Source organism: Alligator mississippiensis, chromosome 1, assembly GCF_030867095.1.
Source record: "Alligator mississippiensis isolate rAllMis1 chromosome 1, rAllMis1, whole genome shotgun sequence".
Taxonomy (NCBI): domain Eukaryota; kingdom Metazoa; phylum Chordata; order Crocodylia; family Alligatoridae; genus Alligator; species Alligator mississippiensis.
Window position 1 is genome coordinate 407389650 of NC_081824.1, and position 72089 is coordinate 407461738.

General features: G+C 43.0%; 1 protein-coding gene across 1 annotated transcript; it reads right to left on the reverse strand.

The window, feature by feature from the left end:
• Positions 1 to 8993: 8993 nt before the first annotated feature.
• OLFM4 (olfactomedin 4) lies at positions 8994 to 38370 on the reverse strand. The gene is made up of 6 exons (XM_014608335.3): positions 38261 to 38370; positions 36913 to 36993; positions 28087 to 28239; positions 20352 to 20564; positions 19344 to 19497; positions 8994 to 10905 (listed from the first exon to the last, which is right to left on the reverse strand). Exons 1-6 carry the CDS (start codon positions 38345 to 38347, stop codon positions 10106 to 10108), a joined length of 1488 nt encoding a protein of 495 aa, XP_014463821.1. The 5' UTR covers positions 38348 to 38370; the 3' UTR covers positions 8994 to 10105.
• Positions 38371 to 72089: the final 33719 nt, after the last annotated feature.

The following is a 72089-nucleotide window of genomic DNA, read 5'->3' on the forward strand; positions in this document are numbered from 1 at the left end:
CCTAGCCCCCATGACTGATGGGTTACCCCTTTGTTGGAGGGTTAGGAAGGTGGACCCCATGGTGAAAGAGTAAAGGCCATAGACTCAGGCCTGTCTGAATGCCCCCTGACTAGCCCATGCTGGGGCCAGGACTGGAAGGATCAAAGGGCTGGGGGCCCACCATGAGGAATGCCCAAGAGCTGAGGGCCTGGGGTCCTGACTGGCCTGGAGGTGGGCCAGGGCTAGAGAGCTGAAGGTCCTGGTGGGGGATTGCACCCAAAGGGGGATCAGTTCAGGGAGCTATATTGCCTGGTGCGAAGGTGGAGGAGTATGCCTGAAGGGAGGAATCCAGGTGAGGTTCAATAGTAGGATTCTGGAGCCTAGAGCAAGGGGCTGGTGATTATGAGAACATAGATGCCATCTGTGAGGCTTGGGCTGCGGTGTAGGGGAGGAAAGGAGCTGCAGATAGCGCCCTCTGGCAGTGGGGCATGAAATGGGAAGCCTCCCACTTAATTAACATCTATTTATTAATTAACATCAAGGTGTGGTGAGTGAGAAGGTGGGCAGGCCACAGCAAAATCAGCCCCGAGCAGGCCCCTTGTTACATATGTATTAACAGGAGTATCATCTCTAAAACATGGAATGTAATTCTTTTGCTTTATTCCTCACTGATGAGGCCTCAGCCGTACTCCCAGTTTGGGACACCATTGTAAGGGATTGGGACAAAGGCAGTCTTGTCTAATGGTTAGAAAGCAGGGGCCCAGGGCTGGGTCAGAGGATGGGAGCCATGGGCATTTTTACACATGTTCAGTGGGTCGGGGCAGGGCACTTTAATTAGAAAGCTGGACAGCATCAAACAAGCTTTAGATAAAGTGCCCCTGCAGCAATCTTGAAGTGCAGGAATGCTGATACACAAGACGCAGAGGCTGCTGACGCACACTAATTAGTATGCTCCAACAGACTCAACTAATTGATTCTGCTCTGACACACTGTAATTGCAGCACGTTGGAGCAGCACCCCTGCACATCTACAGGCACCCCATATTGCCAAATCCAGAGGGAATACAGTGGCAGAGTCCACAATACTGTCTAGGGATCAGGATCCAGAGATCAGATGCCAAGTCCCAATCCAAGGGATAATCAATAGGGCAAAGTCCAAGAGTAGGGCCAAATTGGGATCAGGAGCCAGGAAGCAGATCCACAGGGAAATCCAAAACCAAAGTCCAGAGTTAATCCAAAACCAAGGTCAGAAATCAGAAACTAGAGTGCAGAAATCAGGAGGCTTACCACCACAGAATTAGGTCAGAACTGTTGACTGGCTTGCAAGTCCAGGGCCCCAGCTGGTGCTAAATGGATAGGGTGTGCTTCCAGCAGCTAATCAAGATACTCACTGTTTTTAAAGGGGGCCGAGTTCATTAGCTGAGGCTTACTACAGGTGTGGCTGCTGAGATACTTGGCCCAGGCTCTCCTGATCAATGGTCCCTGACAACCATGCTTTAAGAAAGATGTAGACAAGTTATAAAGCATCCACAAGTGAGCCACAAGATTGATAAAAGGTTTAGAAAACATGACCTATGAGAGAAGCTTAAAGGAACTAGGTTTGTTCATCTAGCATAGAGGAGGACTGAAGGGAAGCTATGAAAGTAATCTTCCAATATGTAAAAGGCTATTATGAAGTGATTGCTGTTCTCTTGTTTTGTATATCCACTGGGATTAGGACAAGAAGAAATTATCTTAATTTGCAGCAAAGAAAGGTTATATTAGACAGTAGGGACAACTTCTAACTTCAAGGGTTGGAGGAGGCTACCTAGGGAGGTTGTAGAATATCTTCCACTGTGGGTTTTTAGCAGCTTGGACAAGCAACTACCAAGAATGTCCCTGAGGTATAGTTCACCCTGCCTCATGTAGAGGGATGTCTAAGTCTCTTGATGGCTTTATTCCAGCTTTTTATTCCTATGAGTTTTGTTTTTTAGCAAAAGACAGTGGCTCACAACCACTGTACCAGCCCCTGTATCAATGCCATTAACAGCCATAATACCAATGGCCAATAACAACACTATTATTCTAGCAGTTGGGTATCTACTGTGGGTCGATACAGCCTGACTCAGTTTCAGTACTGTTACCATTAATATTGATGTAATGTTAAAGTTATAAGCATGTACAGTGAAACACAATCTGAGACCATCCTAGAAGGAGTGAACTTCTGAACCAATGACCTACTTAGAGGTGGTGACCATGCGTAGATGTGCTTCTGGATTTGGAAGGAAGACAGTAATTTCTGAAGTAAATGTGAGAGACGGCTTTGAGTGACAGAAATGTATCAGAGTACAAATGAAAGGGATTGGTGGCAAGTGTGATGGACAGGCAGTGAGTTGTCATGCGTGATTGTTATATAAGGATGCTGCAGAAATGTCTCTTCTCTGCACATGCCTGGGTGTTCTGTTGAGAACTATCCAATCACCCATCAAAAATAATGGGGTGGGGAGGGGGGGAGAGAGTGGGCAGGGATGGATCCTCATGCCCCACCTGCCCCACCCCCTCCATCCAGGCCTGCTCCCCCCCATCCCTCCTGTTGCTTGGGGTCCAGGCCTGCTCCCGCCCTCCATGCCACAGCAGCGGGGGAGGGAAGGAGCTGGCTCAGACCCAATGTGGGGGAGACCAGGCCCAACGGTGGGGAGAAGCCAGCCTGCCATGGTGGTGGGGGGTGGAAGCAGTGGGCCTGGGCTGACCCAGTGGCAGTGGGAAGGCAGGAGGAGCAGGCTCAGGGCTGATGAAGAGGAAGGGGGATGGGGGAGGAATTGGGTCTAGGCCCAAGGGAGATTCATAGATTTCATAGACTTTAGGGCTGGAAGGGACCTTGGAAGATCATCGAGTCCAGCCCCCTGCCCAAAGGGCAGGAAGTCAGCAAGGATCATAGGATCCCAGCAAAATAAATATCCAAATGTCTCTTGAAGGTGTTCAAAGTAGGCGCTTGAACAACCTCCGGCAGCAGGCTATTCCAAACCTTGGGGGCTCGGACAGTAAAGAAGTTCTTCCTTATGTCCAGCCTAAAACAGTCAGGGAGGAGTTTGTGACCATTCAACCTTGTTATCCCTTGGGGTGATCTCATCAGATCCTGGTGAGCACCCCTGATAAACTTATATATAGGTGGCCACCAGATCACCTCTGAGCCTGTGCTTTTCCAGGATGAAGAGTCCCATGGCTCTCAGTCTCTCATCATAAGGTCTGTTTTCCTGATCTCTGATCATGCGCGTGGCTCTCCTCTGGACTCTCTCAAGCTTCTCCACATCCTTTTTGAATTGTGGAGCCCAAAACTGGATGCAGTACTCCAGCTGCAGCCTCACCAAAGCCGAGTACAATGGGAGAATGACATCCTGGGATTTGCTTTTGAAGCATCTATGGATGCAAGCCAGCATTTTGCTCACTTTACTAGCTGCAGCATTACATTGATGTCTCATATTCATCTTGTGGTCAATCATGACCCCTAAGTCCCTTTCATCTGTAGTGCTAGCCAGCGTAGCACTGCTGAGCCTATAAGCACGCTGCAGGTTTCTCCTCCCAAGGTGGAGAACCTTGCATTTTTTGGTGTTAAACACCATCAGGTTCTCATCCACCCATTTCCTGGACCTGTCAAGGTCTGCCTGGATCACTGTTCTGTCCTCAGGTGTGGATGCTTTACCCCAGAGTTTAGTGTTGTCAGTGAACTTGGCCAATCTCCTTCTGACACCAATGTCTACATCATTAATGAAGATATTAAATAATATAGGCCTTAGGACAGAGCCTTGAGGGACCCCACTGGTCACAGCGCACCACACTGACCCACTCCTCCCCTCCCCCGCTGCTGCCGCATTGGGCCAGGCCTGCTGCTTCGCCTCCACCGTCACCATGGGCCAGCTTCTCCCACAGCTCAGGCTCACTCCTCCTGCCCCCCTCCATATTGGGCCTGGGTCCACTCCTCCCCTACCCCCACCACCACTACCGCTGCCCGCTACCGCCGCCGTGCACCACTGGGGTGTACCCACTCCTCCCTGCACCTGTATTGGGCCTGCTTCTTCCCCTACTACCACTGCATCAGCCCCGCATTGGCCCTGCAGGTGGCAATGATGGAAGGGGGGGAGGGGCAGGCTGAGGCCAGCACCGGTGGCTTGGGCCCCCCGCCCCCCCATGGTTTCCTGACCCTGCTCTTCTTCCCCCCCCCATGCTGCTGCCACCACCATCACCCCCGCTCCATCCCCTGTGTCCCCACCATCATGGCGGCACTCCACCACCTCCTGTCCGAATGCTTCTTCCACTCTGACTGGCTGTTTATCAGCCAGTCAGAGCGCGAATAAAGCATTATGGATGGACAGACAGACAGATTAAGGCTTTTATAATATTAGAATGACTAGATCACTTCAGAACTGAGTTTGTGTGTCTGAGAGAGCAAACTTGAATTCGTATGCTTGCTAGAGTGCCGTAGTTAGTTTCTGTGCCAGTGGCCAAACTGCTCCAGGTCCAAAGCAGTCTCAGTGAAGAGGGACCCAGTTGTATCAGCACCAGTAAAGGAGAACTCAGACTTTGATGAACAAGATATCTGGCAGAGAAGCAGAAAGATGTCTGCACAGAAGACTAATATAAATATATCCTCCTCTGTTCTAGTTGGTAAAGTATTGAGTATTGTCCTTGCATTGTCCTTGTTCATCTCTTGAACGGTGTTGGTACCCATCGTTGTCATTATTCTTAATTATTCTTCTCTTTTCTTTTATTATGAATAAATTCTTGTGTTTTGTGTTTACATCTCTAACTTAATTTTTTTTTTTTTTTACCTAATACACTGAGAAAACCAAGCTGGGCATCCTAGCCAGCGTTGCTGGTCAGCTTGGCTTATCTAACCCTTTTGACCACCCCTTTCCAGGGCCTGATAAAAGCGGGATCCAATCCCTCCTTAGATTTGGCCCTCAACATAAGCCCTCTAGAGTATGCTGGCCATGCTTTCCTTCCCTGCAGAATAATAGTTTTGGTAGGAAGAAAGAGTGAATCCAAAGATGTCTAGGATCCTAGATCTGCATCCAGCTGATTCCCAGGGACTGTGGCAGACATCAGTTAACAGAGATTGAAGGCTCCTCTGCATCGTACCAGTGACTGAGTCCCCAGAAACCTTATAACTGTTTAATACTTGGCTAAGGGTACTGTGGAATGCCAGGCACTACAGATACAAACCCAGAAGCCATGACAAATGCTAGAGAATAAAAAACTGGATGGACAGCAAGACTTCATTTGAACTATTGTTGCTAAAAAAAGGAAACCATTACAATTTTATTGATGATATTTAAAGATGTCTTTTTCGAGCTACTCAGAGTCTTGGAACATTTAGACTTGTCTAAAAGGTACCCTTACAGTAGATCCCAGAATAACTATATTTGTTAGTGGGGGATTTTTTTATTTTTACTAGAATGCTTGTTTCACTAAAATCCCAAGTGCAGACACAATTATAACACTATAAACATAGCATATATGATGCAATCATTTATTCATATTCATGTACAAGTATAGCTATACCCCTCTGAAGTAACTTTATGTCAACAGGCCTGTATCCACACTAAGGACATTGTACTGTTTTACCAATGTATAGCTTGCTAGTGTAGAGTCCCTGAAGAGATGGGTGAGTTAGCAGGGTGCAAGTGATAAGCTCTATGTGCAGGATAACTTTAGTTTAAATCAGTCTCACTAACAGAAGGATGGTAGCTTCGGATGTGCACACATATGTCTGTAATGTCTGGTTTGTTGGCTCCCACAAAAGGAATTGAAATCGGGACCTACTAGGCTCAACACTTTAGCTGTTACAGCTTGATCTAAGGCTTTTTTTCCCCAGGGTTATGATCTACTCAGATCCTCTGCAGATCAGATAGAGGGACACACACACATACTCTGGTACTCGTAGATGCACACATGTGGCTTGATCTTTCTGAATTAAAAAAAAATTATATAAACACCTGGGTAAATGTGTAACTTACTGCTGCTGAACTGATGAAGTCAGAGCAATCAGAACAAAGAATGAAGGTGCAGGTAAAGCCAAAGTGCATAACTGAGCAACCTATTTTTGTTAAAAAATAACTGATTAACTGAAAAATATTAAGGAACTAGAACTCTTCATTTCAATTCAGAAATGGAGTTAGAACAAATATGAATGGAATTCCTCAAGAAGCTTCAGCAGAGATTGTAAATCATTGTTTTCAAAGAAATCCCAAGAAATGTAGGTTTAGAAGAAAGTTGTACCAATAAAGCAGTAGTGGAAAGACTGTGACTGCGTGTTATATGCTGGTTCTGGTTGGTGGTGTTAGTCCCTGTTTTGGGGAGCCCTGTTGCTCACTGATGCAAAGAGTAGCAATATCTACTGAGGGGGAAAAAAGAGATTCCATCTCATAGTTTACAAATGTAGGGTTGAATTGATGTTACATTATGAGCAGTAACTAGTGAAACTGTTTCCAACAGAATGTTTACACAGTTGTCTGGAAGCATATTGTTTGCCTACTTTTCACAGCCAATTTATATTCAATCCACATAGCAACATGCATGAAAATTCAGACAAAAACACAGATGCACAAAAAATCCCCGGCATGCTATTATTGCTACTGAGTGTTTGTATCACAGTAGTACCTAAAAGGCACAATGTGCATAGGAGCCTATTATGTCAAATGCTCAACTAAAACACAGCAAGAAGCAGGCCTTCCCTAGTGAAGCCCACAACACTATTTACAGACAGATGTAGCAAACAACAATTTGGGGAATAAGAGTGAAAGAGAGTCATAAAAACATTCATTTACACAGACCAAATCCATGGCTTACAATCAATTACTTTTTAATATCAATATACCTTGTAAATAAATAGGAAACATCTCAGAAATCCCTACTGAAGACTTCTTTTTATCTGTAATCAGTTGGCAATTTACCATAGATATCACAGAAGAAGTTGGCATTAATGTGAATTGTAAATTAGACCAGTCAACCAGAATTATGGCTTAGTGCATACATCTTAGGGGTTGCATCCCTTACATAACAGTCAGCATGTAAAAAGCAGGAAAGTATTTGTCTGAGAAGTAAATACTTGAATAATGGCTGGTGCCATCGACAGAGCAAAAGCTGAAAATAAGATGCTAGTACAGATATATAAGAAGAGGGTAGGCTATGAAGAGAATACAAAAATACTTGTACTTGCATGCTGAATAGGACTCAAGACAAACAACATGTGACAAGCCAGAGACAATTGTGTAACATTGTCTTGAAAAGATTTGAAAGGGAGCAGGGGGGATGTCAGGAACGCCAGAATGTGTGAAGATGAGGCTGAAAAGAGTTTGAGTTAGACTTCTAGGATTGTTATACACACGGCATGGGTTTAGTCCTTCAGGGTTGCATTCTATGCCCCCTAAACTGACATGGTGAATTTTTAATTGAAACCGTGGGTTTTATTTTTCTGTCGCAGTATACATGTCATTGTCCCGGCAGCCACAGGTGCTAGCAAGGGGCCTAATTGGGGGGATTTTTGGCAGGGCCTGCCCACCTTTCCCACAGCTGGGGAGCGAGTTGCCAGCCAGCTGAGCAGTTCCTGAGCTACGGAGGCCCCGATCCTTCCCTCCGCAGCAGTGGCGCCCCCTGGGGCTGGCTGGGTGGGCTGCTAGCGGGCCGGGTGCTGCCCCAGCTCAGAGGTGCCCAATCCAACTCTTCCCTGAGCCTGCCCAGGTTTCCAGCACCTTGTGCACCATCCCTGCCACCTTCTCTGGCTGCCAGCACACCCAGCTGCCCTCCTGCTGCCTCCCTGCACTGCCCCAGGGGCAAGCCAGCCCATTCCTGGGAGGCCTTAGGCATCCTGGTAGCTACAGGCACCTGCTAAAGGCGGAAGCAGTGAAGGGCCTGATCCTTTTCTTCAGCAGAGCCTGCCTGCCTCTCCCTCAGCCGGCTGGGGGGCGCGAGCTGACAGCTCAATGGCTGCAACATTCCAAGTTCCAACATTGCAAATAAAACTACATCAGGATGTGGTTGAGTTCGAGATGGTGCAAACTCATTTAAAAACCCCCAAATTCACATACGTGTAAAGTGTGACACTATTAAGCCACACAAAAGAACATTTTCATCACGTGTACATGGTAACATCATCATGTGTACAAACACCCTTAGTGCTATGAACTTGAGGGAAAAGGTCAGGTCATTAAAACATTTGGTTGAACAAAGTTTCAAGATTTGAATATAGACTGGATCTTGGGATCATGGGACTCATCATGACAAGGCTGAATTATGGGCTAGATGGGGCTACTGTTAACAGTGACAAAGGGAGAATTGGGGAAGGAATGTAAGGAGCTCTATTTTAAACAAGTTATATTTCAGCTCAGGGTTAAACATGTACAGGAGGAGGTCAGAGACACAACTTGATGCATAAATGGAAAAAGTATCAGATCAAGAATGGACCTTCAAAGAAATTTGTTTCTGAATTTGTTTCCAGGCTTCTGTTCATAGTGAAAAGTCGTGGTAATTATTGAAATAATTAACACCTCCCAGCACCTCAAATGTGGAGGGAGAATGAGCCTGCTGCCTTTTCTTTTATTAAACAGAGATTAATTTGGGCTGCTGTGGATTATTTACAAATCAATGTTAACTATGCTGGTTGATCAGATTACTGCATCAGCAACTCAATGGTTTTCAAATTCATTTTCAGATAACAGATGCTGATACCTGATAAGTGACAGCACCTGGCTTAAATGTGTGTCATCAACTCATCAGCCTCAGACCTCTCAAGTAAAATTGCAGCTTGGTGGAGAATCTTAACCAAACCAACCAGCATATATCTGTACAGGGAAATAAATCTTCTCTTACATGCTTGCTGACATATTGATTCACAGCTCATGTTGTTTCAGGAGCTATTTAAGCACTTGAAGCCAAATGAATGGAATGATTCTGTTTCAAAGGTTTGGTCAAGTTGCCTTCCTGCTGAGTCAAAAGTTTCCCATTTGTTACAACATGACTCAAAAAGCTACAGAACCCAAGTTGGATTTTTAAAATAATTCTTTATTAAGCAAAAATGAATCATTTACATCTACTTATGCAGATTTGTCTTGGGGCAAAGACATTGCTGTGCATCTAATACAAGAAATACAACATTCATAGCATTTTTGTAACTGGGCAGTTCCTTATTTCATATTTTCTGACATGATTAAGGGACAGATATTGACAATGAAAAAAACTTTTTAGAAACAGTAAATAAAAGTAAAGTAAGCACCCAGAATTATGGGATATAAATAGCATAGGTTGGATTCTCTCACTGTTGCTAATGGAGTTGCACCAAGAATGAATTTGACTCCAGGCTAATTGAGTTCAGATTAATCTAATTACAGAATGCCAAAAAAGGCTGAATGGAAGCATGCAGATAACATAGGTTCTGTTCTAGTGCAACATCTGGCATGCATAAAAGACCTCGCCTATAGATCACTGGGGTCAATGGAAATATGTCCATTGTATTCAGTTAGCATTGGATCAAGCCCCAAGGACATAGCAATGAGAACATGCAACTATTCAAGGTTGTTAATATATGCAGGTGCTTACTGGAGTGCAGTTTTTAAGAAAGTGATGTAGGGTAGTCCTGCTGTCTAAATACCTTAGCAGATTGCAAGAAAGGAATTATTATATATCAATGGCCTTTCTAGCACTTCATCTTAATCAATGAGTTCTCTTCATAGATCAAGTCTTAATTCTCTTCTAACTTTAATCCTTTAGCGGTATATGGGACCAATGTTATATATTATAATTAGCAGTATGTGGGACCAATTATATATATATATATGGAAATTCTTTTTCTTCCATATTTTGAACAATTATGAGGAAATGTAGTTTCAGCCTCTCTTTGTTACATCAAAATAGGCATTCACCTATCATCATTGTATTAAAGCACTAATTAAAACATGAAGAACCCCATCTTGCAAACAGTAATTCCCAGGTATAGCATTTATTATGATAAGTTATCTCTTCAGTGGCCTCATTTGTCATACTAAACCCCATGCCCAATTGCTAGTGCTCATTAGAACAAACCTAAAATTAGCATTAATATTTTCCAGAGGAATATCACACCTGTAATGGTCCAACTCTTCCATATATTCATATTACTATAATATAGGTTTAAAAGTTAGATCATGCCTAATAAGGTAGCCATCATTATAAATGTAAAGCCTTTGGTCACCAGGGCTGTAATTGATACTTTGGACTGTTTCTAACATTTTATCCATAATGATACTGATTTTACTTTCCTGTCCAGTCTTTGTGTCATAAGCGTAAAAGATTTCCTCTTTCCTGGTGTTCACAGTTCTTGTGGCATATAGAACACCACATATGATAAAGGCGCTGGAAACAGATGGCTTGTACTGTTTTGTCTGCCAAGTATTTAGCACATCAAGTGAGGTCTCATTGAGTTTACTAATCACAATGTTACCAGTGCTGGCCTCAGTTGAATAAATTACCCACAATCCATTTTCATCCACAGACAAGTCCATATCTTGCCACGTAACACTAGCATAAGAGAAACGGTTACCATAAGCAGCATTTGGCAGAGCTTTCCTCAAAACTATGGTATTCGTATTTAAATCAAGTTTGGCTATCTCTCTTGAACCATAATAATTAAAGTACATGAAATTTTTGTAAACTATAGTGCCACTGCCATCCCCCAATGCCACTCGGTACTCTCTAGGATTTTTGTATAACAACAGGTCGTCATAGGAATTGTAAAGCCTGTAATATTCTAAGTATCTTGCATCTAGATTCAAAGGTGCAACCCAGTAAAGGTCCTTCTCAGGGGTAAGAGGAGAGTAATCCCTTCCCCAGGCACCATACTTGTAGGAAAATCCTCTCCAGTTCAACTGTATATTATAGGGTTGGCTGACATTGAGAAGTCCACCATGAGTACAGCTACCTGAAAACAAAGAGAAAATACAGGGTTTCAAACTGGTATGCTTATGAAACAGGCTTTTATGCAGTCCTTTTTAAGAACTCACTTTGCTGAAAAGAACAGAAATGCATATTTTGATTGTAAAAGATTCCACTAGTGATTGCACTAGTGTAAAAGATTCAGTGTGCATCTGTGCTGCTTTCACTACTGTCATTGCTTCAGAAAAACACATGGTATAATTTACATCACTTTTGTGTACCAATATACATTACACCTGTATAATGGAAAGGTGAATAAGCAGTTATTGCAGAGTAGTTGCTGGCAGTAGACAAGTATTATTGCTCCTTGCTGTAACATGCCTTTTAGCAAACAGCTACCACAGGATGGAAATAGAAAAACCCTAAAGCAGTGCAACTTATATCAGTAGAATTTTACTTTGATTCTTTCAGGGTGATTTTACATGTGATTGGACAGAGTTACCTCCATTTAGGAGTTTCCTTGGTCTATCCACTCCTTTTTTACGCCAATATAACGTTAACTGGTGTAAATGTTTCATCTATTCAGGCTCTCAGCCTGTTTTAGCGATATAGTGCTCCTAGGCACAATTCACTTGAACCATGTTCATGCTGAAAAAGCAACAGCAACAAATTATAGACATCAATACCCTTTGTCAGTACCCACTTAGAAAAACAAGTGATCAGTTTGCCATTCCAAATATGCAACCAAATTTCTGTTTCCACGTATCAAAGGTACTCACAAGATAAACTATGAAATCATACATGCTATTCAATTTCAGGATGAAAATATGGAAGACAGGGGAAAGAGCCTCTTAAGTCACTGTACATCAATGAGAGGTAATTAGTGATGCTGCCCTGACTCTATACATCAGTGAATTCTAGGAGGAGGGAGAGTGGACAGAAGCAGCAGTTCCAGCGGCTCATTTCAAATTAGCATGCTGCTGTCAAAATCACAGCTTTAAAGCAATGCTTCACAGTGGCCATGTCTATACAAGATGCTGACTGCGCAGTTGTTACTGCGCAGTCATTTAGTACTTGCATACCCAAGTACATCACAGTTCATGCTCCGTGACACTACTGCGCAGTAGTAACAAGCTACTGCGCAGTCAGCATCTTGTGTAGATGCGGCCAGTGACTTCCATCTGAGGCCCTCAGAGAAATCACAGACACTAATAGGCACAATCTCACTACATCCCTATAAAGTATAGGTACATAGTTCCCTCAGTTCCCCCAAGACCACAAGCCCAAGTTTAACCAGGGCAGTCCTGGTTTTTCATACAATGTCCTAAGAACATCTTTCAGAGCCACTGATCCTTGTTTTTTGTATTTCATCCATCAAAATTGTTCATTTTTTTTATTGCTGCACAAATCTTGTTCAGGATGTATAACTCTTACCAACAGAATTTGCTCTGTGTTTACCAAGACCAAACAGCCCAGTGGCATGAGCATGTAGGGTGATGAATAGGTTTGGAAATGAAGAGTAAATTTGAACACATTTGGGCATTAGCAGTTCTTCAAAGCAGTTCTTTGGCTCAAGGTGAATGCCAGTCACACTTGTCTATTGTGTCCTGATGAAGCCAGAACACAAAGTTACTGGAAAAAAATCTTCTGCTCAGAAATATGCAGATAGCTGGTGAGTCAGAAGCTGCCACCAGCAACACTAACACTGTTTTTTAAGGTGTACTTTTGCCTGACTCTGTAACTCTTCAGGGAAGTTGTCACTGAAGTGACCCAGATTTTTATTTTAAAAATATGGTTACCTCGGGTAACAGAGACACTGCTAAATGACCTGCACACATTAATACAGCAAGTTAGTGATCCTTCCAAGAACAGGACCATGATTTCCTGATTCTGTCAGGTGCTTTAACTACTAGAGTATGTTTCTTCTTACAGCAGAAGCCAAGCAAGACCTGAATGTCATGTTTCAGTTAATTGATCATGGTGATGGCTGTTGACATCATTAACACCTAGATCAACATAACTGTAGCACACTCCTTTGGTTAAGGTGCCATTGATGCAAGTCACTTGTATTTTTGATTTAGAAAATATTGAGTGACTAGCCAGCCTGTGATGAGGCCAGAAGAAGTGTCCAGAGCACAAATATAATATGATTATCAGTCTTAGTGCAGAAGACAAACAATAATCATATAGAGACAGAAGTATCCTTTCCCACCACTAGCTGGTCCATGCTTAAGCTGTGTTGAAGAACATCTATGGATCAGAATATGGAAGCTTCAGCAGCTACTACCTACACAAGATTAAAAGATGCCTGGGCTTGTGAGCAGAAACATCTCCTGAGCAGCTCACAAACAGATGGGAATGATTGGAAAACACTTGCCATCTGGAGAAATCTGGTGTCTGCCAAATACCAAACACTCCTCCAGGGGCAGAGGGATCAAAGTGAACCCCAGCAGGATGATTTATCAGTATTCAGAGAGAGGGTTGAACTGCTCTGGTCTAGAGTCATTTGTCATTTCTCTGTGGCCTTTCATAGGAATCCTGATAATTCTGCAGAAGCTACTGAGAATGTGTAGTTAGCTGTAACCATGGTATTTTGTGAATACTTTGAGGAATAAAACTCTGTCTTCCTTCCTCCTCTAAGAAACCCTACTACTTCTTTCTCGCAGGTGTATATATTTCCCTCATGTCTCTTCCCAGCCTGATCCCTTGTGCCAAAATGTATTGTGTGGAGAGAAAACTCACCCACTAACCTTGCTGAGAGTCCCTGATCTGGGTGGGATCAGATTTGAATTGGGAGCTCGCTGGGTGCTGAATCACTGCATCATCCACTTGTCACTTTGGTCATACTTTTCATGGTAAGTGCCAAGAATTTGTAGGGCTTTATTGGCCACAGGTAAGGTTCCTGATAGAGAGGATGTTACAACTCTTTATGCCACTGATCAGTCTTCTTCCCCTGGAGTTCTCTGCTGGAAGGTGAGCTGAATTTTTTTCTTTTAATGAAAAATGCTGTCAACTATGGTTCCAATTCAGCATTGCAAATCATCATCCTTGGCTTGGATCAGCACATGCTTATGTGCTTTCCTGACTAAAGATGGACCACAGAGACATTCATTTCCAAATACTACACTAGGGAAACCACTGCTCACCCAGTCAGGCTGTATCTTCAGAAATGGCACTTAGGATGGCTAATAACATGGCCACAGTACTTGCCAGGGATACAGATGCTTGGATGTGCTTATGTATTGGATAATGCAATTTAAGAAAGATAATGCAGAGAAGAATGCAAATTGGTTTGCAGTTTGCCAGCTCTATGAATCATTTTGAGCAGTTTGCCTTATATCTCTATTGTGTATTGTTACCTCCCGGCATTATAGTTCGTTCTTAACTCTGAACATATTAAATCTATTATGGCACTTAAAATCACAGCAATCTTATCTCAGAATTAAATGGTTATTAAATGCATCTCAAAAACGTTGATCTACTTAGAAAGATACTGCACCAAACCTTGCAGGTACTGAAGCATTATTGAACTCATATATATGCAACATCAAATCATTTTTCTTGTCATTAAACAGAACACCATTCCAGCTTGATTTTAATAATTCATACATTGTTTCATAAATAAAAAACAAACGTGTATACAGCAGAGAGACCTTTTTTACAAAAGAAATAATAAATTATTATTTCTTCCCTTAAAGAGATCTCTCTGCTGAACACTTGTTTGTTTTTTATTTATGAAACAATGAATTATTAAAACAAAGTTAGAAGCCTGCTCAGTTTTAATGATATCAAGAATTATTGGAGGTGCCATGCAGCCTATGCTTGACTTTGATTTTTTGAAAACTCTTTCAGAAACATTTTTTGTTTTTAAATTCTGAGATTGGTCTGGGAAGCTGATCTGTCTTCTGCACAGTTCAGAGAAATTTATTGTTGTTTATTTGATCTAAACTTCCCTTCCTTGTCTGGATGGTCTGGAAAAATCCACAAAAGAGCAAAAGTCTCATGTAATCTTGTAAATATTAGGAGGCACTTGAAATGTTTCTGTGTGAGTTATTCAAAATTTTCTTCCTCCTATCTTCACTGTGTTGAGCCCCTGTTAATTGAAATCCTGGTGTGTGAATGTCATGGTTTGTTTCTCCATCAGAGCTAAATTTTGAGGCAGGCTGATATTCATATGTGGAATAAAGTAGAAGGGGGCAAGAACGTATGCTATTCCTTCATAGCAAGTGATTTATCTTGGGTGTGGTTATGCAAGGGACTGGAGGGCAGCATGCCTGCCTCCTGAGTTTATGGATGGTGAAGCGGTGTGGAGATGACAGGAATAGGCAGAGCCTTAGCTCTACATCCTCAGTGAGCCAGCTTCCCAGCTATACATGCAATTTAGGGGTAGCTTTAGCAGTAAATGGCTACAAGATCCCCTACTTCCAAACATTCCCAGAGAGAAGAGGAAATCAGAAGAAACTTGTAACTGTTTGAGCCACAATTTTTTTCTGAGCAACTCCTGGGATAGCAGAGCCAGGCTTGCAAAATAGTCTTCTCCGGGAAGGGCACAATATTATTCCTTCTGATTGCTGCACATAGATCCACACAGCCCTGTTGACTTCCCCTAGTATCGCTAGGGCTGCACATAGGCACAGGGGTCTAATCCACATGGATGAGACTGCAGAACTGAGCCCGTGTTTGTAATGATGCCCTGAAAGTATCTGGTACTACAAATCCGTGAAAGTTAGTAGTAATTTAGGCACTGATCTTTCCAATGATAATTCATAAACCCACGTTAGTTCAAGACTTAGTCTGCATACTCAGGCCTGGGGTAAATGAAATCAGCATGATCCTGAAACAGAGACCTCTCCCTGGTGAGAGCTGTATACCAGTAACCTGAAATCTGGTATTAGTTCCTGAAGGAACAAAAAAAAAAGCAGCTTTGCTCTTCCATTTGCCTGTCAGCGTCTCCTCTGACTCACCTCTCTCTGCTGACTTTCTCAGATCACTTTAGTCAGATGTGACAAAGCCTGCTGCTAAGCCCTCAATGAACAATTACTGAGCCCTCATCTCTATCCACCTGTCCTGATGCAGTTGGTGAAAATCAGCACAAACGAGAGAAAGCCATTCAGCTTGTCAAAGGGATGGTAGAGTTTGGATAAGTATTTCTGCCATAAATACAGACAATTTCTGGGGACTGTAGCAGGAACCATAACTTAAAGTCTTTTTTATTATACATGCATTGTATGAATCCCAACTCAGGGAGATTCAGATTTAGAAACCTGCAATCAGAGGGCAGAGAAATTGGCACACACTGCTTTCTTTCTCATGTGCTTCTTAAGAACAAGCCCCCCATGTGCCCTGGGGAGACGGTGCCTGAGGGAAGGCCACATTCAAAACACTAACATAGTGAGTAACTTTAATTACATTCTCCTTCAACTCATGGTCTTAGACAACGTGGAGATTTTCCCATCTCTCCTAAGTCCACATTACCACAAAAATATGCACATGCATATGTTTATGTGTGCACATGCATTTGTGTGTGTGTGTGTGTGTGTGTGTGTAGGTGGGAGAGGGGATATCTGAAAACAGAACAGAGTCAATTTAATACAAATATTATAAATAGAATATGAAAGAAAAGCAGAGGAAGGCCGAATGGTTTGGCAAGAACTCAAGTGCAAGCAAGTTTGTGAAGAAAATGTATGGAAATCTGTCCTCAGATATGGAAATGAGCACTAGGGACTTTGACAGCCCATGTGAAGCCTCCAGAAGGATGCATCCAGAAAACCCAATGCACTCATTCACCCCAAGTCCCTTTGCAGCACCTTTTCCCTCCCACTTGTCTCAGTGAAGAATATGTTCCATATTGCATGCAGTCACTCTAGAAAGTTTCCAGCAGTTCAATATGAAATGAAAACTGCTGCCCGCTGCACAAAGAATGAACATACCTGCCCACTTATCCCTCTCCACCTAGCACATGAAGCCAAGAGAAACAAGCTTAGAGTGTGAATCTAAATCTAAGTAATTACATAGACTACTATCTGAGCAGCTGCACTCCCTAACAGTAGGCTGACCATAAGGAAATCCAGGACAGCCAGGACATTCATCCAGGACGCCCCTTCTCCCCCGTCCTCCCTACACTCTCCCACGTAGGCAGGGATGGGGCAGCGTGCCAGGCTTCGTGCTACACCAACTCCCAGCCAGACTGTATCCTTCAACTGCTGCGTTTCTGGGATGTACATTATAATTCTCAACAGCTGGGTGGGAACGGCCTCTGAAATCCAGGACTGTCTGGGCTAAACTGGGACATATGGTCACCCTACCTAATAGGCAGGGCACAGCCACTATTCCAGCCCCAGCCAGTGTAGAAATCATGTCACTAAATACTCCCCTCAAGGAGAATTATAACCACTGGATTTACCTAACGGCAGACCCAGAGACTGCACTTCCAGCCTGCTCCCAACATTTTTAACTAGGTGGCAGCCCAGCTGTGCCATGGAGAATTTCTCTACATAGCCATGCATTGGAGGTCATCTACAGCCCCTGCACTATTGACAGAAGTAACATTTTCAGCTCATGTATATTGTCATAGTTCAGCTGAAGTCAGTGGAACTATGACAGTTTATACCACCTGAGAATCTAGCTTTCCAAGTCATTCCCTACACTGTGAAAGCCACTGCACTGAACAAACAAGCTACAGTCCAGTCAACCAGGGAAGAAGTCACAGGCACCCATATACCCCTGAAGTACACAATGCTATTGTTAAAGACTTTAGTACTTTTCAGCTGTAATAAAAGCTAACTGAAGTTAGGCTGAGAAGAAAAAGGCAGCTTTTCTCTCCACACCATCACCTTCAATAAATCAATGAGGTGCCTTTCAAATACTTTGAAAACACTACATTTTTCACTGAACCATGTTAAGCATTTTCTAAGGATTATAGAAGGCCTTTAAAGTTTTTTTGAATGTAGGATATTTTTTTTTGTCTGACCCCACAGATATGGTGGTGATCGTATTTTCCGTCAAAAATGAGCTGAAGTAGTTGCCCAAAGTGCTGGCACAACTCCAAGGAGGTCATTAAGGAAAGTTTTCTGAAGCAAGGGGAAGCTTTTTCTCTTATCAATTTATCTGTCCTTCCAGTGGGAAACCTGAACTAACTAACCTGAAGGTGATGAGAGATTAGCCCTGGTAAGCAGTATAGCTTTACTATCTGTATATTAGAAAGTCCCTTCCCCAGTTAGTGTGGCTCCCTTCTGATTGTTTACCAAATTATCAGGGATGAAGGGAAAACCAGATTTCTTCTCCAACGGTTTTATATTCATAAAAGATCTTTCTCTTTTATAACAATTGTAAAAAATAGAAACCATATAAATATATACAAGGGATTATCAGGGCTTGAAAAACTCTCAGTGCATGGGAAGGTTTCCCAGAGGTAAATACACTATTAATGTCCACAGAGGTGAAGCTGCTTTTTTGTTAAAAAAAAAAAAAGAATTAAGGGAAAATCCTGGTTCCACTGAAGAGAACAGTAAAAATACTGTTGACTTCAGTAGATCCAGGATTTCGGCCTATGGGTTTCTATAGATTTCATAGACATTAGGGCTGGAAGGGACCTCGGAAGATCATCAAGTCCAGCCCCCGGCCCAAAGGGCAGGAAGTCAGCAGGGGTCATAGGATCCCAGCAAGATAAACACCCAAATGTCTCTTGAAGGCGTTCAAAGTAGGTGCTTGAACCACCTCTGGCGGCAGTCTACTATGTGCTTGTTCACATTCTAATTAGAACTCAATTAATCGAGTCTGTTCCATGTTCTCATTAGAATGCTCCGATGTCACATCACCATCACGTGTATTAAGCCCCCACGCATTTCACAATGGCTGCGGGGGTACTTTATGTAAACCTCATTGAATGAGCTTTATATAAAGCATCCTGTGACTGTTTTGAAATGTGCAAGGGCTATCCAGGAACCGCTCTAATTAAAATGCCCCACCCCCCATCCTCCAGCACGTGTATAGGCAGCCTATATCTCTAGCCTTCAGGGTCAAGATGAATCTTCTGCATGTGAACCCTATGTAACGTACAACTATGCTTGAACTTGAGTACAAACAGCTTCAGTGTAGCCACTGCTGTTCAGAATTTCTCAGGTAGCAGGAAAGTGAAATCCACAAAGTCCAGATCACTTTCATGAAAGCTAGTAAAATCAGAGCTGGTCAGAAAACCCATAATGTTCCCACAGTTGGGAAGTGTTTACAAAAGAGGCCAGTACAAAATTTCATGCTTCTTTGCTACTTCCTAGCTGGGAAATAGTAAGAATTGGTGAAAGCATTTTTCTTCAGTTCTCAGTTTTCATATTAACCCACTACCAAAAATGTTAGTAGGTGTCTGGTAAATGTTTCATGTGCTGTGTGTTATCATTCTCATTATATTTAATATTAATAATCAATTAATTTGCTCTTCCTCCTACTTCTCACATTTCTTCATATGTGGCCAATAAAAGCAATGCTTACCTGGTGGGAAATAGGGTACTTCTATGGTCTTATTGCTGTTCCCTTCACATGCCTTCAACTGATTCTGCAGATACACAATTTGCCGACGAATTGCAAGGATATTGTTTGTGTCCATTGATTCCATATCATTCACTATGAGAGTCAGATTCTTGATCTAGACAAACAAAAAAATTAGAATTAAATTCTGTAATCATTTTAGGCAGGGTTTCTCATTTCACAGAAGATGCTACAGAATAAGCTTTTAGGATACATTTGATAATGTCTAACAAGGAAATGCTTGTAATTCTGAAACTCAATCATGTACCATAATGCAAAATATTGCAATAAAAATAATAGACTCATAGGGTTGGAAAAGACCTCAAAGGTCATCTTGTCCAACTCCATGCATGAAAACAGGAATGCTATTCCTGTCCACTAATGCTTACCCCAGTATTAACCTTTCCTTGAAATGTTACCTCCCCAAGTAAATAAAATATTCTCTTATCCATGGCTAAAGAGGACAATGAAGACATTAATTATATTTTACCTACTAACTGCTTTAACTTTATTGTCACTATTCATTCCAGGTGAATGATAAATTACACTCTTGAAAATGTGATTAATTGTATGTTGGGAAGGTGAGTCTTTTCCAGTTCCTGATTTTATATTCATTGGGCTACTATCGTAGTCATGAGAAGTTAACTTTTAAATTATTTGAGTTAAGGAGCAGCAGCTGACAGCCAGAGGAGCCTACAAATTAATATTTATTAAATAATTTAGTCAGAACTTTTATTCAATAGGGCATTCAAGAACTTTAGCTTTCAGGTACATGAATGAAAAGGAGGTTCAAGTTTCCATTTCTGCCATATACAAAGAAAAAATACAGATTTGTTTTAAATTACACCAAGGGAAAATCCAGAATAATTCCACTGACAACAACTGGAGACAATGATGAAATAATGTAGTGATATAACCAAGAAAAAAAATTGTAATTTGAACCTGAATGGCTCAATAGTACTCTTCCAATACCTCCACATATAGTTGTTCAACGATCACGTTACTTCCACCAAGTGTCAATTTCAGCTGAGTAATTAGTTTCTCCATTTCTATGATTTCCATTTTCAGTAACTGGAAGTCCATTTCAGTATAAGAAACACTGTTTTTCTCCATATGTTCCACCTTGATAGTTAGATTTTGGATTTTTTGTTCATACAATTCCACTGTTTTCATGTACAGTGTAACCTAAAGGTAAGCAAATTTTCCAATTCAGGTTAGCAAATATAACATGGATGCTTGACATCTTTATTCCACACATACAAGTGGCATCAGGGCTACATATACACAAAATGCCAAATTTGGCTCCTTTTTAGATCTGTGCAATCATATTGAAGTCTCATAAGGATTACTTGGGTATAATTGAGAACAGACTTTGTGGATAATTTTTTATTCCTCAACCATGTTTCCTCTAGGGCTAGGGACAGACATTCAAAAACACTGAGCATGAACTGATTCAATCTTGGCAGGTTAGTCTAACCTGGCTAGGCTGAACCAGTTTGTAAGTGAACAGACATCCCCTCTGGACTGAAGAAATGTCAGCACATGCCTGCAGTGGCTCTGGCTAGAAGCTGGGGGGTGCTAGAGCAGCCCTCCCTTCCCTTCCACGATGCTGAGCTGAGGGAGGCATGGCCAGGCCCCTGAAGGGTGCTCTTATTAGGGAGGGGCCCTCCCTCCGAGAAACCACCAGGCAGTTGATAGCACAGTATGTATGACCCCTAACTCAGTGTTTATCAGCCCATTAAGAAAACAAAAAAAACAAAAGCTTCACAGCTACCTATTGATTAGCTCCAAAAAGTCCTAAGTGGGCACAGTCCTGTCTACCTTTGTCCTGTCTGCTACAGCACCGTAGCCAGCATGTGATATGCTAGCTAATACTGAGAGGTGTCTGAGTAAGGCAGAGGGGAGGGGAGAATCCCTGCTTAGCAGGGAGCAGTGAGAAGCCAGGTAGATGCCTGCAGTCTTTGCCAGAGCTCGAGCCAGGGAGCAGAGGGTAGGGGCCAGCCCTCTGGTGGAGCAGAGCGCCCAGCCCAAAGACCATGCTGGGATGCTGTGGGAATCTGGTTTAACTTAAACCAAGAAGGGGTCTGGGATAGACATTGCATAAACCAGTTTTAGCCAAATCAGTTAAGTCTGATATTACATTCAATCAGGTTTATCTCAAACCAGTTTCAGCCATTTTCAAACTGGTTTACATTCACTGAATATCTGTTCTATTACAGGTTTAAACCAGTTTATGATCACTTAAACCCGTTTATGTGTAATGTCTGTCTCTAGCCTGGAAGATAACTTTTATACCAGTTTTGTGTAGAATTTATGGGGCCAGATTCCAACAGATAACTGCAGTGATAATTTAATATGAAGGACTTAACTGAAAAATATTAGTGTCCTGACAAATCTTAGAGAGGTTTCCAAATGCTGACATTTCTTTCCAATGACTGCAAGGAACACTACATCAGAAAACATTTTATATTTGATGCAACTCTTTTCTTAAATAGATCTCTTTGGATCCCCTTAAAAAGTAGTTTTAGCTTTACATACTTTTTAAAATACAGCAATTTATCCATCCCAAAACTAATTTAAACTAAAGCTATTTGAGATGAAAAAATACTTTCAACCTTTAGCTTGAATAACTTATACAGCCAGTTCTTCAGCTGTGGAACCATTAAACAGATGGTTGGATAAATATACTTTCAAAATATGTATCTGCTAATGCAATGGTCACTGTGCAAATCGTGTAAAGAGCAATGTCAAGAGCTTCTTATAGATATGAAATATTTTCTAGAAAATCAGAGTTCCACAAAAATTAACAGTTTGGGAAAAATATAATTCTGTATTCTATATGTTTCATACTACTTAAAATGTGCCCATTTGCCTTTAAATGATTCTGATGGCCCTGCAAAAGTTGGAGAATCTCTCAACAGCTACTAATATGTCCCACTAGTAACTCTGCAGTTATGGCCTAAGAAGACATGTCTATTATATGCCCCTATTTTCAGATGTTTATCATACCTTTAAATCTTGCCTTTCTGTCTGAAATTGCTTATGAATATGTTCAGCCCAAAAATTTAAAAATCAATTTAATCATTTTTGCATGATATTAACATGAATTAAAATGTTTTTCATCTGTCAATAATGTTTCCATTCCATTTTAAACAAGGCCACAGCTCATAAATGTTCTTCTAAAATTTTGACATGGGGAGAGTTTTTATTAAAACTAAAGCCTTGCTGCTCTACTGTCCTTATGTTATCCTGTCCAGATTCCCAACTGAGACTTTGGAATAACTACAAAAGAAACTTCCTTTAAATAATTCTTTCCAAGGTTTACACTAAATCCAGCGTGTGCTAGTACTGGACTTTAATAGTTTAGTAAGTAGTGCATATATACTCATGCTGGATAGATATGATCAATTCAGCCCATAATTCTGTGTCTTGGTATTGAATCTCAGTGATTTACTTGAAAAAGCAGAGCCTAAGATAAGAAAATACTCTTTTCAGAATTGTAATTTTCAATGCAACCGTATCTCAGCTACTTTTCAAATCAGAACAAACACTCTGTGCATGATTCCTTACACATATAGAAAATATTTCATGAACCATCTTATGCCCTCAGACATAAAATTTATGCATTCCCATGCTTTTCAACTGGGATTTCTAAACATGTTTTCAAACCCAAATATGGACCAGATCCTGAGCTGACATAAATTTGGGATGGTCCTACAAATTCTAATGGACCTACAATGATTTATCCTAGCCAAGAATCTAACTGTCTGTGTCATCTATTCCCAATCTGTATACATTGGAATCTACTCCCAATCCTGTAAAAATTCAGGCTAAGGGATAACTAAACCATATATTGGCCCAAGGCACATGACCCCTTTAAATATTGCCTTTCTGTCTGCTAGTTATGCCTCTGCTTTGAGCAAATGAACAAACTGCAGACAGTAAAAGGGGCCCGGACTACCTGTGGAGGAATTAACACAGAGTTACTGTCTGTTCACCTGCTCTTACCCCACATTAAAGCATTTTTCTGCATGAGTAAAACGGGTTTGCCACAGTGTAGTTTTCACTACTCCGAGCTAAAAGCAGGCAGATGGACAGTTACCACAAATCAGCTGCTCTGTGATAAGACCACGATCCCTTCTAATTCACTGCAGTTTGAACATTTGTTCTTCCCCATAGAGACTGTCTCTCTGATGACTGTTCCATTGTATGGCAGTTAGACCCATTCATCCTTAACACTTTGTAAACACTGGTCTTGTGACTGTGAGGCTGGTTAGATAACCAATAAAAATATAGCAAATGGAGGGCACAAACTACTAAACTAAGGTAGTTTCACTCAGTCCAGTAGATAATTACTTCTAAAAGAATGGGTGTAAAACTCCACCGGTATAAGTTATATTGGGCATGTCTACACGAGACATTTAATGCATGAGACATTTAATGACTAAATAACTGCACAGTAAATGTCTTGGCATCTACACATGCATCACTATTAGGAGATACAAAACTAATAAACTCCGCAGCAGGGTTATACTCGTAAATACCTGGTGCAGAGTTTTTTCATGCACACCAGCACACATGAGGATGCTGCCCCAGCTGGCTGGGGCACAGGGTGCTTCAGCGCAAAGCTAGCCAGCAGGGAGCCCCTTTACTGAAGCACACTTGTGCCCCAGCCAGTCATTCTGCAGAACCTGAAGCTGGGTTGGAGCAGCTCTGGGCTAGCAGCCTGACCCCCCAGATCCCCTACCAGCATGGGCTGCTCCAACCAGGCTCCATGTGCTGTGCATGAATAAACTCCGGATCAATATACCCCAGAGATTTTTGCTTTTGGGCACACATTCGAAAAGAGCACCCAGAAGCACAAAAACTCCAGAGCTATAAGCTCCAGAATTTATTCATGAGCATAAATTGCAGATGTCATTTGTCCTTAGACCATTAAGACATAACCAATTAGTTAACACAAACATGATATTATTTGCTTTCCGGTCACCTGGTGGCCAGGTCCAGTAATGGAAGCCTAGAGTTTGGGCTACCCCTTGTTCATACTATCTCAGTCCATGACATAATGAAATGCAGTGTGCATCAGTTCACAAAACTAATGCAAATTGCATTGAGATTTATAATCTTCTGTCCATACCCTGATTCTGTCTTTGGTGATTGTCCCTGATCCTCTCAGACAGGCCAACACACCCTCTCAAAAATCCAACACGTAAACCACATTTTAGGATACACGTCAATAATCATTAGCGGTCACGCTGATACTCTTCACAGAGATCTTAGATAGAGTGTAAATAGTGCACAGGACTTGCACCCTTACAGAACTAGAATGAAGCTACTTCAGGCATACTCCAGACTAATTCCTGCTATGGTTTTCCTCTTTCAAGTGCTGGCACACTAAGGCCATGAAAGGGGCAAGGAAAAAAACATATAATGTTCATTTATTGCCCTTGGTATTTATCAACACAGGTTTCTCAGCATGCAAACAGACACTCCTCCAACATGCAGTTGGAGGATGGAGGGGGGGGACTGAAGAAGCAGAAGGAAGACATAAAATGGAAAACTGTGGAGACTGAAACTAGGATGGAAGTGACAGGAGCCCACCATTCTGAAAAGTTACATCTGCAAGTGCAACAGCCTCAGGGAAGTTTGACTTCTACAATCACATGACAAGATTTCACCTACATGTGGGCATCAAGGAGGATTTTCTAACAGAATAATCTATTTTGGACAGAGTCTTTATCTGTGTTGGGAAGGTGTGCTTTCTTTTCCCATTATTATTATTGCATGAGGATGTCCTGGGCTTAGTGGCTCCTACTGAGAAAGGCACATTTCCCCCCTGCATTTAAGTTCCTATTCTCTTCCTTCTTTTAAGGGACGCAAAGTGAGCCAAGCTCTCTCATGCTGAGAAGAGCTGATTCCTACATTATTTTTAAAGGTTAATTTGTTCATAATCATAATTAGAGTGGCAAAGGTTCAAGTTGCAAATGAAAAATTAGCCTGATATTTTCAGCCTACAGTTTGAGCTGATTTGGAATATGAGAGCATCTTTTTATCTGTGAACTCCATTGCCTGCTGAATTTATAAAAGGGCCCCCTTGCTTGTTGAATTAGCAGCCTACAATCAGGCAAAAGGTTAGAGATTCAATCAGGTTGTTTATTTGGGACTTGCAGTACATGTACAGCATCTCTTAAAGGGTCCAATCCTTTGGTTTTTACTTGGGAAGAACTCCTGTTAGCTGCAAAAGGAATTGAGACAAAGCAAGTAAGGGAAGGAGGACTCCCCACCACTACTACCACCACCACCACCAGCAGCAGCACATCAGGATTAGGCACCTTAGTCCACTTAGATACCAAATAGAATAAAATCTGGCTATAGTAGAATATAGGCTTCCTATATACATGCTCCAATGTGTTCTACTTGGAACACATCAGAGCAGACTAAATCTTCTTTAAAAGTTACAGTTTAACTTTAAGTTTAGTTAAAGGGGGGGTGTTTTAACTAAAGTTTACTGAAGAAGTAAAAGCATCCCATGGCCATTTTTAAGAACACGGGAACTTAATACATGTGATGCTGTGGTGTTTTAACTATAGCAGCTCTCCAGGAACCACTCTAATTAAAACTCCCCCCTACACCCAAGCACATGTATAGGCAGCCTTGGTGCCTGAAGTTTCCTTAGTTGCTTCAAATTCTACAGCAGTCTAATAAAAGCCCATGCAGCATAAAGAGAGGTCCAGGTTGAAAAACTAAATCTTATTTGAACGTCCCCAAAATGTATTGAAGTGAGGGCTGGAGCTAGGGTTTTGGTTCAGGCCGATCTCACTATAGAATTAGAAAATGATTTTTTTTTTGGTGTTATTCCTTTAATTTGTTTGTCCACTACACTCCAGAAATCCTCTACAGAAAGGATGTGGATGAATTGGAGAGAGTCCAGCAGGGGGCAACAAAAATGGTGAGGGGGCTAGGGCACATGACTTATGAGGAAGGGCTGGTGGAACTGGGTTTATATAGTCTTGAAAAGAGGATACTGGGAGGGGATTTAACAGCAGTCTTCAACTACCTGAAGGAAGATTCGAAAGAGGATGGAGCTGGACTGTTCTCAGTGGTGGCAGATGACAGAACAAGGAGCAATGGGCTCAAGTTGCAGCAAGGGCAGTTTAGGTTAGATATTAGGAAAAATGTTCTTACTAGAAGGGTAGTAAAACACTGGAACAGGTACCCAGAGAGGTGGTGGAATCTCCATCCTTGGAAGTTTTTAAGATGTGGCTAGACAAAGCCTTGTCTGGGATGATCTAGTTGGGGATGGTCCTGCTTTGAGCAGGGGGTTGGACTAGATGACCTCCTGAGGTCCCTTCCAACCCTAATTTTCTATGATTCTATTATTCCATTAACTTGAAGAGGGCTATATCATGCATGCCAGTAGAGTCTAACCACTTTTTTAAAAGAGAAAGCTGAGGTCTGAAAAAAACTCTAAAACTCCAGCTATCACTACTTATTCCTTACTCTAATAAAGATCCCATTGCAGAGCTTCACTTCCATAGAAGATTGGCCTCAAGTGCATCTCATGTCAGTCCTCTTTGATCAAAAAGTCTTTGCAGAATTGTGGATCTGATCCTGCCCTCTTGCAGTCAATTAAAATGTTGCTACTGAGCACAGGGGGAGCAATGTGGGACCTCAGTGTTCATACCTCACTGTCTTCATAGATGGTTAACGTCAAGTTATACATTCCTACTAAACTGATCAGGTAATTCCTATACTCAAAGGCACTGAGATTTCTGTCAAATTGCTCTTCATATCCCTACTGACAATGAATGTGTGTCAGTGAATGTGTGTTAGCTCCAGTTATTTCAAAGCAAATTATTTCAACTGAAAATATCTCTTTATAGGATCCTGCATACCCACGTTGTTGTGTTTTTTATGCATAACTTCTTATCTGTTCTTGATTATACCAGAAGACAGTTATGAATATTTATGGTTAGAATTTATAATTTAGTTCTGTGCCTTTTTCTGCTGATTAATTCAAGGACACTTCATTTCATAAGATGCCTGGTTGCTGGAGCAAACACTTTCTCCTGGACACCTAATTTAAGCTCTGAAATTCTCTCCTAACATAAGCCAAATGCAGATCCTTGTACTCATAAGCTGTTTCGCTCAGGGTACTTCAGCCATTGAGATATTTGTGGGTTTAACTGGGTTCTGTGGGATTTAAATGCTTGTACCAAAGAAACCAAGTAGAATGAGGCTAAGAAGTTTGTCTTTAAAAAGAATGCATAATTTGGTCATCTCATTGCTCGGACTTCAGATGTTGAAATATTTTATTTTTTCACCTTTTAAGACTATGGAGGAGTCAGGAAATATATTTTTACCCATTTCTTTAGTCTGGCTGGAATTTACCATTGCCATCTTTTCCTCACTCCCTCTCCTAAGCTGGCTACATACAAATAATAACACAGAGGATGCAGGGTTCCTGGCTTCCTATCAGGCAAGCCGTATACAATAATCACAGACAAGCAAGTATTGTGCATATAATGTGACATTGCAAAGAATCAATTCTATGCTATAGGGCTGTATATATTATATTTAATCAACTTGTATTATTATACAACTCTTTTCTGAAAAGTACCAAATAATGCTGACTGCTATACTCTTTCAGGATTACCCATTTTTCCCTTAAAATACAATTGGCAGGTACATAAAAAGAACACCTTACTTTAGACAGTTCACTCTCAAATTTCTGCGACAGGGTTTGGGCTATGATTTCCAATTGCTCAACCTTCTGCACAGGAAATGTAGTGTCTGGCAGGTACACGGAGCACTGGCATATTCCCTGGTCATCCAAAGAACCGGACACGTTGGAAAATAGCTGTAATTATAAGTATATATAATAAAAGTTAAAAAATGTCAATATTTTACTTGGAATCAACAGGTAAAGTCTGACAATAGTTCCTCAAGTAACGAAAAAGTTAAGCTGTAATAATAATAATTATAATAATGATGATAATGATGCCACTGATTAGATAAAAAGTGTTATGATTTTTACACCTTTCTTCCAATAGATTCAAAGGGTCTTCTGATTAGTTCAGCTTCACAACTCCTCTATGGAAGTAGTTAAATATCATTATCACTATTTTTCAACTGGGGAAACTGGGCACATCTACGCAAGATATTTATTGCACAATTAACTAATTAGATACGCAGTAAACACCTCGACATCTACACATGCACCCCTATTAGGCTGAATTAAACTAATTTGCTATGCAGCAGGCTAGTACTGCTTAAATACAATACAATACTAGTAAATACAAGTACTATCCTGCTACAGAGTAAAAAACTCCACAGCAGCACACGTGTAGATGTTGGAAGGGGCTGGCTGGAGCACGAGAGTACTTCAGTGAGGGGGCTACCAGCTGGCTAGCCCCACACTGAAGCACCCTTATGCCCTAGTCAGCCCCTCCACCACAAGTAGAGCCAAGGAGAGCAGCCCTGGACTGGCAAGCTGACCAGTAGTATCCGCTGCCAGCTAGGGCTGCTCTGACCCAACTCCACATGCTGCGCATGAATAAACTTCAGACCTGATTACTCCAAAGTTAATTGCTCCTGGGCACATGTTCAAATGGCATGCCCAGGAGCAAAACAGTCCAAAGCAATAAGCTCCAGTGTTTATCCATGCACAGTAATAGCATGTGTAGACGCACCCACTGAGATACAGAAAGGTCCCTTCTAGTCCTATGGCCTACATTCCTAAAAAAGTTAAGAGGTTTTTCGTAAGGATAAATTAGCACATGTCAGATCAGAAAATAATAATAGCATTCACAATAAACATTTAGGTCTTACAGGCCCTAGGTATACAACAATGTTATATTGGTGTAAACCACTTTTTGAACAGTTGAAAAAAGGGAGCAGACATGCTATATATAGACCTACACAGCTGTAACTTACTAAAATCCAATATAATGTAGCCCCAGAAAGAAACAGCATCCATGCAACTTACAGAGCTATAAGTAACTTTTGTCTGCAGTTATCCTGGGGTAATCATTTGCTCAGTGCAAACAAGAAATTACCTGCCCTCACACAAATGGTGAAGCACTGTAATAGTACCTATTGCGGCAATTGCCCCTGGATAACTGATCATTACAGGCAACCCCCAATTAGCGCTCTTAATTGGTTCCTGTTAAACCAAGCATTAAGCGAAACTGAAAGTATCTGACGACCCAAGATGGCAACCGCAATAGTTTTTAATGACCCAAGATGGTGACTGCGAACATTATAACAAAACTCGCTGTACACCAAGTGGAATCAGATATCAATTTTAAATGAGCGTTATAGTGAAATAGTGTTAAGTGAAACAGTGTTAAGCGGGGGTTGCCTGTATTCCCCTCCTTGGTCCCAATGTAATTTGCATCAGTGTACACACCCAACGTAAATTATTACATTGTCAATGTCTGATAAGTACAGGACCATCTGGTGTATTTTGATCAGACCCATTCAGTGTTTTTCATCCATAAACTATAAGTGGTTTACAAAATCTGGTTCAGATTTGACTGATAAAAGATTCTATCAACATTGATCTTTCCCAAGAAGGAATTTTATTTTAACTAAGCCACATTTCGCAATGAGGAAATGTTTAACCTGCAATCCCTAGAACGCCAATTCTGTACTCATCCCTAAGCACATGCAAGGTGAAGGTTTAAAAGCTCAGACCCAAACTGTAATAGCTTATGTGCCACTATTTTTTATTGCTACTACAGGATATGAAGGTACTAGCAACCCTGCACCCCTATGCCTTCCATCAGTGGCTTTTCAGGTTAGTTTGTAGACCTAATTCCCAAGACCTTGGCCTAGCTCACCATACCCTCACATTCCCCAAGCTCCAACCTGAAATGTCAATAGAGAACTCTGGGAGGATGGAGTCCCTAGGTTAATCTAGGAACTAGGGCTAGCCTCAAGGATCAAGGACAACAAAAAGTCCTTTTTTAAATACATAGGGAGTATGAAGAAGGCACCAGGTAATGTGGGGCCCCTGCAGGATATGCTTGGCAATCTGGTAGTTGCACCAGAGGAAAAGGCAGACCTTTTTAACAATTCGCTTCCATTTTTATGTGCAGGGACTGGGACTCCACCACTGAGATTCAGGATGGAATCAGGAGAGAGACTGCCAGGCCTAGGGTCAGGGAGGACTGAGTTAGGGAACTTCTGGAGGGGCTGGACGTGTTCAAATCAGCAGGTCCAGATGCCAGGGTGTTGAGGGAATTGGTAGGAGTTATCACGGAGCCCCTGGCACAGCTTTACAAGCACTCATGGTGCTCTGGCCAGGTGCCAGATGACTGGAAAAGAGCCATTGTGGTACCCATTTACAAAAAAAGGGAGGAGGGAGGACCTGGGCAACTATAGGCCCGTTAGTCTTACTTCGAAACTGGGGAAGCTCTTTGAGAAAATTATCCAGGAGCACATCTGTGAGGGACCAGCAGTGGGGAGGATGCTCAGGGGCAACCAGCATGGGTTCACTAGGGGCAGGTCCTGTCAGACCAACCTGATTGCTTTCTACGATCAGGTCATAAAATCATTGGATGCAGGTGTCACGGTGGATGTAGTCTTTCTGGACTTCAGGAAGGCCTTTGACACTGTCTCTCACCCCATTCTCATTAAAAAGCTAAGTGACTGCGGCATTGATGCCTACACAGTCAGATGGGTCGTAAATTGGCTGAGGGGCCACACCCAGAGAGTGGTGGTGGATGGGTCATATTCAACCTGTAGGGATGTGAGCAGTGGAGTCCCCCAGGGCTCAGTCCTCAGGCCTACACTGTTCAATTTCTTTATTGGCGACTTGGATGAGGAGGTGAAAAGCACCCTGTTCAAATTTGCTGATGACACCAAGATTTGGGGTGAGGTGGGCATGGTAGGAGGGAGGGACAGGATACAGCTGGACCTGGACAGGTTACAGGGGTGGGCGAATGAGAACAGAATGGGATTCAATACTGACAAGTGCAGGGTACTGCACATGGGCAGTAAGAACCAGCAGCATATCTATAGGCTGGAGAATTCCCTTCTCAAAAGCACAGTAGCAGAAAGAGATCTTGGAGTCATTATCAATTCCAAAATGAACATGGGCTGCCAATGCAAGGACACAGTCAGTAAGGCTAATCACACCTTGTCATGCTTACACAGATGCATCACAAGCAGGGCCAAGGAAGTGATCCTCCCCATCTATGCGGTGCTGGTCAGGCCGCAGTTGGAGTACTGTGTCCAGTTCTGGACGCTGCACTTTAGGAGGAATGTGGCCAGCATCAAGAGGGTCCAGAGGATGGCCACTTGCATGGTCAGGGGGCAGCAAGGCAGACCCTACGTGGGGAGGCTATGGGACCTGAACCTGTTCAGCCTTCAGAGAAGGCTGAGAGGGGACCTGGTGGCCATCTATAAACTTACCAGGGGGGACCAGCGGGGAATGGGAGAGACCCTGTTCCCCCGAGCACCTCCCAGAGTAACAAGAAATAACAGCCATAAGCTGTTTGAGAGTAGGTTCAGGCTGTACAGTAGAGGGCACTATTTTACAGTCAGGGCAGCTAGGATCTGGAACCAACTTCCAAGAGAAGTGGTGCTGGCTCCTACCTTGGGGGTCTTTAAGAGGAGGCTGGATAGTTACCTAGCTGGGGTCATATGAGCCCAGTATTATCTCCTGCCCAGGGAAGGGGGACAGACTTGAAGATCTACTTAGGTCCCTTCCGACCCTACATCTATGAATCTATGTATCCATGAATCTGTTCTTGGTCTGGCCACAATACATAACAGTATACCACTTCCTATGCTCAACAAGAAGCTATTCTGACACAATAGAAGGACAAAAAGGATAGCAGAAGATCAATCTGTCAGGACAAGGAGCTTCTTGGATGCCTCAAAATCACAATTAAAACATCCAGAAAATGGAAGGAAGAGGATGTCGCTAAGGAAATATACCAAGAAATAACAAGAACTTTCAGGAAGAAAATCATGGAGGCAAAGGTAAAAAAATGTTTTACACTTGGCAAAGGGAATCAAGGCCAACAAGAATAAATATGTTGGTCAGAAAAGAAAGACTAAGAAAGCTATCGGTCTAGTGCTAGATAGTTCGGTCAAGCTCTTAATGTAAGAAATAAATAAGGCAGAGCTGCCTCATAGCAATTTTGACTCAGTCTTCAAAAAAAAAACTTGCAATCAGGCAGCTAATAAAAATTATGTAGAGGAAGAAGGAGAAATGCAGATGCTTAAAAAGAAACCGTTAGAGAGTTTTTGATTGATTTGAATGAATTCAAATCAGTAGGACCTGATGAACTTCATCCCAAGATACTGAAGGAACTGGCAGGAACTGATTTAACCAACCCAGAGGCTAGACAGTCTTGATTCTCCACTTAGAGTCAAACCCATTCCCATATTTGGAATCAAGAAGGAATTTTACCTCGTGGTCAGCTTGACACTGACCATGGGATTTTCTGCCTTTCTCTATAGCAGGTAGGGCATGTGTAAGCTAGGACACCAATAACTTAGCACCTTCAGGATTTAAATGGTATATATCCACTGCGAAGACTTAGGCATCTACAATATGATTGCTCAGAGCTCCAGTATGGAACTGGAGATCAGCCTGTTGAGAGTCTCTGGGTTAAGGTTAGAGGGGAGAGAAATAAGGGTCATGTCATGGTGGGGGTCTGCTATAGGCCACCAGACCAGAAGAAAGTGGTAGATGAGGCTTTCTTCAAATAGCTAGCAGAAGTTTTCCAATCACAGGCCCTGGTTCTCATGGGGGACTGCAATCACCCTGACATCTGCTGAAGGGCAATACAGCAGTGCACTGGAAATCCAGGAAGTTTTTGGAGAGTGCTAGGAACAACTTTCTGGTGCAAGTGCTGGAGCAGCCAACTAGGGCCCGTGTTCTTCTTGACTTGCTGTTCACAAACAGGGAAGAATTAGTGGGGAATGAAGTGGATGGTAACTTGGGCAGCAGTGACCATGAGATGACTGAGTTCAGGATCCTGAGGAAAGGACGGATGGAGAGCAGCAGAGTAAGGACCCTGGACTACAGAAAAGCAGACTTCAACTCACTCAGGGAACTCATGGGCAAGATCCCCTGGGAAGTCATACTGAGGAGAAGAGGAGTCCAGGACAGCTGGCTGTACTTTAAGGCAGCCTTACTGAGAGTGCAGGAACAAATCATCCTGATATGCAGGAAGACTAGCAAGTATGTCAGAAGACCAGCTTGGCTTACCAGGGAACTCTTTAGTAAACTAAATCACAAAAAGGCAGCTTATAAGAAGTTGAAACTTGGGGAAAATGTAAGAGCATTTCTCGGCTATGCAGGGATGAAGTCAGGAGGGCCAAAGCACAATTGGAGCTGCAGCTAGCAAGGGATGTCAAGGGTAAAAAAAAGGGTTTCTACCAGTATGTTGGTAGCAAGAGAAGGATCAGGGAAAATGTGGGTCCCTTATTGAATGAAGGGGGCAACCTTGTGACAAAGGATGCAGAAAAGTCTGAAGTGCTCAATGCCTTTTTTGCCTCTGTCTTCAGAGGCAAAGGCAACTCCCAGACTACTGCACTGGGTAACACAGTTTGGAGGGGACATGAATAGCCCTCAGTGGTGAAGGAACAGGTTAGGGACTACTTAGAAAAGCTGAATATGTACAAGTCCATGGGGCCAGATGGGATGCACCCAAGGTTTCTGAGAGAGTTGGCTGATATGATTGTAGAGCCATTGAAAAATCACGGCAATCAGGAAAGGTCCCAGATGATTGGAAAAGGGCAAACATAGTGCCCATGTTTAAGAAAGAGAAAAAGGAGGATCCAGGGAAGTACAGACCAGTCAGTCTTACCTCAGTCCCTGGAAAAATCATGTAGCAGATCCTTAAGGAATCCATTTCTAAGCACTTGGAGGAAAAGAAGTTAGGAACAGTCAGCATGGATTCACCAAGGGCAAATCATGCCTGACCAACCTGATTGCCTTCTATGACAAGATGACTGGCTCTGTGGATGCAGGCAGACCAGTGAATGTGGTATACCTTGATTTTAGCAAGGCTTTTGATACAGTCTCCCACAACATTCTCGCAGGCAAGCTAAGGAAGTACAGGCTGGATGAATGGACTGTAAGGTGGATAGGAAATTGGCTGGAACATCAGGCTCAGAGAGTAGTAATCAATGGCTTATTGTCTAGTTGGCAGCTGGTATCAAATGGAGTCCACCTGGGGTCAGTCCTCAGGACAGTTTTGTTCGATGTCTTCATCAATGACCTGGAAGATGGCATACAGTGCACCCTCAGTATGTTTGCAGTTGACACCAACCTGGGGGGAGTGGCACATATGCTGGAGGGTAGAGCTAGGATTCAAAGTGACCTAGACAAATTGGAGGGCTGGGGCAAAAGAAATCTCATGAGGTTCAACAAGGACAAGTGCAAAGTCCTGCACTTAGGATGGAACAATCCCATGCACTGGTACAGGCCAGGGGCTGACTGGCTGGGCAACAGTTCTGCAGAAAAGGGCCCTCAGGGTTACAGTGGATAAGAAGCTGAATATGAACCACCAGTGTGCCCTTGTTGCCAAGAAGGCTAACAGCATACTGGGTTGCATTAGTAGGTGTGTTACGAGTAGGTCAAGGGAAGTAATAATTCCTCTCTATTCAGCACCGATGAGGCCACATCTGGGGTACTGTGTTCAGTTTTGGGCCCCCCCATGACAAAAAGGATGTGGACAAATTTGAGAGAATCCAGCGGAGGGCAACAAAAATGGTGAGGGGGTTGGGGAACATGACTGATGAGAAAAGACCGGGGGAACTGGACTTATTTAGTAGCGCTGTGCGAAGCTTCAGTCCCTGATTTGATTCAGTGGAGATTCAGCCCGATTTGGTGGCCAAATCTCCAAATCCAAATTGAATCACAGGACCCTTTAATCTCTCCAAATCAAACTGGAACCCTCCCAATCGATTTGGAGAGATTCGGAGATTTGGACATAGACACAACTTTAAATGTTTTTTCTACATACCTCTAGGTAGCAGGCGGCTCGTGAATGCTGTAATGCTGGGGTGCATGGAGTGTCCCACAGAAGCACGGGGGGCTCCCCAGCGCGTTCAGTAGCAGACCCGGAAGTAGACCAGATGACCAACACTTCAAGGTCCACTGGGGAGCATGTTGGGGGGCCCCCCAATGCCTCCCCAGCTTGGTGACTAGTGCCTCCTGGGTCTGGGGGTGGCACCCAGGGTCCCCCCATGAACGATCGCCAAGCCAGGGGGGCACAGGTGGGCCCCCCCAGTGCGCTCCTCAGCAGACCCAGAAGTGGACCAGAAGTATTTCCGATCCACTTCTGGGTTTACTGCTGAGCACGTGGAGACCCCCCACTCCTGTGGAACACTCCATATGCCCCAGCTTCACAGTGATCACGAGCTATGCTGGTACCTCAAGCTATGTAGAAAAAACTTTTAAATCTGTGTCTGTGTCCAAGTCACTGATTCTCCAAATCAGCATTGAATCTTCAGATTTGGATTCTGCCAAATCAAATCAGAAACAGTGATCTGAATCAATTAATTGAATCACTGTTCTGGATTCGGGCCGAATCTGAATCCAATTCAAATAGGGCTCGCTTCACACACCCCTATTATTTAGTCTAGAGAAGAGGAGACTGAAAAGAGACTGAATAGCAGTCTTCAACTACCTGAAGGGGGTTCGAAAGGTGATGGAAGTAGGTTCAGTGCTGGCAGATGACAGAACAAGGAGCATTGGTCTCAAGTTGCAGCAAGGGAAGTTTAGGTTAGATATTAGAAAGAATTTTCTCACTAGAAGGGTAGTAAAACACTAAAACAGGTTAGCCAGAGAGATGGTGGAAGCTCCATCCTTGGGGGTTTTCAAAACTCAGCTAGACAAACCTTTGGCTGGGACGATCTAGTTGGGGCTGGTCCTGCTTTGAGCAGGGGATTAGACTAGATGACCTCCTGAGGTCGCTTCCGACCCTAACTTTCTATCATTCTATGATTCTAAAGATTTTGGAATTAGGTGTATAAAGTGGCAGTTAGGATTAAGTTAACCCCTCTGTGGGTGTACCCCTAGGAACTTAGCAGGTCAGTTTTAACAACCGAAGAGGAGGTTAGACGAGTATCTAGCTGGGGTCATCTAGACCCAGCACTCTTTCCTGCTTATGCAGGGGGTCGGACTCGATGATCTATTGAGGTCCCTTCCGACCCTAACATCTATGAATCTATGAAGCTTAAGCCAGTTTTAGATAACCAGTTGGAAAATTCTGTTTCTGACTTGGAATTAGAGCAGATATTAAACCTCTAAATAACCCACTTTCCAATCTTGTGCATAAAAACCTAGAGCATAGCTCTTTTCGTCTCACACACCTGGATGCACACCTTGCTGGGGTTATTTGACTCCAGCAGTCTTTCCTACCCAGAGCAGGGGGCTGGACCCAATGATCTCACGAGGTCCCTTCCAGCCCTGAACTTCTGTGAATCTGTGAATCTCTGAATTTTGCATCCTAGCTCTGATGTCTACTTTGTCTTATGCAAGAATAATAAACACTGGCTTTACCACTGGTGTACTGTGAGGGTAGGGGCCAGTTGTTTCCTCAGGATGAATCAAGTCTGGAGCCACTGTAGTTGGATAAGAAGTCTAGAAAAAAAAAATTAAAAGCCTCTTAAAATGTGGCCACTTCTGTGTCCAATTCATATTTATATCATCATTACCTTCCCAAAAGCTGAGATGCATGGCTGGAAAAGAGCCTTTTTTAAAACAGATGCAAATATTCTGGTTTTGTCTGGCCGCTGTACTCATTTGTCAGGCCATGTAATCATATGGGGGACTGATAGCAATCAGCACAAGAGTTATGACAGGTATCATCAATTTTACAAATATCTCCCCAAATTATGGTGTACTGAAGGATGAGCACAATTATGAGAAACTTCTGACATACTTAGTTCCCCAGCCTCAGCTTATCATCATATTTTTACTTTAGCCTTGATTGTTCCTACAAGAAAATGCCTCTGCTCAATGGTCCAGCAACTAAAAACATTAATTTCTCTTTCAAGGCTGAATTTACCACTTGAGTTCAAAGCTCTTCCAATGCCTATCATATCTGGAAAGTAGAATAATAGATTTTTCAGTTTGGTGGTAAAATCTGAAGGGAAAAATGGTTCTAATCAAATCAAAACAGATATTTTTCCAATTTTTAAGCATGCTAAAAAAATCAGAAATTTTATTTTGGAGTCTCCCAAAACATTTCACTGGACCTAAAACAAAATGTTTCATTTTATGTTGGAGAGTTATGTCCTCGTTTTTCTTTTTTTTAATTTAGATCATTTTAAATGCAAAATGACATATTGAATTAGGAAGCCAAAATGTTTCATTTTGAAAATTCAAAACTAAAATATTTTTGACATTTTCAAAGTATCCCTTTCCTTATTAATGGGTGAAAGTCCATTTTATTAACAAATTTAGTATTCATTAAAAAAGGTTTTGGTATGAGCCAATCATGGGCGCACACACTAGCTAGTAAGAAGTTTGTCTGAGATGGTTTGGAAAGGATGACCCTGCCTTAAGCAGAGTTGGATCAGGTGACCTTTTGACATCCCTTCCAGCCCTATTTTCTATGATCCTATGATTCTAAGCTACTTTGTGTATATAAAATCTACTCAGATACTTAGTCGTCTTGTACTTGACTAACAAGACATAGAATTTGGCTTTGAGTTTATAAAACTGTGGCTAGTTTTCAAATTTATAATCAAATCCCTGCACATTAGTTAGGGGAGATATACTTTCTCCATATATCAAGAGCTAAAAATGAAGCAGACATCTCAAAATTTCCCTAAGATAATTTTAAAAGATACTAAAGCAATCTAAATAGCAGGAGGAATAAAGAATACAATATACAGCCTCTTACCGTATTTACTAGCCTGGCAAAGGCTGCATTGTGTGGAATTGCAGCTTGTACAAGGACAAACAACACGGCCACTTCTATGCACTTCATCTTCTCTGCAAACAGGTCTGATGAAAAGGGACTAGGTGAGCCTTTTTATAGTGTGCTCTGGGGATTTCCCAACTGAAATTTCATGCTTAGAAAGAGGAACTTGCACAATATTTATTGACCCTTCTAACCAACACTTATAATCCCTGTGTGCGCGTCATGCAACAGTAGTGACTGAACTACTACAGAACAAACACCAACTTTTGTTCCCTGAAGTAAAAAATTAACTACTAAACACATTTCTTTCTCATAAAAAGCCTTTCATTGTATCCACTATCTAATATTTGTTATACGGGAGGGTAGCCCAAAAGGATTAGGTTCATAGCTTACATGTAGGTGAATTTTATCCTGTGAATACAGTAATACACCCCCAGAAGCGGGGAGATATCTACTACCTTTAACTTGACTTGAATAAGTATTTTATTGTAAACTTTCACAAATTCAAGGTAAGCATTTTTTTAACAAGCACCCAGTGAACACATTGACCTTCCATTAAGCCTATAGAGCTAGATCTAAATTATTCTTGTAGGTGCCTAAATGGGACTTTAGCAAAAATTGGGCACTTAGTACAGCATTCAATTCTGTCCTGAATGTTCACAGGGCATTTTTAGCACATACAGAGCCAGGGGTATTCTGTTGCTGAGTGTGTAGCCCTGCACACCTACACAACAAAGTGAAAAAGTGTTCTCATTTTTCCCTCCACAAAGCTGAATACCAGGGGACTAATCAGGACAGCCAGAGTTCCCTTCAACCAAATGGGGTTTAAACCTGGTTCTTCCTGATTTCTCAACACAGCACTCAAGCTATCATACCACAAGTCAGCTACTAACAGGTTTCTTCTCTGACACTCCTTTTGAAGCTGGTCTCTTGGGTAACTATTATAAAGAGGTCTGTGGGGAGATATGTGGCATCAGAAGGAAGGAAGACAGACAGTGTGTACGGCTCAATAAGGTGATGCTCACCTGGAAGGTAGGAGATTGTGTATTCTAGTCAACAAGACAGAAGCTTGTACTGCTCTCCATCCACTTTATCCAAGGACTATGCTAGTGGCTCAGCTTCAAAAAGAGCATGAGTAATAGCTGACCTGTGGTGTGCCATGCTAGCAAGTGGACAAGGTTTCAAAACCCTTGTGGAGGAAGGAGGATGGAAATCAGGACATTCAGCATCCCTAGAGTTTGCCCCTAGCTGCTGAGCTATGGTGGAAATGAGGCAACAGCCTCTTTCCCATCCTTAGTCTAACTTCAGCAGTCATGGGTTCTGGACAGCTACTTTTTCAGGCATCTAAGTCGGCTACATGTCCTCGTGTAGACACATGTAGGGCTATGGCCTCTAATGCAAATAATCAGTGCAACTTTGTAGTTGTCATAGAATCAGAAAATTAGGGTTGGATGCGATTTCAGGAGGCCATCTAGTCCAACCCCCGGCTTGGGGACCATCTCCAACTAAAAAGCCCCCACTCACTGGCTGCTGATCATTCCAGCCAGGGTTTTGTCAAGCCAGGCCTTAAAGACCTCCAAGGATGGAGATTCCACCACCTCTCTAGTATGGTTGTGCAAAGCTTTGGGTGCTGATTTGATTCAGAGGAGTTTCGGCTCGATTTGGCGGCCGAATCTCCAAACCCAAATAAAATCGGGAGACCAATAAAAAGGTCCAAATCAATCTGAAGTTCTCCGAATTGATTTGGAAAAGATTCTGAGAGCTTCAGAGATTCGGGCAGTCCCGCTGGCTGCTGCAGGGAAATGGACTCCGTGCTGGTAAGTAGGGGGTGGGAGAGGAGGGGCTGGAGGAGCTGGGAGGGGACCATGGGGGGGACCCCTGCCAGTCCCCAACCCCTGTCTGCTCCCCCAGCACCCCTGAGCACTCACTGACCCCTGCCCACTCTCCCAACCCCCACCCCCACCCTCACCAGCTCCAGCTCCTGGATCTTTAAAAAAAAAAACCCACTCACTGGCTGCTGCCAGGGGGAGTGATCCCTGCTGCCCCCCTGCTGCTTGGGGGGCTCTGCCATGAGCCCCCCGGTCCCCGCCCACTCTCCCAGCCCCCCCATGGCTTAAATGAACTTAAATCTCTCTTGCTGCAACTTGAGACCATTTCTCTTTGTTCTGTCATCTGTCACCACTAAGAACAGTCTAGCAACTCCATCCTCTTTGGAACCACCCTTCAGGTATTTAAAGGCTGCTATCAAATCTCCTCTAAGCCCAAACCTACAATTTGTCTAGTTCATTCTGCATCCTGGCCCTACCCTCCAGTGTATCTATTACACCCCCCAGCTTGGTGTCATCTGTGAACTTGCTGAGGGTGCACTCCATCCCATCTTCCAGATAGTTAATGAAGATATTGAACAAAACTGGCACCAGAACCAACCCCTGGAGCACTCCACTTGATACCAGCTGCCAGTTAGACATCGAGCCATTGATTACTACCCATTGAGCCTGACAATCCAACCAGCTTTCTATCAACTTTACAGTCCAAAATGGATAGAAAGGCATATCTAGGCATGCAGAGCTACACATCCAGGCATGCAGAGCTACACATCCAGCTACAGAATACCCTTGGATGCAGAAGTAGCAAAAATGCCAAATGCTTCACACTTTGGACACTTAGATGACCAGGAAGAAAGCAGAATGTGATTTATTCCCCCCAGAAATAGTCCAGGTCAATCTCCCTCTCAGGGCCTCATGGGTAGAGTGTTCACCTTGGAAGAATGAAACATCTGATCTAGGCCCTTCTTAGGCCAAGGGGGTTCAGGCCCACAGTTCCTACTTCCCAAGGAGCCTATAAACTATTTAAGAACATGGGGGAAACATTCAGCTGCTGAAAACAGCCCCGTGAGGCCAGAAAAGAGGCAAGAGGGAACCTGATTCTGAAGTCTTATGATGAGACACTCTGCTTAGAGTGGGGATACTAGGTTCTTGTCCCTGTTGCTAAGAATGTTTTGGTTTTTAACCAATGGCTGTCTAATATAAAATGCAGAAATTCAGGAGCAGGGTTGGGGCAGGATGTGCTGAGATGTTGTCATCCTTCCCATCCAACAGTAAGGAGATTCCTCACACATTTAAACACTGAAGTGAGGCTTGATCTAAAACTCTGGTCCACAGACTTTAGCAGGCTTTGATTTAGGCTCTTAATATTGATTTTGTATATACCCAGTCTGTATAGTAATATCGCCTGAAAGGAATTTGGGAGTGGCAAGTTGAGGGGGGAAGTTCTGGTATGGTAGTTCCACTGTAGAAAAGGGGCAAAAGCAGGGGAATCAGGCAGACAACTATATGACCACATCAGACTTATGTGAACAAGGAGCAAGAAAATAAAAAAAAAGACCCTAAGAGGAACTGGAAATGGTAGATGTAATTCCCTGCATCTCAAAAAACTTTGAGGTATTTCAAAGCTAGTATTTTATGCACTAGGGTCAGCCATTCTGTACAAGAATAACTTGCTATTGACAAATTAAAATCTATTTAAAAAACTGTAGAGTGCAACCACCATGCCATGAAATGCACTCACAAAGTTTTCTTCAGACCTACACAAATTGGGATAAAAACAGATATTATTTAAACTACAATACATTATAATAATCCACTCTCACTATAGCAATCACAATAAAGCATTGTATTCTAAATAAAAAATGCTCCCTTTCCTACTAAAGCAAGTTAATCCCCTCCCACATATGTAGGAACTCAATGCAGAAGCCCACCCACAGCAAAAAATTAAGTTCCTTAATACCTGTAGATAATGTCAAATACCCACATGCAGTTAATTGGGCACAGGTGCATAACATACTGTAAATTAATACATGTAATTATCTGCCACATAGCAATGTGAGCAGGTATCCAAGGCAAAGCAGAAGTGGTGATTTCCAATTCACTATCATGAATGCCCAGCTGCCAGCAGCAGCCACTTTTTCCATTCCCCACCCCATTGCAAGTCAGCAACTAGAGTCATTGCCCCTATCGCCCTCCTATCTAGTTATGCCACTGCTCATTATAACCTGTTCACTGTCTGTTCTGCACTCAACCCACTTTTTTCTCTATTTCTGTTAATGGTTTCTTCTCAAATGTTTTCCCTCCTTTTCTTCTTTCTTTTTTGTCTTCCTTCACCCAGGTCCTGCTACATGAAATTACAAATTTATACATAAGAGCAGTTTAGATGAACACTTGTCTAAAAAGGATTAGACAGGGATGATCCTGCCTTGAGCATGGGGTTGAACTAGATGACCTCTGAAGTCCAGCCTTCCCAACCAGCCCAGCTTTTCTATGATTATATGATTTAAAGTCCTATTTAAGTAATTGCTGTGTAATCATTTTCCTCATTGAATGTACATATTAAAACTTCTCCTAGACCAGTAGTTTTCAAGCTTTTGCTGCTTGTGCCCCCTTAGACCAGATACCAACATCACTGATGTCAATGTACAGCAATGCTATTACTCATTGGGCATGTCTACACATTAAAATTAAATGTAATACTTCTGGGTGCCTATACATGAGCCCAGAGGCTGCTCCAATGCACTGTAATTAATTGAGTCTGACAGATCATGGTAATACCATGCTCCAGCCAGCCTTTGCATCTCATGTATCAGCACCCCCATACTTCAAAAAGGTGCTGGGGTTGCTTTATCTATCATATGATGAGCTTTAGATAAAGCACCCCTGCCGCCATTTTGAAGCACGGAGATGCTGATACATGAGATGCCTCAGGCGCTTTAATTAGAGCAGCTCTAGGAGCTACCAGCTTTGTGTAATCAAAAAATTTCTTTAACACACTCCTATTTTATGTGTCAGTAATAAAAATAAAGCCATCCTGAAGACAGATACTTAAGGAACTCTACTAGCAACTTCACTCTAGCATACTACTTCCCTTTTCGGTACAACCAGTTGTTGCCTCTCAGTAGCCAGTGTCTTAGCCAAACTAAAGACCTACTACTAAACCCCGTCTTCTACAGCTTAACTTACAGTTTCCTGTATGGTACTGTACTAAATGCTTTAAATGAGTCCAGACAGAGCTATAATGTTGCCCTTGTCTAGAAAACTGGTTCTCTTATCAAAGAAAGATATTGAAATGGTCTGGCACAATCTGCCTTTAGTATGTTGTGTTTTATCTCATTTGCCATTTACCTATGTCATTAACTTTTCTTTCCTTCAAAGTCCTGCATATTCTAACAAGGTCTCCCTAGATATCAGGAAAAACATCCCTACTATTGGAACAGAGAGGGAGTAGAACAGACTGCCCAGGGAAGTTATAGGAGCTCCCTCACTGAAGATGTTCAGGAAGAGGTTCAAAAACCATTGGTCAGGGATGATTTAGAAGTAACATTCCTGCATTTGTGCAAGAGATTGGACCAAATGACCTTTGAGGTCCCTTCTGACCCTAGGATTCTATGCTGCCATGTGGTAACTTGGATCACTATTTCCCTTCTCCTGCCCCTTCATTATTCTTCAGTTATATAGTACCTTGCTCACCTTGATAACTAGACCTGCAAATTCATGGGTCTGTTCTTTCAGAATTCTGGAATGTCAGTAGACATGAGCTCGGGCTGATTCATTTTACTGGAGTCAGGAGAAATCTCTTTCCACCAAAGACTAGGCAATCAGTCTACCTGCCTGTTTTTGGCAATGTCACATGTTCACTTTTTAGGGGTCCTAATGTTACATTTCATTTCAGTCAGGGCCTGCTTTTCATATTTGAGGTCGTAGATAGCATTCTCCTGATCCTTAATTATATTTATGTTCTAAATAAGTCATTGTTCACATTATTTCTTTGCAGCTGATTCCTTTCCCATTCTTTCTGGCTCTTCGGAAAGTAGCTTTACCGTCAAATTTGAGAGAACAATAAGACATAAAACACACAATAAGCTACAGAGGAAAAGCTAGTCCTCTAGCTGAAATGTCCATATAGAAAACAATAGGGACTCATCTAGTTATTTCTCTAGTCAAACCCCTATGATTTAATATTCCAATACATATTTGTTAGTTATTATAAATTTATTAACTACAAAACATTATTATTTAATAATTTATATCAGTTGGGATTTGTATCGACAGTCTATCTGAAAAAATGGATACAAATTAATATTACCGTTTTGTTCAAAGGGAAGCTTTACACTTGTAAAACACAGACTAAACATTTATTTAGAACTTTTCACTGCACAGGTAGTTAAATGCTTTTATCTTCACTTTGCGTATGGAGAAGCTACAGCCCAGCAGCACTAGCCTGATGCTTTAGAGGTGCCAGGCTCAATTCCTGGTTTTACAAGAGATTTCCTGTATGACCTTGGACACAACACTTTGAGACAGATTGTCAAAGGTATTTATATGCCTAATGCTCATTGATTACAGTGATACACAGGCACCTTTGAGGATATGGGCTTTATTTTCTCCATGCGTAACTTTATTTTCTGTAAATGGACATAATTGTATTCCCTATTCCACAGGATAAGGACAAACACATTAAAAAGTTTGAAAAGCATACAGATACTGCATTAACAGTATCTCTCTCAGGAAATAGAGAAAGAGAGAATGACAGGGAGTATGTGACTTGTTTATGATCACGTAGGACGACAGTGGAAGAATCAAGTGAAGAATGTAGGTCTCATCTCCTCTATGCACTACATACTGTCAAATGACACATTTTACTCCAGCTGATCTGAAATTTGCAACTTGTTTTGGAACTGCTCAGCTTATCTGCAGCTCAGATTTATGACCTAAGTTTTTTTACAAAAAAAATCCCAACAGAGATGCAATATTTAATTGTGTTAACCTGACAGAATAGTTCAACCATGTACAGGATTGCATTGTAAGTCTCATGTTTCAAGTCTAATTGGAAAGAAGCTCTACCCTTTTGCCTACAGAAGTGATAAGCTCTAAAACCTCATAAAAGCTGTCTTTTGCCCAGTACATGGTACATCGTGGTTTTAATTGAGCTCAGCTAAAGCTTGTAAAGCCCCCCCGCAAAAAGATGCATTTCTGAAACAAAGCCAAAAGGCAGAGAAAATGGTTATTCCCAAGTCTATCAATAAAAAAAAATACTAGAATTTTCTAAAGGTCATTTTCTTTCCCAACATGATTGAAACATGGTTCCTTTCAAACCAGGTTGGCTCATTCCATGACTTGATCAGCATATTACAACAAGGAATTTCCCCCAGACAGGTGTTCTTCAGTAAAACACTATGGGACAGTTTGCACCTTGTTAATCTTACGGTTTCCTAATATCTATGACAAATAACATTGTTCTGCTATGTTATCTGTTTGCTTAGTGACTTGTTCTTTCCCATCAAAAGCTTTCAATTCTTGCAAAATGTATTGTGGTGTCATTTATCACACAATCTGTCATTTCAAAGTAAATATTAAGTAAGTAGTTCAATTCCTTTAACTATGTACTGTGGGGTTAGCAGTCTCAGAAGCCTTCCTTCTGCTATACCCAAGAAAAATGACAGCAGCAATGTTAATGCCCAGATAAAAAAAAATAGTACAGTAAAGAAGGGTTTAATTATCAGACACTGTGGGAAGAAGGGGAACCTCTTACGTTAGGGGAGGCCAAATGCAGACAGTGAACTGAAACAGCACAGAGGATATCACTGCATTTTGCCAAAGGTAAAATTCTCTTCTCTGTTTTAACAATGCAATTCATGGTGTATTTCTACAATGTACTGGTGGCGAGTCTCATTAAGGACATGATTGGGTACACTCTATCCTTACCCTACCTACCCAAGCCCACTGACTGCTCCAGAGCCAGAATCTTACCCATCAGGCTTCTTCACTCAAAGTGGCCAATTGCAGAAATTAAGTGCTTGAGAAGGCAATGGGACTAAAATCTGAAGCACCTTCATGGGCATCCTTCCAGCTCTGGAGCTTACCAGTGGACTCACACAAGTGAGGACTAGATTGGGTGTCCTCAGGCCTCTGTGGGCATCACTGCAAACAGAGTATAAAAGAATTCCTTAGGAGTCAAAGGTTTGAGCTGCTCCAACTGAAAGGAATACTGTACCTGATCCAGTGTGTAACAGGGGCCTCTACCCCCCCTGTTACTTTAAGACACAGAGAGACAACTGACTAGGGAGCTAGGTGGGACAAATTGGCAGTCAAGGGGGAAACAGGAGGAGCAGCTCCAAAACTGTAAGAAAGCTGTAGGCAATTTAGCTGGGACCAAAATGGAAAAAAAGAGACACACACACAATGAGGGCTGGCCTCTAGGCAGGGGGCTAAAGAGCAGCTTCAGCAGAACTAGGCAGACAAGTAATCAATCTCTGGTACTAAAAGTAGAACCAAGCAGCAAATCTAAAGGACTTTGACTTTTCAGCAGCTTACAGAAGAGCTTGCTAAGCTGTAAGGTAGTGCAAAAGCTGCCTGATTAGGAGACACTGGCCACAGAGCTGTGAATCCGCTTACTGGGAAGCTAGCAATAGGGTTGGCCAACAGAAACCCCTGTACTTGACTCTGAAAAGTGGAGATCAGGTGACCAGAAGTGGTAGGGCTATGTAAGCCAACCCCCAAGCCATGGTGGCTGCCTGGGAAGCACTGCATGCTGTGAGTTTCAAGCCCAGTGCCAAATATGTTGAAGCCAGGGTAAGGCCAGGGGTCTGGCAGGCTGGGCTATATTTGAGGCCAGCTGCAAAGAGTAAAGTCTGAGAATCATGGGCATGGATATGGACCAGATTGGAGGTCATAACTGGTGCCAGTGAGGCATTGGGGGTTGGGGGGGGGGGTGTTAGTTAGTGGGCTTGAGGCACTGAGGCAGGACCAGGGGTCCAATGCAATGCAGTGAGACATGGCTAGAGGCCTGAACCAAAAGGGGAGGGAGAGTAGGTCCTACTGCTGGTCTAGACCCTGCCACTGTCTTCTTATCCTAACATTCAATGCCTTAAAGAAGGCTGGACCAAAAAAGAAAGGAGAGACCAGAAGAGTAGGCTGTCTGGAACCAGCTGTAAGGCACAGTGCCTTCCTCAGGAGTAAAAGGTAAGAGTTGGGTCAGACCAAAGCAGCCCAATGATGAGCAGGGCTGAGTGAAGGACCCCACAGGCAGGCTCCCAAATTCATAGCTTATATACTTGCACATTAAAAAGTGTGGCAGACAAAGACCGGCAGTAGCTAGAGAAACCAAAATGGACTGGGCAAGGTCAGTTTGGCAGCTAGGGGTTGTTTAACAGGGACCTGGAGGCTCCTGTTACAAAACAGGATCAGACTCAGTGTAACAACTGAAGGTACTGGATGAGTAAACAAGCAGGTAAGATAAGAAATGATAGCCAGAGAGCAGACAGCAGGGAGGAAGAAAGGATATGTGGATTAGTCTTACTAATTATGGACTAACATCTGGGGGCTGGGGAGTAATTGTCCACAGGTGATAAGGGGAAGTGCAGATAAGGGTTGTGCAAAAGTGGGGGAGGCAGCTGAGGAATGGAAAACAAAGCAATGCATAGCTGTGGGGGAGTGTCTTGTGGAGGAATGAAGCACACTCACAAGGAAGAGGAAAGAGACAGCATGCTAAGGAACCCTGGATTTCCTGGAGTTGGGCAGTGAGAAGCCAAAGGGGTGGGTGACCTTAGCAGGATTCATTTGCCTTATTAGACTGGCTAGTTTTGTAACAGGAGCTTCCAGGTCCCTGTTAAACAACCCCTAGTTGCCAAACTGACCTTGTCCAATCCATTTTGGTTTCTCTAGCTACTGCCAGTCTTTGTCTGCCACACTTTTTAATGTGCAAGTATATAAACTATGAATTTGGGAGCCTGCCTGTGGGGTCCTTCACTCAGCCCTGCTCATCATTGGGCTGCTTTGGTCTGACCCAACTCTTACCTTTTACTCCTGAGGAAGGCACTGTGCCTTACAGCTGGTTCCAGACAGCCTACTCTTCTGGTCTCTCCTTTCTTTTTTGGTCCAGCCTTCTTTAAGGCATTGAATGTTAGGATAAGAAGACAGTGGCAGGGTCTAGACCAGCAGTAGGACCTACTCTCTTTCCCCTTTTGGTTCAGGCCTCTAGCCATGTCTCACTGCATTGCATTGGACCCCTGGTCCTGCCTCAGTGCCTCAAGCCCACTAACTAACACCCCCCCCCCAACCCCCAATGCCTCACTGGCACCAGTTATGACCTCCAATCTGGTCCATATCCATGCCCATGATTCTCAGATTTTACTCCTTGCAGCTGGCCTCAACCATGGCCCAGCCTGCCAGACCCCTGACCTTACCCTGGCTTCAACATATTTGGCACTGGGCTTGAAACTCACAGCATGGATTGCCTCTCATGCACCCACCGTGGCCTCCAAGTTCCTCTGTAGCCACTCCTAAGGCTTGCAGAAAAAACACTAACTCAAAGAAAAGCAACTATAGAACCTAGACTATGTATCACTTGTGAAAGCTCAGCAAAGCACCATTCTTCTTTAAGATCAGGCCCAGAGTAACTCCTCTAGCCCTGGGGGCTGGCTTATATAGCCCTGCCTCTTCTGGTCACCTGATCTCCACTTCTCAGAGTCAAGTACAGGGGTTTCCATTAGCCAACCTAGGTTGGTCACCCTATTGCTAGCCTCCTATCAAGCTGTCTCGCAGCTCTGTGGCCAGTGTCTCCTAATCAGGCAGCCTCTACACTACCTTACAGCTAAGCCAGTTCTTTTGTAAGTTGCTGAAAAGTCTTGACGTCCTTTAGGTTTGCTGCTTGGTCCTGCTTTTAGTACCAGAAGTTGATTTACTTGCCTGCCTAGCTCTGCTGAAGCTGCTCTTTAGCCCCCTTCTTAGAGGCCAGCCCTCATTGTCTATCCTTTGGGGTCCTGGGTGGCCTCCCTACCTTTTATTTTTTTTCCTTGAAAGGCTCAGCAGATGAGTGAAGGATAAGGTCTCAGGGACCAGGGGGGCAGGACTGGAGGACCAGAGGAGGGTGCTAATATGATGCCTAGCCTCACCCTGCTACAGGGTGCCATGGTCACCCATTGGAGGCAGGCCTTGTCACAGAGTATATAAGCTAATGATCATCATCAAGTGAGAAGGAAAGGAATGTACAGAAGACAGAATATGAAACAGAGGTGTGGATGCACAAGCACCAGACAGAATGAAAAATAAACTCTTGTTACTTGTTAAAATAAAGCAGGCTAATGAGCAGTGAATACATTCTTTGGATTCATCTTTGATCTGTTAATGATGTCAAAGCTTAAGGAACATGGATAATCAGGAAGGATTAATCATATTCAGCAGGGACATAAAGATAATAGGAGAGATTTCTGAACAGCTAGAAAGAACATAGAAAGTAACTTTGTCATTACAGAATTCAAATGCATGAAGAGCAAAAAACAGAGGAGCTATAAGTGCAGGCCTGGAACAATGACCATAATGTCACAGGCTACTGTAAACCATGGTGGAGTGTAAAATCTATTCCCACCAAGAGGACAGTGGTGTTCAAAAGAAGCAGTAAGAGAAGCAGGGATTGAGGTAGCTGCATGCAATGTGATAAGGACAGATGACAACGTGTGAAGCAATGAAGGTGAGAAGGAATCCCTCTAGTCCAAAGAAAGAAATTAATTTGGAATAAGAATAGGTTACATCCAGCTTATGGGAGTAGGCAAGTGAAGAAGGTTCATAGATTCATAGATTCATAGATGTTAGGGTCGGAAGGGACCTCATTAGATCATTGAGTCCGACCCCCTGCATAGGCAGGAAAGAGTGCTGGGTCTAGATGACCCCAGCTAGATGCCTATCTAACCGCCTCTTAAAGACCCCCAGGGTAGGGGAGAGCACCACCTCCCTTGGGAGCCCGTTCCAGACCTTGGCCACTCTAACTGTGAAGAAGTTCTTCCTAATGTCCAATCTAAATCTGCTCTCTGCTAGCTTGTGGCCATTGTTTCTTGTAACCCCCGGGGGCACCTTGGTGAATAAAACCTCACCAATTCCCTTCTGTGCCCCCGTGATGAACTTACAGGCAGCTACAAGGTCGCCTCTCAACCTTCTCTTGCGGAGGCTGAAAAGATCCAGTTTCTCTAGTCTCTCCTTGTAGGGCTTGGTCTGCAGGCCCCTAACCATATGAGTGGCCCTTCTCTGGACCCTCTCCAGGTTATCTGCATCCCTCTTGAAGTGCGGCGCCCAGAATTGCACGCAGTACTCCAACTGCGGTCTGACCAGCGCCCGATAGAGGGAAGTATCACCTCCTTCGTCATGCATCTGCTGATGCACGATAAAGTGCCATTGGCTTTTCTGATGGTTTCGTCACACTGCCGGCTCATGTTCATCTTGGAGTCCACTAGAACTCCAAGATCCCTTTCCACCTCCGTGCCACCCAGCAGGTCATTCCCTAGGCTGTAAGTATGCTGGACATTTTTCCTCCCTAGGTGCAGCACTTTGCATTTCTCCTTGTTGAACTGCATTCTGTTGTTTTCTGCCCACTTGTCCAACCTGTCCAGGTCTACTTGCAGCTGTTCCCTGCCCTCCAGCGTGTCCACTTCTCCCCATAGCTTTGTGTCATCTGCAAACATGGACAGAGTACATTTCACTCCCTCATCCAAGTCGCTGATAAAGACATTAAAGAGTATCGGTCCAAGGACCGAGCCCTGTGGGACACCACTGCCTTCCAGGTCGAAGCTGACCCATCCACCACGATGGTGAGAAGCAAACCTGAAAATACATTTTAAGAATAGTTACTTAACAGTAACTTTGGAAACAACGAAGGCAGGGGCTTATTAATAGGTATAGTAGGTAACAGTTTACTCAGCAGACATCCTGGAAAACGAACCAGGATGAACTTAGAAAGAAATTACTCGGTTTGGTATTAAGTTCCAACAAAGTTCCTGTGGATGGTGAAAAAATGAAGAACTTAGTGATCATTGTCTTCAAAGATTAACTACAGTTTGCTTAGCACTTTGGTATAATGTTTAGAGACGGCTGTCAGGATCCCTAGTTGTATCTGTTTCTTGAATTACTGTATGGCCTTATATAACATCTGACTGCTCATTCCCTAATTTTAACATGTAAATATTACTTAACATCCAAGAGAGCTACAGTGCAAATGATTTTATCTGTGTAATAGTCATAATAGAAATAATCATAGAATCATAGAAAAGCAGAGCTAGAAGGAACCTCTAGATGCCCTTTGCTCAAGGCCAATTTATCCCTATCCAGACCCTCCCATATCTGATGATAATAATGATGATGCCTGGGGCCTAACAAAGAGCTGTTACCTCTGTATAAGCCTGACCTTGGCTTGGGAATATCAATACATCTTCTTGGTCATACTGATGGCTCCAGGCTGCTTTTATCATTTTGAACACTCCAGGCAAAGGGCTTCTTTTATCACCCACCTGGCTCTTTGTGGAGGAATACTAACTTCACACAAATGTTACTCTGGGACCTTGGTCTTAAGCTTCTAATCATTTGGCTTGGGTCTCATGGCCAGGCTATCTTGGTTGTCCAGGGAAATGCACAGATGTTCAGTTTCTATCAGAAGACTCTCTATTGTCTCAGTAGAAAACAAAACTGTTCAGCTGTTCAAGCTTCTTCTCCCAGGGTAAAAATGGCCACTCTGGGATAAAAAGAACCCAGGAAAATCCAGGGTTAATTCACCCCCAGGAGAGTTAGTTTCTCATAGGAGACTGAACACCTGCACACTTTCCCATAGCCTAATTATTCCTGGGGGCCAGGAAGAGTGAAGCTGGAGTGTAGGTTCCCATGCCTTTCCGAGACCAGGATCACCCAATGCCTGCCTCCACAAATCAACGGAGCAGCAAGAGTGGCAATTTAAAAGCCTGAGGGACTCAGAATCTGGCTTGGGGAAAGCCTTTGCATACACCAGCTTTTCAATTACCGCCCCTGCTGCTCAGCTGACCTGAAGCAGTAAGAGGTGATGTGTGCTGTCATGGTAAGACTCAATAGCCTTTCTGCCATGGTGAAATTCCCCCATCCCCATGCTTCTCTGGGTCAACCCAAAGCAGTAAGGGGCAAGGCAGGCTGCTGTGCCCCTGTGGCAAGGCTCCTGGAATGCTCCCTCCTCTCCTGTCCCTCCAACTCTCCAGGTCAGCCTGCAGGAGAAAAAACACTGGGGCTATTCTTCTGTGTGGGAGAACTGGGAAGGTTCTCACTAGGGGAAAATGCCTCCATCCTGCCAATCAGCTGACTGGCGAAATTGGTGGGACATTCTTCTGAACAGGAAGCCTCCTTGGCTGTCTCTGGGAGCTGCTGCTTTTTTGCAGTTGCCACCTACCACTTGACCACCTGACCCCTTCCCAGGGGAGAGGGCAGATTGTCAATTAATGGGCTTCCCTAAGGTCAGAGGTGAGCCAGGAAGCAGCCTTCTTGTGCCCCCTGGCTGTAGAGTTTGCCTGTGAAGCTCTCCAGGTGTGGGACTGAAGGAACTTCTGTACAGTCCAGTTCCCAAGAGAAGAGCTTTGAGAGAGAGTTGTTGGAAAACTGATACCTATTCTTCCTCAGCCATTGGCCAGGAAGAGCTTGTTTACACTGCAGTGGCAATGCGTTTGTCAGGCCTGGCAAGTCCCAACTATGGTCTACCCACCAATCAATCCCTACACTTGTGCTCCAAGCACTGCAAGCTCACTCTCCAAGATGTTCCTCAGTGGCTGCTGTCACAGCCGCAGTCTCAGCCTACTTGAGTGACTTCCAGAAAAAATTAAGGGTCACTCCCTGGAGCATTTATGCATGAGCAGGTGAGTGGAATATGCTAGTCCAACCCCCTTCATAGATGCAGGGTATGCTCATCCTAAACCATCCCAAAAAGATATCTACCCAGTCTCATCTTGAACCTTTCCAGTGAAACAGATTCCACAACTTCCCTAGGCAAGTACTGGGCAGTAAAATTGAAGTCTAATGTATTCACTGGCACAAAAAAAGCAACAGTGACCTTTTCCCTGGTATTAATCTCTCCTTGTGGGGGTAATGTAGAGGGTAGCAAATCATCCATCAGATCTTCATCTACAGTAAACTGCCATAAGGAACAGGAAATTGAAACAACTGAGCTAGACAAGAACAGTAATTTCATGGCATGAGCACAGAGCTACAACTACTGTTTACTACAGAAGCAGATATACCAAATGCACATTGCAACATTAGGTATATGTCACAAATCTGAAAGGATTAGACTTTAAGCCCTTTCCTCCCACCTGTTGAGAACAAAGCCTCCTCTCTGTAGGAGACAGAGCTTTTCCATGGCCTGATTCAAAACGCATACAAATGTGCTCATATAAACATGGAACAAAATTCTGTCTCCATTTTTTGTGTGCCCAAATGGCACTTTTATATCCACGTGAGTGGCATTTTTGGTTCTTACATGCAGGTTGTAATTTTATTACCCCTGATGCATAGGTGTGTGCTTATAGACTGAGCATATGCATTACGTTACGCACTGACTGGGCACATATGTGTCTATATGTAATTACCTTTTATGGACATGTAATTGTATGTAAGTTAGGAAAATGTAGTCAGCTGGAAATCCATGCCTAAGTGGTGTTACACAGGCTTCTAGCTTAGACCCTTGCTCCCAAAGTGGGGAGAAACTTCTTCACTGCTCTCCATCCATTTTATCTAATGACTGTTCAATGCAAGGGGAATGCATTTAAAAAAGGCAGCTTGAAGAATGTCAATGTTAGTGCTTGGTCTGGTGGCTTAGAGCAGTGTAGTAGGAAGTAAAAGTGTCATAAGTTCAAACCCCTGCAAGCAAGAGGGTCTAAAATCTGGGTCTCCTTCTTCCTTCCTGGGCAAATTCTCAACCTTTCAGCTATTGGTACTAAAACTCATCCTACTGCAGATGCTGTCTACTCATGCAGACTTCAGGGTCCTCAGTTCAAAGGTAATAGATTTGCAGCCTGCTTTCATGTGCCTAAAACCACTACTTACACATCTAGAAAGCTGCCACTTAGGCACACAAAGGAAAACAGAATTCTGCCCATGTTGCAGTGAGCATGAAATGCATTCAATCAATATTTATTTAATTAAAGAAAAAAATAAAAACTTCTGTGATTTTTTTTTCCTCTGAAGAGATGAGAAAAAGAATGGACCATTCATGATAGATGTGAGTTATATCACTTGATGCACTACAGGCAGGCACTTAGAAACTACAATGACAAAGGCTGTCTAAGAACTTGAAAATAATAGAACAGAAATAGAATAATAGAGCAGGTGAGCAGTTACTTACATAACTGGTTTCATTGTCTTTAACCACAGTATCAGTCATTGCTGACATGGTCAAGTAGGGTGTTCAATGAAAAGACGATTCACAATTAATCTGTTATTCCTGCTGAAGGAAATGATTCACCCAAACAGTGCATTATTGTTGTTAGAATTATACCAGATTTATTTAGCTTTACCTGCAGATTGTGACACTAGGTGTTTCCAGTCTGAAAGTGGGCAAGATAATCTATTCTGATCAGTAAAATGGCTTGCATAATAACAACTGCAGATGGCTCTGAGCCAGCCAGCTCCACTAGAAATATATATGCCATGGAGGATATTCAGGCTAGGCAGAAGTAGGGATATATTCAGTGAGATTCAGATTTCTCTTGTTCCTGACTTGAATATTACTATAGCACCAGTCAAGGTTACTGAGAGTCTTGGTATAGGAAAGTTATGTGTCCCACTGTGGTATGCATAACTCAGAGAAAACAGGCTGGGGTAGTGTCACCTGCAGCTGTTATTATGAAAATCAAGTTACCTTGTGACAGCCTAAGGAATAGGGTCAGGAGAAAACAAATGCCCCAGTATTCAAGCAAAAAAACTTCCTTAGAATCATTGTCAGCAATTCCTTGCGGTCAAGGATAATTGTTTTCCATGACTGTCTTACCTGTAAGTCCAAAGATGGCTGATGAAGCCTATCTGAGATCAACCAACTCTGTTGCAGCTTGGGCACATGCTTCCATGCACAGTGGGTAGCTCTGGCTTCTTAGTTTGATCTGTGAGATGCTGTTTGATGCTCCCATTTTTCCATTTCCTGTTGCTGTCATAAGGTTTCAGAGTACTGAGATCTTTGCAGCAGGCTCTTCCTCCACTTGGGGTGGTCCTGGGCAATAGTATCCCACAACTTAATACCGATGCTGCATTTTTTCAAGTTGGTCTTGAGGACATCCTGAAAGTGCTTTTTCTGCCCTCCTCTTGAGTGTACACCTTGACTGAGCTAGGAGAATAAAACTTGCTTCAGGAGTCTGGAGTCAGACATCCAGAGAACATGGCCATCTCAGCAAAGTTGATGTCAAATGATTATCACCTCAATGCTTGTAGTGTTTGCTTGCAAGAGGACACTAATATTGGTGCATCTGTCTACCCATTGGATTCAAAGGATCTTCTGCAGGCCGTGTTGATGGTACTTTTCCAGTGACTTGAAGTATCTCCTGTATCTTATCCACATCTCAGCAACGTACAGTAATGTGGGGATCATGACTGCTTGATAAACCATGAGCTTGGTTTCGGGTCTGATGTCACAATCTTCAAACACTGTTTTCCCATTCCTACAGAAATATTAAATCTGTTATAGATATGTTGAGCCCACTTCTGTAGTTTCCAGATTTTAGTAACACAATTCACCCTAAACTTCAGTGGAGTTGCAGATGAACTTAGCAATGCATTATAGGAGGCACTGGCATTGATCTCTATATTAAAGCTGCCTAGCAAATGACATTAAAAATGGCTAGATTTAATTTGGTTATAATTATGCCAATTTTAACCACCTAGAGTTAGTCTTTTCCTGAGATTATTTTTTTAAACACTCAGCAAGAACAGAACAACTACTTTCAAAAATAAGGTTGGGGGAAAATAAGCTTATCTGCCATTTTTTTCCTGATAGTTTTGAAGAACACTATTGCCTCTGTAGCATTGAACGGGAAGTTGAAATGTGCTAGAAGTCCAGTTCTGGTGTCAGAGCTGTACCCCCTGCTGTCCCAGGACAAGTCAGTTAAATCTGGCAATGGGCTATTAGCTAGCCCATTTACAAAAGAAATATGAAACTCAGAGCTGAGAAAGAGCCCAGTTCTCATGCGGACCCAAGACTAAGCCGGATGTAATGATCCACTGACAAATCTATGTATTTCGGTAATTGAAACATAAGCACCCAGAACATTAATCTGGATAAACTATTCCAAGCCAACTCCCCTTAGAGAGAAGGCCAGAGCAATTTCTCAAAAAAATTCTTGAGATCAGGTAAGAAAGTTTCAGCAAACAAATGGAAGACACAAAGGAAGGTAAACAGAGGAAATATGGGTAGACAAGTACTTGAATTACCTTGCACAGCCTTCTAGCAGTTAATTGTTCTGCAAGTCTTCCTCACTTGTTTTTGTGAATAGCCTCAAGTAACAACTCTGTGAAGAGACAGAAAGTACATTCTGTGACTGTGCTTTGTAATAAGCATCATAGGCGGAAACTGGTGGGGGGTTTTCTGGTCAATTTACATCACAATTTCATTCTTATGTCAACATATTTCTATATATTTAAGATTGAAGGGTGATAGTCACAATTTTGGCACTGGGGTCAATTGTACCTTCGTGTGACTAGAAAAAATCTCTGCTTTGTAATAAATGTCTTCTCAGATACTGTTTTAAAAGAACATTAATTTGTTTCCCATAACCTACAAGCATTAATACTTTGCTTTGGAATTTCCTGTCAGTTTGGTTTCAACCAGATCAAACTTTGATTATGACATCAATTGCATTTCTTCCAGTGTATGCGTTTATTCTAAGTCTGTTTAAATCTGAACCAAATCGGCAATAAGACAAACTTTATTCTTATAGAAATGTACTGGAAAAAATGAACAGTTTGATTCACTCTGCTTATAAGGAAATTAATTCATTACAGCAAATGATTCCATACATTTCTCTATAATAATCATACTCTATTCTACAGGCTTGATGGAGATTTATAGGCACTTTAAAAATAGCTGTATTGCCATTCTGATCACATATTCCCCCAGCCCTCATGCAATATTTCTATTAATCTTTGCTCTAAATAATAAATAGTCACCTTTTGTCCAGTTTCTAGTTTATAAATCAAAATGAAAACAGAAGGTTTGCTCCAGTTTCCATAAAAGTCAATGGAAGTTTTAAGTCACTGTTTTTTTTATTTTACCGGAGAAAGATTTGGCTGTGGATCACCCCAAAACAGGAATGAAGCATTTACTTACACCCTTGGTTCATATCTACTGGACTAGATTCCCCTCTTGCTTACACCAGTATGTATTTAAAGTAATTCCAAGTTGATTAATAAGGATAAATTGCTGCAGACTGGTGCAAGAGAAAAATCAACCTCACAAGACAAATTAAGTGATTCTAAGAAATACAGACTGTACATATACTACTGCAGCCATAATGTAGCAAGGACTGAGTGTCTGTTCACATGCTTTTGCACAATCCCTCTTCATCCTAACAGAGCCAGTTGTACCCAGATTGTTATAATTTAAAAGGTTTATTCCTTTAGCAGTTATTTGCTCAAGTGGAACCTCTACATCATATATTGCTTGTTCTGTAACCAAGCTTTTTGCAATTAAAGGACCAGATACTGAAAGAAAATCATCTTTCTAATAGAGAATAGCATTTTGTATTTAGGCTGAAAAACCAGATTGCTGACTAAAAACCTAAAAGCTGGGTTTATGATGGATCATTCAACACACAATTTACCATATATCACACTTCACAAATATGTGCCAAAAATAAATAATGGAAAGCCTAAGGCAACAAAACACTGGAGACACAATGATGTTAGGTACCTAAAGGTAAATCTTGGGGTATTTCTATACAGTAGCATAACTAGGGCTGGGTAAGTGGGGCACTGGCCCTCAGTGGCAATCTAGAGAGGGCACCAGCTTCATCCCACAGTGCTCCACACCCCTGCACTCTGGCATTTTACAGCATCTCCTCCCAGGGCATCAAAATTATTAGTTATACTTCTATGGCTTAATCACAGTGCCAGGCAGTGCCAAACTGAGACACTCCCAACGGCTCCATACAAACTGCCTTCTGAACTGGAAACAGTGCAGCTAGGTCAGCAAGCCACACACCAGCACTGCACTAAGGCAGCTAAGGGTGCAGTTTGTTACAATTAGCACATGCTAACTCTAAGGAATATTAGACAGTGTTAAAGTTAGCATGTGTTGTGAGCAGTCATACATCAAGTGTTTAAATCCTCCTGCGCACAGCTCAGTTCTGCCACTAGAGAGCTGGTGATTGGGGGCATAGCTAGGAGTTGTCTAGCCTGCTCCATGCCTTCCTGGCTTGCTGGCTCCCTAGTGGCAGTAAAGGCTCCAAGATCAGCCCCCTGCTGGCCACCATCAGGTCCTCATCACCCCATCAGCCTGGATTGAGCCCCTGCCAGCCCAAATCAGGCTTGCCTTGTCCCTGTTGGCCCAGATCAGGCCCAATCAAGCCCACATCCCTGCAGGCTCATATCAACCCTTGCCAGCCCATATTGACCCTACAACACTCAGGTCGGATCAGGTCCATGGTACCCCTGTTGGTCCAGATCAGGCTCACATCCCCCTGCTGGCTGAACTGTCACCTGCTGGCCTGGAGGTGCCTGTACTACCCCTAGTGGGAGTCTGTTCCAGAGTCTGGTCACACAAACCGTGAAGATTTCCTCATATCCAGTCTGAAACCTTCTAGGAGTTTATGATCATTGCTCCTGGTTTTCCCCTGGCGTGCTTTGGTGAATAGTTATTCACCTAGCCCTTGATGCTCTCCCCTGATATATTTGTAAGCTGCCACCAAATCCCCCCAGAGTCAAGGTGACATGTAGCAAGTCACCTCATCAGAGTCATGCTAATGCTGCGAACTGGTGGCATGGCAGATCTGCCGTTTCATACCACAGTGCAAAAAGGGGGTAAGTAATGGGCCTCTCATTGTGCTGATGTGCTTGGCACCAAGAGCAATTTCCCTTCTGTGCTGCTTGCTCATACCTGTTATTAACTAATTTAGTAGAAACTGCATCTGGTTTCCTCACATCAGAAATATAGCATTAGAAGAACAAAAAATATATTCAAGTCCTTTTTTTTCTCTTTTGAAATTCTAGAAGATTGGCCTCAGGACTCTGGGAACAAGTTTCATTTACATTACATTCTTTTGCAAGTATAAATAATGGAGCAAGACAATATCAAACACAGATGAAAACCATGTCTTCCTGAAACTTGTTCATTGCTTTGTGGACCCCAAATTCTATAAAGACTGTATATCAACTGTCCACATAATGTTTCTCTGCCTTAATTACATTGTTTGTTTGATTCTCTGATTTAGTTAAAATGACAGATGTGGAAAAAAAATACATCAGCAAACAACTCCCTAGTGGCGACACATCTGTTGGTACAGAAGAGAGTATGCTTTATCCAGTTAAAACTGGCGCTAATTTATGCTTAGTGATCTCCATTGAGATTCACCTGTTTCTCTTGCTACAGCACAGTGTGGTGTTAGATGGGGCTGATTCAGCCCACTTGTAGTCATGCTAAAGGATTCTTCCAATAAGAATTCAAAGCTTTTCCTAACCTTGATCTCAAAAATGGCCATTCTAGTTGAGCTAAAACAAGGTCCTGGTCAAACTCTCTGAAGTTCATGAAGATTGTTCCTCTGTTGAATTAGGACCCCAAGAACTTAAGCAAACAATCTTTAGGAGTAAACCCTAAAGACTGTATACACCCTAAAGTGCTCTATCCACCACGCCACCAGTTAGGCATTAAACGGTCACGTCTCCAGCCCACCTGTTGAAGCTGGCCCTCTGGGCAGCCAAGAGAGGAAGATATGTGGGGCCAGGATGAAGGAAATAAGTTAGAGGATGCATCTAAGTGAGATAGCTGCTTCAACTGGTGGGAGGAAACACTGGGTGCTAGCTTTGGCCCTTCCCAATCGGAAGGAAACTTTCCTAGTGCTATTTATCCATTTTATTCAATGTATATGAAATGCAAGATGCAGTAGGCCAGCTTCACAGAGGGAGCTGAAGAGGGCTCTGTGGTGCCTGACCTGTGGCCTGGTGGTTCACATGGGTTGCTAGAACATGATGAAGATGAAAATTCAAACTCCTTTGAGTGAGGGAACCCTAGAATCTGGGTTTTCTGGTCACTGGATCAGTGTCTTAACCAGTGAGCTAAAACACTTCTCCTCTTCCTCCTCCTCTTTCCATGAGGCAAAAACTGCTGTTACAGAGATGCATAACTTCTACTTAAGGCCTCTTCCTTTGCATGAAACTCTAACTCAGTGGTTCTCAACCTTCTAACCTCAAGACACCCCTCCATAACTTTTCTGAAATTATCGGCATCTCAGTTGAGAATCACTGAGCTATACTCTAATTTTTTTTTTTTAATGGAAGAGTGCCTTAAGGCTAAGAAAAATGAGAATCACTGATGTAGCTGGTGCCAGCTGAGGGCATTGGGGGCAGGACTTCACCCCACTCTCCCCTCCCCCCCAGTCTGTACCTGAGGAGCCAAAAGTAGCCCCCACCACTGATGCTGCTCCTCTGGGCTCTCTCCCACTGGCACCAAGAGACATTTGCCCCCACAGCCTCTCCCACTGGCCCTGAGAGCACAGAAGGAGCATGGGAGACAAGCCAGACTGAAAAGCATGGCTCCAACCCCATATCCACCTGCACATCTGTAACAGCCCATTGCTCAGAGTGTCGGATGGGTCAATATGCTGGGGAGTGGGGAAGAGCAGCAGTGGCAGCTGTCCCCAGAAGAATAGTTGTGGGTGCTACTGAGGTAGCTGGGACAAGCATGGGGTGCCAGGTTGGGGGAGAAGAACTCTCTCACAAGGGCCAGGTGTTGCAGTACCCTTAAAGGGATCTCAGGGCACCCCAACTGAGAATCACTGCTCTGACTGATCTCACTAAGAGGTCTATGTAAAGACAGTCCTGCATGGAATCTCCTATTGCTCATATTTAAAATAAATATCCCTTATTCTGCAAGTAAACTTTCCAAAACTAGTTGGGACTTGTCTAAAGTAAGGTGCTACTCAGCTGTGTTATATGTGTTTACTTTAAGCATTAACATAAGGGTCCTAAAAGCCACAGGGAAATCATATTTCAAAGAAGCACAGTATAACTCATAGCATAGGGTCCTTAATGTTTTTTGAAAAGTGTTTGTTTTTCAATAAGCAATGGTATAACTTCTAGCTTTCAGCTTTACATTGTAACATTATGTGGATTATTAGAGAACACTTGGGGTTTTTTTCTAAAAAGAACAAAGTGTCCTTACACTTCTTTTCAACATCATGCAAAGAGAAATGGGAGCATGTGGCTTTCTTCATATAAAAATAAGCTCATGTTGATATGAAATGGGAAAAATATTTATATTTTTCTTTACAACTCAGACACCATTTCAGTTTTTACATCAAATTAGCAACCTCAACCATGCTAACAAAATTAACTGACTGAATTATTGTTGTCCTGATGTGATATAGTATCATTATTCATTAGCAATTTTATTCTTCATGAAATTTCAACTTGATAGAGAGCTTATACACAGAAAAAAATAATTCAGACTTTGACACCTGCAATTAGACATGTAAATCTGAATTAGAGCACAAAAAAAGTGACTTGCAACTTTGGGAATGTGGTTTACCTATATGTCTAACTTCAGGCATCCAAGGTTGAAAATATTGGTCTAAATGTATCATTAGAAAGGTATGAATATATTTTGGATAGGAAACGCAAGAAAAGGTTTCTAAATGGCTACAGTTTAAATCAGGATTATCCAACTGGCAGCTCATGGGCCATATATGGACCACAAGCTGTTAATCTGCAGCCTCTGGACTCCCACCAGGCTGCTGCTCCCCCCACCACTCTGGCTGCAGTAGCAGCCCAGGGTCTGCAGGTTCCTCCTCCCTCTTCCATGTGTACGGTCCCTGCCCCTGTCCCAGGGGACAGCATGGCATGGCCCTGAAGCAGCCCGCAGGGTTGAAGGAACCCCTGGCCCAGGGCACCTGGGTGGCATAGATTAATAGATTGTAAATCCGGAAGAGACCTCGGAAGATCATCGGGTCCAGCCCCCTGAACCAAGCCAGAAACATAACTGGGGGTCAGGCGACCTCAGCCAGGTAACTGTCTAGTCTCCTTTTGAAGACTTCCAGGGTAGGTGATTGCACCACCTCTGGAGGGAGCTTATTCCACAGTCTGGATACCCTGTCTGTGAAAAAGTTTTTCTTAATGTTGAGCTGGAATCAGTCTTCCAGCAGTTTGTGGCCATTATTCCTTGTTTTCCCCTTGGGTGCCCTGGTGTACAGTTGCTCACCAAGCCCTTGATGTACTCCCCTAATGTAGCGGCAAGCTGCTACCAGGTCCCATCTCAGCCTTCTTTTCTTCAAGGCTGAAGAGTCCCAGATCCCTCAGCCTTTCCTCGTATGGCTTGCCATGTAACACTCTGATCACACAGGTGACTCTTCTTTGGACTCTCTCAAGCTTGTCCATGTCCTTGTTAAAGTGTGGTGCCCAGTACTCCAGTACTGGATGAAGTACTCCAGCTGCAGTCTCACCAGTGCGGAGTAGAGTGAAAGAATCACCTCCTTGGTTTTGCTGGAGATGCATCGATTGATGCATGCCAGAGTATTATTTGCCCTACAGGCTACAGCATTGCATTGCCGGCTTATATTCATACTGTGGTTTATTATTACCCCCAGGTCCCTTTCATTTGTGGTGCTAGTCAGTTTGGTGCCACCAAGCCTGTAGGTGTGTAGGGGGTTGCTTGTCCCGAGGTGGAGAACTTTACGTTTCTTGACGTTGAACTTCTTCAGATTCCAATCCACCCAATTTGCTAGCCTGTCTAGGTCCACCTGTATCTGTAACCTATCTTCAAGCATGACCACACTTCCCCATAACTTGGTGTCATCCCTGAACTTGGCCAGTGAGCTCTTTACCCCCACATCCAAATCATTAATAAAGATGTTGAAAAATACTGGACCAAGTACCGACCGCTGCGGGACACCACTGCCCACTTCTCGCCAGGATGACACAGATCCAGTCACTATAACTCTCTGGGTCCTGTCCTGCAGCCAGTTTCTCACCCACCTTTCTCAGAGTTAAGCCTACAATCCTCCAATTTTCTCATGAGGACATCATCGGATACTAGATCAAAGGCCTTTTGGAAGTCTAGGTATACAATGTCAACCTGCTCTCTCATTTCCAGATGGCGAGTTATCTGGTCATAGAAGGAGATGAATTTGGTAAGGCAAGACCTGCCTGCAACGAGCCATGCTGGCTGTCATTCAGAATCTTACCTTATCACAAACTTATCGCTGATAGACTCCTCAATGAACTTTTCTAGAATTTTCCCTAGGATGGAAGTTAGGCTAATTGGCCTATAATTACCTGGGTCCTCCCTTCTGCCCTTCTTGTGGGCATGGGGGCCTATATGGGAGCCCATGAGTATGGAGATGCAGGTGATGGTGCCTGAACCCCTGCTGATGTACCCCACTGAGCTGCTTAGAAATTGGACATGAGAAACAATATTATCATTTATTATCTACATGCTGTTTTATAGTACTACTGTTGTGTGTGGTGCTTTTAAGGCAGATAACAATATAAGTAAAATGACAATAAGCATAAAGATGAAACTATCCCTTTTTAACAAGAAAAAATTGGGGGGGAAATGTTGAAAGATACGACGTACTGCCACAGAATAAAGGGCTACAGCCCTTGACTTCAGTAGAGGGAATATTAAAATTATTTAGAGTTTAAAGTCCAGTTGAACACTTATAGGGGGAATTAATTCAGTTTTTTGCTGGATCAACTACTGGCCCTGTAAAATAGAATCCACTGATATGTTGGGTAGGTTTCCTGTCCTTCTAAATCTTTAAGTCCTGTTCTAGAACCATAGAAAAACTAAGATCTGCAGGGACCTCAGGAGATCATCTAGTCCTGCCTTCCATTCAAGGGGACTAAATAATCCCAGTCAAGTGTCCTTCTAACCTGCTCATGAAAATTTCCAAGGATGGAGATTCCACAGCTTCTCTAGGTAACCTGTTCCAATGCTTAACCATCCTCATAGTGAAAAAGTTCTTCCTACCACCCAACCTAAATTTCCTCTGCTGCATTGCTCCTAGTCCTGTCCCCTACTGCCACAAAAAATAGTCCAAACTCAACCCCTGGCTCATGGGCCAGATCCAGCCAATGGAACTGTGTCATCAGGCCTGCAGGGCTCCATGGAGGTCCAGAAATTTGGTGGCAGGGAAGTAGCAGCAGTGTTAATTGCCATTCCCCTCCTGCCAAATTTCCAGACCCAAGGGGAGCCCTGCAAACCAGCATGCCACTGGATTCAGACACACAGGGTCAATCTGGTGTACAGCCATATCTGGATTCATAGGGTTGGGCTGGAGATCTGGAACCCACACGTGGACCAACCCCACATGCCAACCTCACACAAGATCTGACCCATGGATCGACCCAACACCAATAATCCAGCCCATGGGACTGGAGGGTAGGGCACCACTGGTCTATACCCTTCCTCTTTCTAACTACCCACTAGGTACAGAGATGAGTTTATTGCCTCTCCAGAGCTTTGGTACTTGACTTAGGGCAACTCGGCAATCTACATTATCTCAGAATCAAGAGGACCCCAGAGGTATGTAACTAATGACCAAAGCATAATTGTTTAGTTCTTAGAGCAGTTGTCCAAGAACTGGAAGACCTGGGTTCCAGGCCTTCCTCTGCCTAAGGATATTCAAGCCCATACTTCTCAACTCATGGAAGGGGTCTAGCCACAAAGCTAAAGAAGTATTAGGAAGGGCAGCCTTCGTCATTCCTGTTGAAGTTGGGCCACTGGGCAAAAAGAGTGCAAGAGTCATGAGACTAAAAGGAGAGCTTGTGAGAGAGCATGAATCCTTAACCCAGCGATGAGGGCACCCCAATTTGATAAGAGAGGAAACCTCTGCTCTCTACTCCCAAGCTTGTTTCAATTTTATTAGTCAATAGCTGTTCAATGTAAAATGCATAAATAGTCCCAGAAACATGGATAAGAACCCACATTTTCTCCTTAATTCTCATTTTTGGGCAATATTGCCAGGCTTCATCATGATTGTTCTCTTCCTGGCCCCATAAATCTTGCATCTTGATGCACTCTGAGCCAGTTTCAACAGAACAGCTGGAGATTCCTACCATATCTAGCCTGCTACCTAGTGGTTAGATCAGTTTTACAGGGGATGTGGGTTTAAATGCCCTCAAGGTGAGGAAGGTCTAGAACCCAGAAGTCACACTTCCAGGATGAGTGCTCAAATCACTTGGCTAGCCAGTGAGCTGGCATCACTGATCATATCACAAAAAAAGCAAAAGAGTTCCCTGGAGCCAAAGGGGTGATTTAGGCCTCTAAGTCTAGGCAGGAGTTTCAAGCTGTGAATCTCAGGTTAACACAGTGCCTCACTATTGTCCTGAGTTTGCTTCTAAGCCTGGAAGAGGGGTCAGATTTCATACAAATGCCATATTTCCAATTGGTTGGCTTATGCATTCCCCACTCAGACCGCTGAATGGTGCAGATCCCAATCATCAGTACCACCTAACTGCCCCCAGTTTTGTTTTGCTTGCCCAGTTTTGTTTCCTCCCACAGTCAAGCACCTAAAAGTTAAGTGCAGTGACACTTAACATTACCACACCTAAGTCTCTTTTTTGGATCTGCACTTCAGTGTTGACAGTTGAGAATATATCAAAAGCACTGACCTGAAAGACACAGGAATGCAGCCCCCACAAGTCCATGGACTTTCAAGGAAGGCAGTGTGCTGCTCAGCACTTAAAAAAATAAGCCCTTGATTCCAGTTCTTAAATATAGATTTAGGTGACTAACGTTAGTCACTCAAAATATTTACAAACATTTGGAACAGGGGACACTGATTCTCTTTGAAGTCAACAGTAAGACTTGTAGTGAAAAGAAAAGAAAAGAAAAGAAAAGAAAAGAAAAGAAAAGAAAAGAAAAGAAGCAGCAGTAAAGGCCTGCAAGAGTGGTGCACTACTGTCTAATAAATGTGCTTAACAATTCATAAATTCATAGCAAATCCCTATCCTGAAGGATTTTGTAGTAAATAGTCAATGACCATTTGAGTTCCCTGCTGTGCCAGCTTCTGTATCTGGCATCCCACTCGACAGGTACAATCTATTCTTCTCCCTCAGGATCTAATAGCACTAATGGAAAGCTATTGATCAAATTTAGTGAGATGCTGAAAGGGTTATGCTAGGTGCCTTCAAGAAGTAGTTTGCTAATAACAGGGCATTTTGCAAATAGGAAGACAGACGCTATTACGCAGGGCCGTGCTTCAATAAAACATTCATCTGTGTGTTCTCAGAGAAAGATGTCATTCTATATTGCAGAGATACCATTCTCCTTGTGCCTGGGGTGAATGCAATTGCAATGTGACAGCAATAGCACTGGCCTGTGTTGAAAAATCTTCCCAGGAAAGCAGTATTGTTATCGGTATTTGGTAAATACTTAAACCCATAAATCTACCTTCAATTTAAGAAAGTAATTTTGCAGCTTTTTAAAATGGTCTACAATACTATTAGACCTGCGTGACACTGAAGTGGTAATGAATTTGGCTCTTTGATTCTACCTCCAAGACTAAGAGGTGGATTTGTGCTGACTTTTATGCCCCAAGAACTCCTATCATGCATGGTTTAACCATGGCAGAGAACTAAACTGGCACTCCAAGGTGCTTTCAGTGAGATAGCTACCAGATCTTTCTACACTGAGCAGGAGCAGACAATGTTCCAGAGGAGAGACACCTGGGGCCAAATTCTATGCCATTTATTGGGCATCTAAATGGACTTAGGCACCTAACTGCAATTATTTTCCATGCTCTTCAACTCCCTCTAAGTCCATATTGCATTTACTTTTGTAGGAACAGGGCTCACCCACTTCCTGTATTAATAATTTTTAGGGACTCAAGCAGCATGAAATAGAATTACAGTTAAGTGCTTAGGTTCATTTGCACTCCTAGTAGGTGGAAAAGATCTGGCCTCTGGTGCTCTCACTCCACATGACCAGATACTTGAACAGGTTCTAGGTGTCAGGATACTGATGGTATCGGGTTATCGCTCCTCCATACTCAGAGCATCCTGCCAGGGCCTGGCCACACTGCCCCTCAGCTCAGCACTATGGAAGGGAAGGGAGGGCTTCTCTAGTGTCCCCTGGCTTTTAGCCTAAGCCACTGCAGCCATGTGCTGGCATTTTCTCAGTCCAGAGGGAATGTCTGTGCAGTTGCAAACTGGTTTAATCTAGGCAAGTTATACTAACCTGCAAAGATTGAATCTAGCTCAGGCTTTTTGAATGTCTATCCCTAGCCCAACTGGTTCTGAGAAGGATGAACTTTTGTAGGCAGCAACCTAAAATTTTGTCAGATGGTATGAAATGTGCATTTCATAGCATCTTTCATTCAAGCCAAATGCAATGCCACCCTGCCCTCCTTTCTGCCTGAAGGGCAATAGAAGAAGCATACATACCCCTGCATTTATATAATTTATGTTTAAAATTACATGGTAAACTAGCTGACCAATAGCAAAATCACATGTATAAGCATTCTGGGAATCACTTTTCTCATGGCAAAGCAACATATAAATAAGCTGATGAGATAAAAGGTTCAAAAATGGATGCATTTCTAAAATATTGGAACATCGGGAGGAAGCCCAATAATATAAACTACTCCCTAAAAAACACCTTTATACACATTAAACACCTTTTTACCAAACACGTCCTAAAAGATTAAGCTGGATTCTAATCTGGCTGCACATCATCCCATCATCAACAAAATAAATAAACTAACTTTCAGTTGCTACCCAACAACCCTTAATGAGGAGCTGATTATTCCTCCCAGGGGTTGTCTTCTTGCTAGAAAGGATATGTTGCCTAATTTCTCCAATCATCTGTAGCGGACTGACTGTTTTTTCTTTCCCTTGTTCTCAGAACATCTTCCTTTAGGACAACTAAACCATCAAATTCTGAATGATCCCTGGAGGGATCAAAAGCAGCTTCCCCCACCATAGCAGAATGGAGAATTAACAATAGTAGTACCACAGAAACATTTCCATTTACTCTTACTATCATCTTTCTAAGGACTGTCTTGGACAGGGGCAGGCAATTATTTTGGGCAGAGGGCCACTTACCCACAAGTGTTTGCCACTGCTGCCTGTGGGCTGCCCAGCGCGTGAGCTCTGGGTGGGCAGCAGCAGCCAACACTTCCTGGCGTGGCAAGCAGGGTGGCTGCAGCTGCTGCTGTCACATGCTGCCCCAACAGGCAAGCCCAGAGCTGGCGCAGAGCCCAGGCTGGCATCAGGGCCGGGTTACAAGCTGGTGCTGAGTGCGGGGTGGGGGGAAAGTGGCTCCTCCCTGACCCCGTAGCCAATGCCCCACACTGCAGCCACTCACAGCCCACCTGGGGCTGCCTGTGCCTGCTCCAGACAGCCCCACACAGGCTGCAAGCGGTTGCAGCATGGGGCGCCACCCATGGGGTTGGGGAGGGGCCACTTTCCTCCATGCCAGGAAGGAGCAGGGAAGGAACCCAGGGAAAAACTGAGTGGAGGGGGTGGAAAGTGGCCCCTCACCTGCCTCATAGCCAGCACTCCCTGCTGCAGCCACTTGCAGCCTGTACGGGGCTGTCCAGAGCAGGCACAGGCAGCCCCACGTGGGCTGCAACTGGCTGCAACTGGCTGCAACACAGGGCGTTGGGCATAGGGTGGGTGAGGGGCCGCTTTTCCAACCCCCACCACGCTCAGCTTTTCCCCGGGCCACTTTTCCCCAGGCTCCTTCCCTGTCCAGGGTCCTCCCTCGCCCTTCCCCCTTTCCTGAGCTTCCCACACAGCGCAGCCATGTGGTCCCAGGCCAGAAGCCAGGGTTGGGACTTCTGGCTGGGGGGGTGGGGCCAGGCAGGCCCTGCTGCTGTGGGAGCCTGCCGGGCTTCCCCTGGGTCCTACTGCCCTGTCATTTTTTACAGGAACCAAGGGCAAATAAATATTAACTTTCTAAATTTTTTAGGGGCCCTGTGGGCCAGGTAAAATGGTCTTGCGGGCCAGATCTGGCCCATGGGCCATATTTTTACCACCCCTGCTCTTGGAGAAAGTATACAAAAAGCAGCCACCTCTTGCCTCCACTATCCTCTTGACCTAAAATCAGCTGATCAGGGAATCAGAATCCATTTTGCATAGTTATGTTATAAAAACCATAAGAACCAAACCTGGAAACTGGAAAGAGGAAATAAAAAGGTTTGCAGGAATATTTTTACAGTAGACCTAAAAACAAAAGAAAACCAGAAAGTCTAAATGAAATTGTCTAAAAGTTTTACAAATTTTAACAAACTGTTCTAATTTTCTAGATTTGAAAACAGGCAATACCTTGACCACTTCTCATAATGACCTCTCCGCCTCACCTATTTCAGTGATTGAAGGGGAACAGAATGGCAAGAATGTTTATAGTTGATGCTTACATGAGATATCTTCATAAGATCCTGAAAATAAAGTGGGAAGACAGAATACCAAACACAGGTACTAGAAAATGTTGAACTTGCACATTTAGAAGTCACTATCAAGAAGAGAGGGTTACAATAAATCAGCCATGTCAGAAGACTGGGAGAAGACCGTATCCACAAAAATATTTTGTATAGTGAGATTCAAGATGGCTGTAGAAAGCAGGGTCATCCACTATGGTGGTACCACAAGGTGTGCAAAAATTAGATGAAGTCGTTCAATATCAATGCAGAAAGCTGGGAGGAGCAAGCAGAATCCCATCTGATCTGGAGGGAATATATGGTACTGGGTACAGCTCAACATGAAGCAGCTTTGATCCAGAGTAGAAGCAAAGTGAGAAAGGAGAAAGCAACATGTTGTAAATTTGGATGCCAACTCAGACAACATATGGAACTGAAACTTGTTACAAACTATGTCACTCTTGAATTGGTCTTGTCAGCCACAAATGGATTCACTGGGCATCTCAACAGGCCTCTTGTGTTTATACCATGATCCAGAGGATTGACAGTTGCCTACTATACCTGGTGAAGCATCAATTTATCAACTAAATTGATGTTGTATATTGAGTGCCATCTAACAGATAAATACAGTGCAAATTGTCCACGCATTTAAGGATTTGGAGCAGCATATTTGAAATACTGTAGCTCTTGTCTTTCCATTCATTTGAAAACAAGATTACAATTTATGGCAATTATTGGAGATGCCACTATCAAACGGTAGGATGAAAAGAAGAGGGCTTCATATTCTGCATTCATATAACCCTCACATTGCTAGAGAATGTGACCTCTGTAACCCCAACCATCAAACAGGAAAAGCCAAAGCTTAGTCTTTCAACTTTTAGCTCTAAGCACTTTGAAAGAACAATGAAATCACTTTTGAGCATCTGGTCTTTTTAACCCCCTCACACTCAAAAATTATTTTAGCCTTTAGGAGGTCAAGCATTATCAATGTGATAAGCAGGGATCCTGGTTTTCTCTGATTGAAAAAAAACCCAATTTTCAGATAAAAAAAAAAAGAACCTAAAATCCAATGTTTTCATGTTCAAAATGAAACACCACTATACACACACACACACATGCATGCACACACACACACAGATTCATTTTAATCACGGAAAAATGTGGGTTTAGGGTTACTTTTTTTAATCCGAAAATTGGGATTTTTTTTTAAATCAGAGAAAACCAGAATCCCTGGTGATAGGCATCATTTTCATACTTGGGAAGAATGGAGCTGTGAAAAAGAAAATCCTCTGAAGTTTGTACATTTTCCCCCAATCACTCCTGTTACTTTTACTTTGACAACAGATACTAAAAAAATAAGTCCTGCAGCCTTTTGCATGATGTTTCTAATGGCTGTTATGCAGTCCTGTATGCAACTTCGGTTGCATATACTAATAAGAGATACTAAATTCTATATGCTTTTTCCTATCTGGCACCATATTTTAATGTAATTTAAAGCTTTCTTTCAATGTAGGAATCAATGCTTTATTTTGGCTTATGATTATTTCTGAATTCATTTAAGCTATAATTGTTTTAATTATTTTAATTATATAAAGGGATGTCACGTTTGCTCTGTTGATTTATGTCATCTTAGAAAAGAATGTTTTTTATTAAAGAAAAGGAATAAAGTGAAAGATAAAATCACAAATGGCTACAAAATCAGGCCACTAGGGATATAACTACAGGACTCCCTGTAATAAAGTTAAGCACCTCTGGCAATTACACACAAATGGGAATTCCAGTTCCCAGACACATAACCCTGAGTGCATAGACAACAACATATGCATATAATTGAACACAAGTCCCTGAAGAAAAATAAAAGCTAAGGGGTTAGTATACTGATCTGAAAAGCTAATGACCCAGGTTCTAGGCCTCCTCCCACCCAATGTGGTTTGAACTTCCATCTCCCTGTTGCACCTTTATATCAAATGAACATCCTTGGTGCTCCAATATCAGATTGGCACCAATATAAAGAAAATTGGCTGCATTGGAAATTGGCTTTTTTTGCCTGGTGTGGCCAATAATGCAGCCAATAAATGCCCTGTGTGTGCATACCCTCAGCGCAGCACGTAGGCATTGAGAAAAGCCTGGCAGCTTGGAGAGCTGTGTCCAGCTGTGTCCAGCTGGTAAGTCTGTTGTGGTAGAAGGGGAGGGGGAAGGGAAGGGGCATAGGGGGCGCAGATCAAGGCCCCTGTGGTGAGGGAGGGAGTAGGGCTGTGGCAGGTGCTGCCCAGCCAGTGTGGGTTGGGACACAGGACAGAGCTACGGCTCATGCAGGGGTAGGGTCAGCTACCTGGAAGGGCATGCTGGGGCATGTGCCCCTCTGCTCTGCATGAGGCAGGGCAAGCTGATGATGCAGATTAGGATCAGGGCTGCACTGGTCTCTTC

What these genes read in the sequence shown, in the direction of transcription:
- OLFM4 (XM_014608335.3), bottom strand. Translation starts at nt 38,347, where the DNA reads ATGAAGTGCATAGAAGTGGCCGTGTTGTTTGTCCTTGTACAAGCTGCA. An exon ending in TTGAACAACTATATGTGGAG is followed by an intron (nt 19,498 to 20,351) that starts GTATTGGAAGAG and finishes TTGTTTGTCTAG; the next exon opens with ATCAAGAATCTGACTCTCAT. An exon ending in AGTACCCTATTTCCCACCAG is followed by an intron (nt 10,906 to 19,343) that starts GTAAGCATTGCT and finishes CTTTGTTTTCAG; the next exon opens with GTAGCTGTACTCATGGTGGA.